Raw genomic sequence first — 72,089 nt, 5'->3', positions numbered from 1 at the left:
GTGGCTGAAGAAACGACCTATTTCAGCTTCACTGGAATCATCTTTATTTGCGATACAAGATCAAGCGGTATTAAGTCGTCAGCACGAACGCGATATCTGAAACGAAACGTTGATGGTAAATTCCGTTTGTGTGCAACTAAAGACGTAACAGTTCCACACTTTCTCGCAGGATGTAAAAAACGAGCTGGAACATATTATGTTCGAAGACAACAACTTGGTACAGTCTATCTATTGGTGCTTGGCACGAAAAAGTAAAAAAGAAGTTAATAGGTTATGGTGAAAAGAAAAACTCAAGCAGCCCATTGTAAAGAAAAATTATACAGCCAAATTAATGTGGGAAATTCCAATACAAACAGACGTCACAATCACTCACAATAGACCGGACCTTATATAAGTTTTATTGTTGGTTTTATACATAGATAAAACCAACAATACTTACCTAATTGATGTTGCAGTACCATCCGACTATAACATTGGACGAAAGGAAATAGAAAAAAATAGCAAATATCATCCGCTGAAAGTAGAACTCTCCAGATTATGGAAAACCACAGTCATGACGATCCCAATTGTAGTAGGAGCTGGGGGCACCGTGTCGAAGAACTTGAAACGGTACTGCGAGAAGCTAGATATGCACGTTAAAATCAACATCCTTCAAACACTAGCTTCATTTCACTTATCCACAATAATCAGCAAAGTTCTCGGAGACACAGTATTTGTCACTCATTCACAACAAGCAAACATAAGATAGGTTAACAATCTCGCTTAAGTTAATATTAATAACAATTTGTACACTTACATTACCTACGCACAACAATCAATGCATTTGATCCTTTTACTTTAATGAACACATTTTTTCATGTGAGGCCATTTGCCAGTTATGTTATAAAAAAGCACACAGTAGTAAACACAAAAAATGACATTTTTGAACATAACATCCTCTGGAAATTATTTCTAAATTTGTAAATATGTTGTTGATACATTTTATGCCCTACACACCTTTGTAATTATTTTGTATATTTACTTCAAAAATAACGGTACATACAATTTTTATTTTGTATCTCTATCGTATTTTCAAAAGGGGAGAATAACGGAGACTCACTGCGAGTCTAGCTGAGAGAGGGGAAATCCTTGTAGTCGTCCACCTTAGGTGGCACAACCTGGTTGCGCACCACCGGCCGTTCCTCCGCTGGAGGCTCCTCGTGTGGAGCGAGGCGAGATGGCCCGGTGGTTAGAACGCGTGCATCTTAACCGATGATTGCGGGTTCAAACCCAGGCAAGCACCGCTGATTCACGTGCTTAATTTGTCTTTATAAATTCATCTCATGCTCAGCGGTGAAGGAAAACATCGTGAGGAAACCTGCATGTGACAAATTTCATAGAAATTCTGCTACATGTGCATTCCACCAACCCGCATTGGAACAGCATGGTGGAATATGTTTCTCCAAAACCCTCTCCTTGATGGAAGAGGAGGCCTTATCCCAGCAGTGGGAATTTACAGGCTGTTGTTGTTGTTGTTATGCCCTGGTAAGAAACAGAACCGGTGAAAAGAACGTCTATTTAATATTTCAATTCTAATATTACGTTATTCAAATGTCGAAGTTGTAAACAAAATCTACTCGCTTTAAATGCTTATTCTAAATATATAAACATGAAGTCTATCCTCTTAAGTACAGTCTTAAATGAGCTTCGACACCGACAAAGGATTCCTCCAGACATCACTCCGCGGGGAGTTCGGGGGACAAAGTAAAATGTAAATCCTCATGTATTTCCAATTAGTACCTCCCCACGCTGTCATACACTAACTTAAGATATCTAGCGTTGGCACACTACGATAAAACAAGGAAGATTTTTAATTATTATTTGGAATCACGAGTTAATTATTACATTCAAATAAGTATATCACTGTTTACTCGTTTCTAAGCAAGAACACACTAACGAATAGGCTTTTTTATACTATCTCGGATGTATTCTTTTAGCTTCACTATTTACGAATGTGTAACCATTATGTTACATAATTAAAAGTGAGAAAAATATCGATTGACTCTTAATCGACATAAGTCTTAAATTTGCATTATGTATGTGCGCGTTAAAAACTCAAAATTACGCGAACCATTTTTGATGATTCTTTTTTTATGATAAAGGGTATACTTCCAGGGTAGTTTGGTGAAAGCTTGGTAAGGTTCTGAGCTTAGGATCCATGACAAAGTAACAGAACGGAAGGGAAGGGAACAATTCTGTGGAGCACGTTAGCGATACTCTTATTTTTATGTTATTTGGATATTTGAGTCACCTTCCGTAGCGTGGTTATGTTCAAGTAATTGTCATAGTCGAATATTATACTTAACTAGCGACCCGCATCGGCCTCGCACGGGTGCTATACTGATACTAAATATACTACAGAATTTGTTTATTTCCGACATCACATTGCAAACTTCTAAAATTATCAGTGTTTCTTACTATAATGTTCATGTATTATATACAAAAACCTTCCCCTTGAATCACACTATCTATTAAAAAAACCGTATCAAAATCCATTGATTTAAAGATATAGGGACAGAGAAAGCGACTTTGTATTATACTATGTAGTGATGGAACCTCTACACGGCTCACAGTTAGGGTGCGATATGGGGCAGAATTTCTTACTATCTTTAATCAAATTTTGTGTATGTGATGTGATGTCATATGATGTACGACATATATTAGCTCTTTTGCAAAGTTTTTTTACTGAGGTCGATTACAGCTCTTTCGAGGCTGGTACCTCGTGGTTTATGCCGCATGACGTATTAAAGCCGCATTTTTGAAAGTCTATTTTTGCTTGATTCGCAAGTTTCTTTTAAAATTGTTCTCGAAGTAGTTTCTGACTCATATAAACGGAACGCTTAATCTATCCATATTAAGAAAAAATAGTTAGTCTACATCAGCTTCACTTAATACCAATTATTTGTCTTGGATTAACGTCAACACGTGCAGTTTTTCTCACGACGTTTTCTTACACCGCCAAGGCCAAGATGAATTGTAAACATACTTTGCATGCACATGAAAACTCACTTCTGTTTGTCCAGATGTGAAGGTGTCTTTTGGTTCAAAGTCTTCTAGCCAGTAAGACACCAACAGCTTTTATTTAGAAATACAAGAGATGGTTTAAATATTTAATACCGATCTTGGTGGCAGTTGTGGCAGGTATGAAACCACCATTTTCATCCTCTAAAGAATTTGTTATAATAAAACAATATCGTGTTTTATTTATTTATGATCATTGTACATGTTTCAAATCTAAATCTTCTATCTTACTTAACGGCCGGCTACGCACCTACAAGCCCCCTAGTGCTGCAGATATTTATGGGCGGTGGTAGTCACTTCCCATTAGGTAAACGCCCTGCTCGTTTGCCACCTATCACATAAAAAAAATCTACATATATCATACAATAAGCAAAGCAAACATTTGCTGGATGTTCTTACAACGTTGATGAAAAGTACATCCCCAACTTACAAACCACTGAGAGCCTTCTCTGACAGGACAGGGTGCGTTTGGCATTACGTGTTTTCCAAAATGGAGGATTTAGAGCGTTAATATCTCGACGTTACAAGCCATTGAGACCTTACACTTACAAGACACTGATATTTGAAGCTTAATGATCAATAATAATCTAACGAAACAATCATCTACATAATAAACCACACCCCTTGATACCAATTCAATAATCGCATTAAGAGTGCTTGCGTTAGTACATATATGAATAAAACAAATTAAAAATCAACGTAAACGTTATCCAAATTCTAAAAAATATCGTTTCTCATTGTCTCAGTAAAGATAAAACGTAGGTAATTTGCTATATATTATGTTTGTTAAATCGTTCAGTGTGATTGCAACTTTATTATATATATAACGAGAACGCCTATGTCTCCAACAATCCCCAGACATCTAGCGTTTATAAATAATACATTTTGATCCTCCCGAGTCGCAAGACGATCCGACACCTGGACGGTTTTGAAAATTTTAATATTACTCGAAAACCTTTGGTGAGAATTCTGTTTTTCATGAAATATTTAAACTTTCAAAATGAAATAGCGTCTTCGATGAAAATAAGATAAGATTGCTTCTATTAGTTGACATAACACCTGCACAAAAGACACATAAATAAACTGCTTTGGAAATATATATATATATATATATATATATATATATATATATAAGTAAATATATAGTAATATATATATATAAGAAAGTAATATATATAAGAAGTATCTCTATTTATCTCTATTTATATTTATTCGTTTAACAGATTAGTATTCAATGTAAGAATTGACGAAGATAAATATATCTGCAGAATTTTATTACACACTGGCCTACGAAAGTGAAACATAACGTAAATATATGTAAACGTATTTTCGTAATATTATTTTTGATTTTCATATATACAAAAAAAAAACACAATATCATTAGTGGCATTAGACTAATATTAATGTACAATTTTGTCGTATTAAGTTCCTATTTGGAAATTGTACGTGGACGCTTTTGTTTGTTGAATAAATCGTTTCGAGGTCCCTTGAGATCGATTCTGCTTCTTCAGGAGGATATAAATATATACGTAAGCGAATGTTCTATTCGTCTCACATATCATGAGAATTGAAAATATATGATGCTATCCACTTTTAAAGTTTCATCCAAAGAGTAACATGATAAAGTTTTTTGTATATTTTTGTTATTTCCTCACTCAGACTTACTTCTAAATTGAAATAGTAAAGTAAATAAAAGTAAAGTTACAGCGTGTAGACGTGTGTAGTCCCACCGCTGGGCTAAGGCTTCCTCTCACGTGGAGAAGAAGGTTTGGCACTAATTCCTCCTCCTTCCAGTAGGGAGACACATTCGTCAGAATTTCGTTGAACCTAGATACATGCAAGTTTCCTCGCGATATTTTTCCACTAAGTACGAGATAAACACAAATTAAGCACATGGAAATTTAGTAATGCTTGCCTAGGTTTGAACCCACGATCATCGGTCAAGATGAACGCGTACGCCTATAGGCATGTACAGTATGACACAAATTAGATGTAGCATCGGAAAATGCAATGGAATGAAAATAAAACCGATTACTGCCGATTTACACAACCAATAGAAATAGCTCCCTATCGCGCCATTCAACGCTATTCGTCGCTATAGATTCGCGCGTCAGAGAAAACAAGTGCATGATATCGACGCGTCAAATTGACGAATATATTAGGTCATATGATATTACAAGTTATTACGTTTGTACAAAGATCATATTCACATGAGAAATAAATATTGATAATTGGGGATAGCGTACTCAATTCGGATGTGATCGGTTTTACGAATTTTGCCGATGCGACATCTAAGTTGTGTCGTACTATAAAAAGTTTTAAATAAAAAATGATTCTTTGTAAGACAGTCTTTTTTAAAAGAAAATTCGAATGAATATTGAGCACAATAAATTTTACCCAGACCATTTATTTCAATACATTATTTAAAAATTGAAAAAGATACTTAAGTCAAGAGTAAAAATATATCGAAACAATTCAAAAAGTTAAATCAGAAATCATGAGCTGGAATCGGTAACAATAAATTCGATGCACAGTATAGCGGCCATTAAAACGTCCTGAGATGGCACTTTCCAATTTAATTTCTCGTTATTACGGAGACGCCTCGGGACGTTGTCAGTGAAAAAAATGGCATTTCATAAATAAGAAAATGCTAAGTCGATGGACAGACGTCCTTGAGCTAATTAAAATGTCGTTGTGCTGTTAAGCTAAGGAATCATATAAGGGCTTTCAGCTTATTGATTTTTTAATTTATTTAATATTTCCAAATCAAATTAAAACTTGCATACTATAATAGAGTATTAAAAAAACTAACTACATAGTTTCTTGCCGGTTCTTCTCGGTAAAATGTACATTTGAAAACGGTGGTAGCGTTACTTAATATAGTTTGTTAAATGACGATTCAAAAGTACTTGTAAGCCTACTTGAATAAAGTATGTTTTGATTTCACTCCACAAATATGAATTTCATTATGAAATTGTAATTAATAACAATTCAATGGTATTCATAATAGACGAGCAACAAAAGTGTGATCAATAATGACTCTGAGATTATATTCATTTTTTTTATAGTAAAGTTGTGTGGGATTGTTGGATGATACGTGGTCACCACTGCCTACAGATATTGTGGCTAACAAATTATTCACAACACTGATTACAATATACATCTTAATTGCACTACCAACATTGGGCTGAGATGTTATATGTATGTATATTGACTGGTATAATATATGGTGTGTATGTGGTTTCCTATCCAGACAAGCTTGCCACGGTATTATTCGACCATCCGGTGTTATTTTTATTAAAATACATGAATTTATGTCACATAATGCAAATGTAAATTAAAACTACATAAAGCTTCATATTTTAATGTAATTAAAATATCTGGAAAGACGGTTTTTTTAATTACTTTTCCGATTTAAATTGGATGACTGTTAACACGCGGGCGCCGCGCGTGTACTCGGCGAGGCGTAGAGATCGTAGAGGTTAAGTTGACTAACTAATTTTCCACACTGCTAGAGCTTGCTTCGGAGGATCCGATATTTAAATGCAATTTGTAAGAACGTATAAAAATCGTATGTTGTGAATTAAATAAATATGAGTATTTAGAGTACGATTTTTTTAAGATGGATGTTTAGAAGTACTGCACAATCGATAAACTCGTTCAAATATTAATAACTCAAGGAGAACTTAACAAAACGTTATTTAAGAAAAATATTTTCATTTTTTTTTCATTTTAAAATAATTGTTCGTCATTAACTATTTTTTGGTCAACTTATACTTAGTAATAATTCTAATTACATATTTATATTATTAAACCAAAAAATTAATTTAACATAAATAATAATCTTCATGTCATCTGTATTTACTTTTTTGCATATACATGAATATTTTTTTTAACTATAAATCTTTAAAAAAAACATAAATCATTTTGCATAACACTTTTGGAAATGTAAATTCAAGTGACTCCAAAGGTTTTATATTAGGCTTGGATATCGTGTGTCTCAGACGCTACCTGTTGCCGGCCACCACTTGATAAGTCGGCTTCAACTAAGTCCATGCGCCAATATTTGACTTTAAGAAAATCCTTAATAAACTTCTTATTCGTATCCCAGCGCTGAATATAAACCTGTATTTATAACGAACAATATTTCGTAAACTATTCAGTTTCATACAGACATTGCAAACAGGTTGTATTGTAGCTTTAATAATAATCGTAAACACTTAATTTGTTTGATTAAAAACTTTTTTATCAAGTAAAAAGTTAAGAATATATAATTCATCAAAACATATTGACCGCTTCGCTTAAAAAATAAAATAAACGAAATAACCTGTGTATTATATCGCAATATCAAGAGAATGTAACAAAATCGCAATATAAAGCTACACTAATAAAATACGCGATGCTATTATTCCAACTATTCCACTACTTACTGAACGAATAAATCTTGGATATATATTATTTGGACGCAAATACGCGACGGACAAAACACTTAACCTGATTGACCCTCGGGTGGCATTTTTATTGCTTCTCGGTCTTGCGTTCTTTTTTGTGCATTTGCCTCCTTCAAATTACTCGAATTTTTCGGTGTTGATACCTTTTATTTTGTTATGGATAATCTAAATACGATGCTAAATTTCTATCTGTAGTTTATTAAGAATAGAGCTATCCATAATATTTTTTTTTTTTTAGATATTTCTATATTCGAGTACTCCTTATTATTAAATTATATATAGGTATTGAAAATATTTGTTTGCAAGTTTTAATTTTAAGTTTTTTCGATGAAAAACCAATACTGGTAGTATTGTATGGAAACAAATTGTAAGTTCAGTCGACGGTCGGCAGTCGGCAGTCGGCACAGATTGAGACAATAAATTGCGGAGTAATGGCATCATGTGGGCGACACACCCTAGCGCGATAGCACCCCGACACATTACGCCCAAATTAAGACAGCTTGCAGCTACCAATATGCAAATCCTGTGTTCCAAGCCAGTACGAGAGCCTAAACAAATATTGTTTGTAATAACAGAGACACTTTGTCTTTCATAACTGACATTTGCAACATACACAGACGAGTGTTATGCAAATGATTTTAACAATCGTGACGATATTTGCGAGAAATTAATGTGTCATATTGCCTTGGTATTGTATACTTTTTGATTAAATTGAAAATTAGTACATACGCTTATATTGTTGGAACTCATTTTGTCGGATATAATATGAATAAATTAAGGGTTCTTTGTACAAGAATCTTAGGAATATTCCGTAGCATGCTTAGCTTTATCGAAATTCGTAGGGTGGACGATATGATAAATAATATTACTAATAGCTAATTATTATTACATAAATGTCTATGCTGATAATCGATCGCGTAATAATTTAAGTTTTTATTCGTATTAAAAGATTATAAAACAAGCTTTTCGTTGGTTTCCGTTACAATAATTCCGTTAACATAGTTGCTTAGATTAAGCTAAGGACTATTGTTTTCCCTTTGTTACCTTGAACGCTCAGTATTCCTTTGAATTGCTTCGCATCGTAAAATAAAAGCGGTTTGCATTTCCGCAACGTATTTGTTGCTCGTTTGTTCAAACAAACAGAAGAATCCCTAAGTTCCTTTCAGTCCGCGATAAAATATCACAAGGCAGTTGAGGCGCATTCTTTCGATTCCCCGCCTTAAGCCAGTGGCACGGAAAACATCTTTGCGTTTAACATGATACTGCGTAGTAACACATAAACTAGAAAACGTTAAATATAGACTATGAATAGAAACAAAACAACACAAGTTATGTAATAATAATAAGTAGGTGTACTCTCAAACGTTCTCACAATATCATTATAATATATAAGATACTTTCGTCTTTATACTTGGTTTTAAAATATAAAGTATTAAAAGCGAGTGCTCGTAGAGAGGACTTAAATAGCAATATGCATGATCAAGCAGCAGTATTCTTTATAAAGTTTTAATAAAAATCAACTCTCGCGGGATTTTTGTAACTCTGAGAGCGTGCCGTAGCAATTTTCCAATACAGCCATCGGAGGTCTGGAACATCAGAGGTAGTCTTACAAGCTGAATTGATACTTCAGACACGCCGTGAAGCGCTATTCTCTTGAAAGCTTTTATATTATATTATCTAAGACCTTTCAACACGTGGGAACCGTCTGTCGTAGCGATCAATCGATTTCGATTCTCTCATCTCTTGGGTAAAGGCTAGCAGGTACCCGAATGAGATGTCTCCGAAAATTATTTGCCACTTGTGCAAATTATTCATGTTTGTGTATTTACAAGCGGCCCCTCCCGGCTTCGCACGGGTGGACATAGATTTTTTTGGTTGCTTTTTTCCGACATGTTTAATAATCAACTTATTTACACAAAAAACCTTCTTATGCTTCAACCTTCCTAATGAACCTCTGTCTGTTACTGAAAACCTCATGCAAAATCCGTTTAGTAGTTTTGGAGTTTATCTCGGACATACAGGCAGTCGCGGCCGGGGGATTTTGTTTTATAATATATGTCTATTGATAATTATTGGATACCTTCATGTTACAAATAACTTTGAATAAAAACAATGTGTTTTGTATAAAAAATATGCAATATCATCCAGTGTCTAGAAATAAAGCATTATGCATGTTAATACTAATACTAGCGCTTAGTTTCCCATAGAGCAAACACTATTCTCCTGTCTGATGATAAAGTTTGTAGCTAATTTCACCACACTGCTTGCAGTTGATTGGTGGTAATATTTACATGTCACAGAATACATGCGTACATATTGTACATATAGTACAGGGTACGCATGCATTCTAGCGATGCTTATTTTTACCAAAGATAACGTAATCAAACATGTAAAAACTTAGTACATAAATAAATATCTATATTTATGTTTACTCATATTTGATTACTATAAATTATATTTATTGTGTTGTATAATCCTATTACTGAAACAGGAGGTACTCTAGCTATATATTTAGCGGGCTAGCTTATTAGGCTGATATTAACCCCGGATCCTAATTATATTTATTAGACCTCTATTCTGGATAGCACCTAGATAGAGAGCAGTACTAGGAAGTTGAGAGCACGCACACTTTCGTGTCTTAGGGAACACGCAAAGCAGTTATGTCTAAGTTTGATAATTCCATAATTATCTAAACAAACGAATTCATGAACGACCGTCCGGATAGAGAAAATTATGAGAATAGGAATAGAAAATGCACAGACTGTGTCGTGAAAGGTCTGTGTTGTGCACGGTCTGAGCAGTGTGGTCTAATTCAGTGACAGATACATTAATGAGTATTTGTATGATCAGGTTGCACTTTCATATCCATGATTAATAAACCTGTGAAACAACTCTATCTGATTTCGTCTTTGCCCGAAACACCTAGTAGGTATACGATCGTAAGGCATCAGTTATTGTGTACATAATTGCATAAATATAATATTTAGAAATAAAATGAAACACGAACAACAAATTTTTGTATTAGCAATATATTTCTCTTGCAAAAAATATCCATTTTGCCAGACCAGTAATGTTTGGATATGAAAACTGCTGCTTATGCTACAAAGCTTATTATAAGATAATCTAAGGCCAAGAGAACGTTTGAGGTGGGATCGTTTGAGCATCACTTGTGCAAATTGCTTAGGGCAGGGCTCAGACGCCAGGGTTCCGCTTTAGCGAACTCGCGCCTGATATAAATCCACATTATGCAAGTTACAACGTTTTGGTTCAATGCCAGCAGTCTCCGACGCCGACGCTTGCACATACCTACTCATAAAAGGAGTTGCTAATACCAAACAATGGTTACTAAGGGGCCAATCTGACTTATTGGACAATCGACTTATATAAATTGTATGTGCAAATTGATGTCGTTGTATTTCAGCCCGCATCAATTTGTCAAATTATCAAATTAATGGCCAATTGTTCGGTTTTTGTCTTGACAAAGCAACGATTACTGCTACGGAGTAATGGACGTATTATCGTCGTTTCTTATTAAGCGAAACTTATTTAATTTACTCGATGTTTCGCTAATTGAAAAGATACAAACTAACAATCGCTGTGTATCCAGACAATTTACGACTATTAAACTCGTAAGAAATACCTCGCACTGATGTAGTTATTAAAGTTTTGAGAGGTTCTCTATTATGAATACTTTCCAAGTTATTCAAACTTTTAAACGAAGGAATAAACAATCCTAAACCCGCCTTGAACGTCTTGAAGTATCGAAAGTTATGGGTAATTGTAGCAGCTTAATAGGATCGCCTACAAAATTCTGTATAATGAGATCAGAGCTCGATTTACATTAAAAAGCCTTCGGGCAAATCTAATAAAATTAACAATTCTTTCGTCTGTCTGACACGGGCTTGGGCTTCTCGATTGAAATTCAAATCCGAAGTCTCGAGCATATCTAATATAATTAAGACGCTTCAGTAATTGAGTAGACATCCACCCCTGTTTCAGCAAACTTTCACTTTTATAAACTGACGTCTAATAAAAAGTTTTTTATGTGCTTTTTTACTTCTTACTAATTATCTAGGCATCTAATTAATTACCGATACTGTGATAAAACGATATCGGTATTTTATAAATTACACTATTTGAATTCTTGTTTATCTTCTGGCGAACTGTCAAATGTTGCAATATATTCTAATTAAAGAGAAGTACGCTTATATATAGATAAGTATACTACTTTTTAACTAATAATATGTTATTAATTCCTAAGTGGTACGTAATAATTGATGGGAAATAAAAAATATATAAAAAAATACTTACAATTTTTTGTATTTTTTTTAAACAGAATAAGTAAGTTATATCTAAAAGTAGCTTTGCCCGCCCGCTTCGCTGGGCAGCAGTTGCAGCAAAATATTTTTTTATTTTAATTACTATTTATTTTTTAATCGTTAACAACGTACAAATAATAAAGGAACAAATCAAGAAACATATGAGTTGTAACCAAATTCTTAAAAATTAATTCATTTAATATTTGTCATCTATTTCATATTCTTCAATGACTTTTTCGATAGGCCGCAAATTGTTCATGAATCATGACACCCATAAACTTATTATCAAGATCACGTCTTCTTTTTATTTAATCCGGAATCAGATATGATTCATGAGAATTTTTTCGTCTGTGTAATCTGGATGTAAAGTTGATTGTACCTTATTATTTAAATTTCTATAGTCTGTAGAAGTTTCCATCACACCAACACGTCCTCTTTTTATCCGATTCTATCAAATATCGATGTTATTCCATTTACAACCTTGAGCATACTTGGGAACGTACGTCAAAGCATCCTCAATATATAAGTGCATATGTATTAGACTTCCAGTGTACGAAGATGGAAGTAAAACTCTTTCTCTTATATCAGCAGCTACTTTATAATTCGATATTGTACCTCGTAAATCAATGTACTATTCAGTTCGAAGTTTTGATTGGTTGTATCGAATGTAGTTTATTTCTTCATTTTCGACCTTAGCGTGCATATCAATAATGAATTGTTGGAACAGTCGACGACACTTTAGAATGCGATTAGATTGACTATCTCTAATCATTATACGACACGCATAAAAATCCATACAACTAACTCTCTTCAATAACACAGAGACTGTCGTGATATGAGTTTGATACATTCTAAGATGAACGATGATCCAATTCTGCTTCTGCACGCAGAAGCAGAATTGGATAATCGTAGTAATCGTCCTACGGTCAGTGTGTTTCAGTGACACCTTGCTTGGTTTCGCTTTGTGGTAACAATATCTCGTTTTGTAATTTATATACAGACAATTATGACAGTGATACGAGCGTTAAAGCGTCTTTCATGCGAATTCGATTGCGTTCTATCTGCTTTAATAATGACAGTAGAGAGCAGTACTGAAATCTCTTTCTTAATTAAGATGATTATTAATCTCTAACATCTCGACGATTTGTAATTATAATTAATTTGCAGAAACTGGGGATTTTCTTCAGATACTGGAAGAAATTAGCTAATCTGATGATATATTTGTCCTTCTTCTTAAATTTAGAAGCGAAATTCCCAATGATGTCACTTGAAAGCATGAAATGTATTTTCTAATATGCTGAAGGAAATATTTAGACTCGTTAGTAGTTCCAGTTACGAAGGTAAAAGAGTTTCTGGTGGTTCAACCAGTTGCGATAAATAGACTTTGCCAGTGGAGCAGTACATACCAGCACTTTTTAAACTCGATGATAACTTTTTTTTAACTATATGGGCATACTATATTCAATGCACCAATTGTCACATCGGAATGCATCTTGTTATCAAAACCTTAAACGTAATTGAAGGTTTGTTTATTGAGATTATTTGTTCTAGTTCTTGATCTGGTCTGTTTTAATCGTTGATCATCCAGTCGTTGGACTCGCTCGTCAGATTTTTCATTAGCTCCTCTTATTCGAAGAACTGGAACTTGATCATTACGTTGACTAACTCTTTCGGCAGCGCTCAAAGTAGAAACTATAATTCTATTTGCTTCTAAAAGTATTTCTTGTTGGTGTGTTGTTTCAGTAGCTCTTTTTGTTCTATGACGCTGCGCTTATGATGGAAATTAAGTTAGTTATTTGCTTTTTGAGTAGATTTTCTTTTTTTATTTCATTATTAGATATTTATCGGTTGATTAAATAAAAATACTTGGACGTAATCATTTTCATGAAAATCGATTGAACGGTGTAAAAGTCTTCTTATCGCAGCGCCACCTTCTGGCGAGTTACATCAATGGGGATAGCTAATCACTTTCTATATTAAAAAATACATATACAAACCAATTTTTGTTATGATCGGTCAAATAGTTTTTGAGTCTAAGGATGTAAATATATATAGCCTATCATGTTCTTCAAGCATACTCATTTTTGTAAAGATCGCTTCAGCCGTTCTCGAGTTATAGCGGGACATATAGACAGACAGACAAATATTTCAAAAATGCTAAAACTGATGTCAGTCAGTCATAAAATGAATACTTATGATGATATTCGATAAAAAAATGACTTTACAGGCAGGCTCTAGAGATTTATGTAGTAGTATAGATATAGATAAAGTACAATTATAAAATATACAGTGAGGCTAAGATTCAAAAATTGAATATATAAAATAATTATACATTTCTAACAATTAAATGATCTGCAAATGTCCTAATTGAGAATTATATCCGTCTGGAATTCCGGGCTGTTGTTATTGATATTTTGATCTCTGTTGTCATTAAGTGTTCATATATTATAAACCATATTTATGTTAAAATTTATGTTAGTAATGCATTAATTACATCACTCGGTATACCACAAAATCACAGTTTCACTAAAGATCTTTTGTCAGTAAACATCAGCATGGGATATTAATCCTCACGTCATGGCAATATTGACTTCGAGTTTTAGTCATACCTATAATAATACCTATTCCTTGTCTTAAATTCTTAGGTATATTACTTAACCACCATGACAGCCTGAAATTTCCCACTGCTGGGCTAAGGCCTCCGCTCCCTTTGAGAAGGTTTGTAACATTTCCACCACGTTCCAATGCTGCTTGGTGGAATACACATCAGTGGCAGATGTTCTTTGCGATGTTTTCCTTAACCGCCGAGCACGAGTTGAATTATACATACAAATTAAGTCAGCGGCGCTTGCCTGAGTTTGAGCCCGCAATCGTCGGTTCACGAAAAAAAATGAATAAAAATATTATTATATATTACATCAAAGTAAATAAAATATACATACATACATACATATACATAAATATACATACATACATACATACATTTGTATAATTTAAATATAAATAATAGATTTGGAATATTACAAACTAATAGAAAATTAATTAGGGACGCGTAACGTTAAGTTAATACGTATCGCGGTATATGTAAATAAGTTGCCCGCAAACACTGGGTGAATTAATGTCTTACGTCTCGCATGCCCGAAGCCCGAGGGAGCCGGCAACTTAAATTGTAACAATATCGGTTCCTACGCGTCTCGCTAATAAGAACGTATTCAAATTACTTGTTACTCGTGTTATACTTGTATAATCGTATGTAGTCTGGATTTATTTAAAATATGCATACGTAGGTATGTATGTAAGCTAACATACAATATGAATGGGAATGCAGTATGCGTATGAATAAAGGTAGTTATTATTTTGTGCCTTTGTGATTCCGTAAAAGTTTTAACAAGCTACCACATTGTAATTTTGTTCACATACATGCCTATATTCTTTGTGTATAATATTAAATGTACAATTTTTTTGACTGATTAATTTTTTGGGAACCTGTACGAATTATTTCTTTAAAATAAAAAAGGGGAAATGTCAATGGAAATAAAAACAAATAGAATATTATTTAAAAAATAAGTTTCGATAGGTTAGTCTCATACCGATTGAGGTTGATTAGGTAGATGAGATTGATAGAGATTGTAATTTAAGTAGTTCGGGATGGCCAAAATAATATTATCGTTTTACAATTATGCTTCAATGTCTCTATCTTTTGTTAGAATGCCCACGCTATATCCCAATTGTTTTATAATGACAGCTCAATAATATTTAAAATAAGAAATAGTTTTACATGCCAGTATTAAATGCTATGCCATATAAATATTATTAATTACAGTTTTACAAATTATTGATCAATTAATAGCTCCTGCTATATTAATAATATGCAAAAATAACGTGATTAAATTATGATAAAGAATCAAATGTCATAAAACCGTATTGAAGGCTAAGGTTACTCTCGTAACAATATATTCACAAACAAAGAAAATAAATATATATGAAGGACTTAAACAAGTCTGAAAGACATAAACATTTCGATAAACCAGTGGCAGTCCAGTTTGTAATTAGGGATTGTATGATCGATCGTGCCTCTGACTAACTGATTTCCATCAATTTGATTATATGAGGGCTAATAATGTGCAACTATTTATACAGACACTTGTTCACTATTGTATCGACTGTAGGAATGGTGGAAATTGTTCATACGGTCATCACCACCGAACTATCATATTTTAAATACAATCGAAATCATGAATATGTACGCAAGAAAAAATCACCCTACATTTAAAACAAAATTAAAAAAACTTAGAATAATAAACTTCAAAAGTTAACACATTATGTATATTTCATGATAGTTTTTAAACTATTATATTTACCTACTTGATGGGAGGTTTTGTGCAAGCCCGTCTGGGTGGGTACCATCTCAATCCATCAATCAGCCCCTTCTCATCCACTGCTGAAAATAGGTCTCTCCAATTGTACCATGACGTAAGTGGGAACCATCTATTCATTACATATTTTGCCACCAAGCAGCAATACTTGGTATTATTGTATTCCGGTTTCAAGGGTGAGTGAGTCAGTATAACCACAGGCACAAGGGACATGACATAACAGCGCCAATTTTTATATGAGGTGATTTCTCAACATCAGGTTCAAAAAAATATCAATTATTTTTCAAACTCAGCACTGTCACACAGGACGCTGCCCTGTTGGGGTAATTATTACATTTAAATAGGTGAGGTAATAAAAAATATTGTCTTTTATAATATTATATATTTTGTACTTCACAACAGTATTATTGAGTATTGTTAGATTAGTGCTTACCTACGCTATGCTATGCATATTTCTTATTAAACAAGTGGTCATGCAACTTATACTCTTTCTATTTAATCTATAACAATGTAATGATATATATCAAAATGTGACCTTAAAAACTCTGACTTAGTAAATAATTTAGACGATTTTTTTTTATTCAACACTTATTAACTTTGTAAATTAAAGGAAACAGATATTATGTTCATTCTGATGTTCTAATAGCATTAAATATAATTATATATAAAATAACTTTAAAATTATTAGTTAACAAATGGTTGTTACATTTAGAACAGTGTATAAAAAGCTTTATATGCAACGCTTTTTTATAGTTTCAAAGCCTCTGTTGTTTTATTATTCTATATGAGAAATTCTTTAATAGCCTTATTTTATTTTTATAGCTGCCTGATAAATATTTTTTCATTTTTTAGAAAAAATAGTTCCACTTTGCAATGTGATATAAGCGAGCAAATATTGGGTAAACAAACTCATCAATTATTCGAATTTTAAACAAACGTCATATAAATTATTAATAAAGAAATTACATTTTCAAAAACGAAATATTTTACTTTTATTAACAACTAAACATATTAATTAACATAATTATAATATTTAGCAAATAAAAAATTATATGAAATAACTATGTTATTATTAGAACAATGTTTTATGGCACAACACTAAAAAAAGTATTATTATTGTTTAGTTCTAAACCAAAAATATTAATTAATAATAATATGAATATTACAACGAATTACTTATACGTTAGTTTATATTAAGTTTTAACGCGTATGTATGTGTTCTTGAGACAAGTGCATTTTATGCATCTGCAATTTGACGTATTTAGGCATGGTACACACACACGCGCAAAGAAGGATATTAAACTTTATACGTATATACTATTCAGTTTTGTGTAGATCTTCATAAAATCTTAAGTAGAATGTCCGAATAACTGAAGCAGTACTTAAAAATCCGAACAATAACTTAGTATGCACTCGTCTCGTTTACATTAAAAGTATTACAAGTGGAGGTATGGAGAACTTTTCTTAATTAGGACAATATTTGTTTATGTGGACACTTAAATGTGTGATATGTTATTCGAAAAAGCTAATAAGCCATACAATATGTTAGAGTGAAATAGCAGTTATTGAAGTAGTATCAATTTTAATAAAATGAATTCCGTAGATAAGATGTCATTTTGTATTATTTCTCTTCCAAAAGTGGAGGTTTTCTTTCAAATTTATCGTATAATATAATACTCCACATTAAAATTATGCAGCTGAATACAAAGACACATAATCTATACAAGAATTGTCCTCCAAACCTTACTTCTATAATTAGTGTATAATATTAATGTTCATATGTAAAGCGTATTCATCAAAGGCACATCGCTATGAATCACATGATTTAGCACCATTTTTGCGCCTAGCTATAAAAAAGCATTTGCTTATTATGACGTATATAAGAAAATATTTACAAAAGACTAGTATTGTAAATAGATTTTGTATTTATTTTATATACAATATTAAGGGTGATACACTCAAGGCTTCAAGCGGTCATTTTTGTAAAGCGATTTGTTGTTGTATTTATAATTTAGGATACACGGCTTACGTATAAATAATGGGACGATAATTTTCCAACTTTTTAAGTTTCAATTGACACCCTAATAGACGACATAACAGTCTATACGTTTGTAATCAATACTTCACCATGCGATATATATATTATTATCTGGCGTTATTTCTAAATAAATTCATATTGATTGGAAGTATTCTGGATTTTTTATTAATATATATTTTTTGCCTTTGCCTATTAGCTAATTCAAGCGGAATTTCTTTTTAAAGTGATTGATTGTAAATTATTGAAAACAAAAAGCAAAGCGTTTAATGAAAAATTTAGTGATGACTTTTCGAATTTTTTTAAAATATACACAATTGTTTTTTTAAACTCTTATTAATGATTGGTATTTAGCTGCTAAGCATTAAATTTAATCTTTTTAATACAACAGACGCTATTGCCTCTAAATTAATAACATTTTATTAATATATTAATAATATGAAATTATTGCTTTTTAAATTATTGTTTAATGTTATACATTGCAAACTTTTTAGAATATTTTGAACCGTAGATTTTTTTCCACTGACTTTTATAATAATAACCTTATAGGTCCATGTAAGTACATTTTTTTATAAATTAGTAATAGATATTTGTGATGAACTTTTCCTTTGTTAATAAATAGTATAAATAATAATATTAATATATGTATAAATATAGTATGAAATATTATATTTATTATTAATAAATCTCATTCGAAGACATTGAAGGGAATATTCGGTTAGTCAGTGGAATAACCGCCTAACTTAAAGCCACGTCGTTTCCAGTGGTTAGCAACCTCTTGGTCACTGTAGAGTGCACCACCCACGCAATAGTCAAAGGTTGACAACCCCGTTCTCTGTGTAATACTCGGCTACACTGTCATCTCCGTTGACCTGCTGGTCTCGTATTACGATCGTAGGGTTGTTCGAACATGAAGAATTATTTGAAATTGTCCGAGAGGTCTTGCACTTCTGACATTCGACTACTACGATGGAATTTGTGTCCATATCGGTTTCAGTGCTGCTTGTTCGTCGCAAACGATTCGAACTGTTAGCTTGAAGACGATGTTCCACTATCGCCCGCCAAAGACGAAGTTCTTCACCACCCCTGAAAACAAAATAAAATTGTGGGAACTACTCATGATACTTTTCTGTGTAATTCTTAAAGTATATATGGGCGTTATTACTTCAGACTAAGATAGCTTAGTCTGAAATAATAAATTAAAAAATAGATTTACTTCATCCACTGACGCCCGTCCATAAATACATATTATGATAGACAAAATAAATACACATGTTAAATCACAGTACCAAATAATAATTATGTCAGACTATGCAAAGAATACGACATGCGAGTACAACAACGATCGTTCGAACTTACTTGTAATTTATTCTTACAGGGTTTTTTTTTGTTATGAATTATCTATATTAATATTATAAATGTGACAGTAACTCTGTCTGTCTATCTCTCGTTCACGAATAAGCCGCTAAAGCGAATTTGATGAAATTTAGTATGAAGCAAAGTTCAACTCCAAGGAAGGACATAAGACATTTTTGCTTAACACATGACAATATCCTAAACGAGAGCGAAGCCGCGGGACTACTAGTCAGCTATAAAGTCGGGATACAATTCAAGGGCATATTTTGTAATTAGGTCATTGGCGGTGGAGCTTTTAAAAATAATAAATCTCTGATTACCATGCATGACGCATTGACGATATAATGAATACATGAGACAATTTACTACAAGGTAACTCACTGGTAGTAGGACATATACAAATAAATTTAAAATGGGATACGATCCTCATTTAGTTTGAAGCTATTGAACGCGATTAACGAGTGTGAGCGTTACATGAGACAATTTACTACAAGGTAACTCACTGGTAGTAGGACATATACAAATAAATTTAAAATGGGATACGATCCTCATTTGCTTTGAAGCTATTGAACGCGATTAACGAGTGTGAGCGTAGTACTGACAGCAGGTTGAGGCGCGCGATGTCGTCGCGCTGCGCGTGCGCAAGCACGTCGGCGAGGCGGAAGCGGCGCGCGGCCAGCGACGCGGCGGCGGCGGGCGGCACGTCGCGCGCCGCCGCCCACTCGCGGAGCTCCTGCAGCGCCTGCGGGTCGCACTCCGCGCTGTCCGGCGGCGCCGCTTCGTTCCTGCGTAAGAGGGATATATATATATATATGCAGTATACATGGCATTCTTTTGTATATATATATACAAAAGAATGCCATGTATACTGCAGCGCTGCAGTGTCCTAGCGCACAAGCGTTACGCGCATCCTCCAGTATCATAACTACGTCTCACAATTGAATGCAGCGTACGGATGACGTCAGATAGGCCAAGATAAGACTGCTAAAACTTTTTTTAAGACATTTTGCGCCGATCTCAAGCAAATAACATAAGATGCATACAGGTAAAGGTCCAATTGATTGCACATTTTGTATATACAATTTTTTTGTGCTTACTGGTAATTTGATTTATTCCAAAGTCCAGGGGCCTCTTTATGTATGGCAATGTTGGTTTTCAACAATAATGTCTTAAATTTATGTAATAAAGAGCAAAATTCATTTAACATAAAGTATGTCTATGCTTTTAATGCATGTTGAATGAAATAATAAATATGCAAGTCTGTGATCTCCATGACCTTTCTCTATTCCAGATCTGATATTAATGATAATGTTTTCTAACCTTGACTTTTTATCAACGATTTCTCTTAAAATTTGAGTTTGTGATTTCTGTTCTTCCAACATCAATCGGAGCAATCCCTGGTACTGCTGGTAGCTATCGATTAGTTCCTGTTGAAGTCTGAAACGATTTAAAATGAAACATTATTGCTACAATTCAGTTTCTTTCATTATCCTTAAGATGAATCTTGGCTTGCGTATGATAGGGTAGGGTGTGTGCGGACTTACCCCGGGAATCACCCCTAGGTGTTAGAGGCCCGCATAGGTGGGCCGACCGTCAGGGCGTCACGGTAGCATGCGTAAGCGATCCCGTGGCGTCCATCGAAAGACGGAGAGGGTACCGCTGGTTTTTTAGTGGGTAAACCCGGCGTACTTGGGCGCACTCGGCGTCCAGGGCTCCGGGGAGTCCCACACACCCCCCCACTTTCCATCACGTGGGGGAAGCGCGTAATGCGTTTTTCCAGCGAGAAAAAAAAAAGGGTGTGTGCGTACTTGTGGTTGTCGTGTCGCAGCTGGTGCAGCGCGAGCGCGAGCGGGTCGCGCGTGGAGGTGGCCGTGGACAGCGCGGACGGGGACGCGTCGGCCGCGCGCCGCTCCGCCTCCTGCCCCGCCAGGTTGGCGCCCAGCTCTGCGGAACACGCGCTACTGTTGAGGCCGTGCTACTGTTGAGGCCGTGCTACTATTGAGGCCGTGCTACTATTGAGGCCGTGCTACTATTGAGGGGTGGGGTATTTATTTATTCAATAATCTTCTATTGCCTACTTTCTCGTTGGTAGAAAAGAAAATACTAAAAGGTTTTACTCAAATTAAAATGAAAGCTAAATAAATATCTAAACTTTCTAAAATCAGAATGTCAGGACTTGTTGATTTAAGCAACCTCTTGCTTCTTTGCTCTTTACTTTATTACGAGAAAAAGTTTAAAAGTAAATAAATAAGTGCACATATTTTTTTATTAATTGAAAATCATGAGTATATACAATTTTACGACTTATTAAATATCTCTTTAAATTATAAATAATAAGTAAATGTAAAGAACTATTTCGAGAGACGACTCATATGCGTTAAAAATTACCAACTGACACACAAAAGTTGCTTACCGGGTGACAAAACGGTTATCGCAGCTTGCACAGCGTTCCGCACCAAGTTGTCTAACGCGAACATCCAGTGCGGTTTGATGCTATGCATCCTCAGCACGACATTCACGGCCTCTTGGAACATGTATATGGCTGAATGCAATTCGTTTATCGCGTTTGCGTCGAAGTCCAACTCTTCCTTCAGCGCTATTATTGCGCGCTCTATAACACTTCTATTCTGATCCATGATGTAATCTTTGAGCGCGCAACGCAAAGTTTCCAAGTGATTCTGAAAGATAAATATATTTTGTCTTTTTTCATTCGAGTTTGTATGACTGAGGTACTATTTTGGAAGGTAAATGTCAAGTGAGACAAATTTGCTACAGCTGCTATTTATGACACTTTACTTGTTTAGGAGTTCTGATCAATTATATTTTATTTTTGAAAATAATTATTAAGCTACGGGTGAATACTTAATGTGAATGCTAAAACATTAACTATTGTTTGCATATCACTGCTGTAAAGATATATGTAATTATGTCAGATTTTGGAATAATTATACATATCATATTATAAAAACGATAATGCCTATTTTTCGCTTATTTTGTTTTTAATAAGTATTATTTTATGTTAAATGTTCTCACCAATGTTAAAACCGTGTTGCCGAAGTCCTGCTGTATACTTAGCATCCACTTGGAGCAGATCTTCTCACTGTCTTGCTCTAACACTCGCGAAAGTGTGAGACGGCGTTGTGAATCTTTCTTTAGCAAGTAAAATCCATCGTGTTCTATGTCTATGGACGATCGGGGAACGTTCGTCATATCGACCTATTCAAAAAAACAAATATGTAATTATTATTTAAATATCTACTTTTTTTATTAGTTATTGTGTTAACTAAAATCTTCTTGTAATTAAATTATATATTTTGAATTAAAATTATATTACATTATTTTGTCTTTAAAAAAAAAATGTAGTTAAGATAACTACGCGTAAATGTCAAACTGCTGGTTCAAAACTTAACGGAAGAGTCAGAATTTCATCCTTGTGAGGATGCTATTCAAGCTTCCTCAAATTGTTTTCCTTCACCTGCACGCTGGAGTTAACAATATTAACACAGATTAATTTAGCAACAAAGCCGTATCAAATGCCTGCTCGGATCTGAAATCGCAATATTCGTTGTATTCACTGAACATATGGCTAGGAATGTTATATACGATACTACCTCCGGTGAAAGCAGACCTCCCGAGGAACTTCTTCTATTCAATATTGTATCATTATTGTCCATTTCATCAGTCGATGGCGTATTTGGCATTGTGCTAAAACATAACATTACACTATTTATATATGTACATATATAATAATCATAATACAAATATATTATTTTTTTATTAAATATATAGTAATTACCAATGATTGTCATTAGTGTGTATTAGTACAATCTTTCTGTAGCGTTAATAGCTGATTTAGTATTGTTAAATGAAATATACTTATTATAGTACAGTAGTACAGCTTATTTCTATAGACGTTATACAAAGTGTAAATAAAGGCATATCAAAATTTTTCCTTTTCAGACAACAGTTATACAGACAATTGTAAGGATTCTAAGTTTATTAATTTTCTATTATCATAAAAAATAGTGCAGATTAGTAATAAATTCAATAACATATGACCAATCGATAATCGTTGAATATTATTAGTTTGATCAGAAACTTTGTCTTTATAATATCTTATTTTCTCTGTAATCACACACAAGCCTTAAGAAGGATTGAAATTATTATTTGACCCATTGAAAAATGTGAGTGGCAAATTAAATTATAACGAAATATATATACAGAACTGCCATCTAGCGGTAAGAAGTGTTAATGAACCTCGGCAGAGGGAGAGCCCTGATTTAGTAAGACAAAACATTCTTAAATTTAAGCCGTATACATAATAGGTAAACTAATTCAAGTTTATTTTAACAGTATATCATCAGTATTCGATTGTCGATCTTAGTGATGAATGGTAATTAGAAAGTATGTATGTTTGAATTAGTATTCTACTGTTTAATAGTAATTATTCTTTATTATGCATTTATTTACAATTCGCATCGTCTATCCAAATCGAAATTGTATTATGATATTAGTAATAAAGCTAGTTTGTAATGCTGCGTAAGAAAGTAGATAGATATGGTTGAGTGAATCGACGTGAACTAGTAAAATATTTTCAAAATACGGTGCTAACAACATAATACATGACATGTGCTAAGAAGGTACAGTTAATGAGATGTGGACCACAGTTATATAATATGTGCAAGGAATGTTTAATTTGTGCTACAATATTCTCAAAAGTGATCATTATAATCTTACCTTTTAAAAAAATCGTAAATAAGTAAAAATAAAAAAGCTATTATCACAAATTCTGAGCTTACAAATGCAATTTACAATTTTAAGATAATATTCAATTTCGAAACTCCCTCATAATTTACAACTTTAATAGACACGGGAGCTGTAATATTTATAATTACTAATGTTCGTCATAAATTACCTGCTGTTCAACAAGTCCGGCGGATATATCAGTATCGGCGATAGCATCGACGAAGCAGTCCTAGTGATTGTTGGATTAGACCGGACCGTTTTAACCCTTGCACGGAAACAAATAGATGCTTAGGCACACACCAAACTTTGTTTAGATTTGTCATGTATGAAAATGTGAAGCGTTATGATCTGGTTTCGTTTTAATTCATTTTATAAACTCAATCAAATTTTTATTTCGAATGTTTTTGAATTGTGTAAATGTTTTTTAAAATTATGTTATTTATTTTTAATAATTATAATTTAATCAAGCGATATTACTATTGATTATATGTTATCTTAGAGTATAGATCAGAAATAGTATTAATGTAAATTCATTAATTGTTACTGTTTAATATGTGTTGAGAGTTTGCGATAAATATATTATCACTGTCACTCTCCGTGTAAACACATCCCAATTACGATTATAGGACACTCAACATCGAGTGCGCACACCGACGCATCCATAGTGGTTAAAACAAATATTAAAAAGACATCATCACGTATTCATACTGAAACGATGATTGAGTAATAAATGGCCATGGTAACTTGCAATATTAGTATAAAATGATACGATAACTATTTTACAAATGGCATATTCGCGTGAACTATGAATATATATAGTCCCTTTTCCCTCTTATGCATGATCCAAATTAAAAACATAACACAATTAAATATGTCTATTCATTAATAGATAAATCTAAACAAACACTTTAGCAACATAGTAATTAAATCATTCCAATAAATAGGTGATTATATCGAAGAACTAAAGTGATTTTCGATATTAAATATAAATCCATGCCTTTAAAATCTTTCAATTCTAGGTGTGGAAGCAAGTCTAGTGATAAAAAGTAACTTTTTTTACTAATGTTATATATCTTACTCGATTTCTGGCGAGCTGGGCAGGTTTCCAGGGAGGCTTGGTTCAGAGATCTTCTTTTGGGCGACCGACGGCCGAACTTTATCAGCAGGCACCGAGATACTGCGGCTGTAGTCTATACTATTTCCTAAGCGGCTACTGGACTTTTTCTTTCTGCGTTTACAAATATATTGAGTTTATAGAATTATGAAGAATTATGTTATAAGTTTATTTTATGTGTAGAATAGCATGAAAATATATATAATAAATCAAAAGCATAGCTGGACGTGTGAGACTCAAGCGTTAAAATTTGTATTTATGTTATATTTTTTGTATTATATACGAGCAAGCGCATACACATTATTATCCAACTTAATATACGGGAAGTCCTGTGAAAAAATCTTAACCTGACAACTTTTGATAAAGTTAATATTAATTTTATTTTTGGACATTAAACATGAATACTAACTCGCATAGGAACGGATCTTCCAGTAATTCAGCAGCCGTGGCTCGTTTTTCAGGATCAGGTATGAAACAGCGTAGTATGAAATTCTTTGCTTTCTGCGATAGCTCGCTTGGTATTTCTGGATGCATTTTATAATACCCCACCTTGAATATGAAATTAAAATTGATTCTTAAAAAGGATTCATACTTTTTTTTATAATGTAATTTTACAATATACAGTAATATTTATTCATGGGTACGCCTCTCCGAGGTCGAGGTCCCGGGTTCGATTCCCGGCCGAGTCGATGTAGATTATTATTAGTTTTCTATGTTGTCTTCGGTCTGGCTGTTTGTGGTATCATCGTTACTTCTGGTTTTCCATAACACAAGCTACTTACATTGGGATCTGAGTAATGTATGTGATGTTGTCTCATATTTACTTATTTAATTGTAACTGTATGTGTGTATGTGATATATCAGGCGGTGGAATTGAGAGCGAGAGGTATACCAGCAAACTATAACCGACTAAAAGACTTCCTGTGGAGAATTGCAGTGAGTTCTATTTGAGAGAGAGTATCTAAAGTTGCGCTACTAAGTTACTCTCAAATTGGGCTAGGTAAGGAATCCAAGCTCAGCTTATCCTGTTTCCCACATGAGAAAGTGACCATTGATTCATAGGAGACGCCGCCCTTAAACCTACACCCGGGTCGCAAGTCCCGGGAACGGAGAGTTTCTTTCTCCGCGACACGAGGAAACTATGGAGTGCTAAGAAGATTGCCTTACTCTCATAATTACTTTATTCATAATCATACTTTTTGTTTATGAGTTATTATAGAAAATATTTTTGTGTGAAAAAATAATAAATGTAAAACAAAAAAAAATCTAGATAAAATTGTTTCTATTAACCTGTTATGTAATGAATATTATATATTTGTTTACCTTAAATAGAGCTGCTTGGGGAGACCCCAATTCCATGAAAGGTGGATTCCCTGTTGCCATTTCTACGACCGTGCATCCAAGAGACCAAATATCAGCCTAAAATAAAAAAAATGTATAAAAACCTACAATAAAATACTAACAACCCAATTTTCAAGAATAATAGTAATATTTTGTAGTTAATAATAGTTAATCGAGATATTATTTATATGCAGTAAATACTATTTATATTGGCACAAATTAATTATTATTAATATTATTTATATTAAAAATATATAAATAATATAATCTTTATTAAATTGACCATAGTAGAAGTAAAGATTCTGTTTCATTATTTAAGGTAACTTTAATTTAACTCCTTAGCTCCAGTCACAACTGACGTCACACAAACGCCAATTTTTCACATATTCATAGACTAGTATCGATTTTTTTATTGTCATTGTAAGGCTACACATAAATATTTTAAGCTTAGTAAATCTAATTTCATTCGTCATATTTAAGGTCAAACACCTTTAAGATAAAATAATAATAATACATATATTACCGGAGCGCCGTAGCCCCTCTGCCCCTTATCTATAACCTCGGGGGCCATGTACTGCAGAGTGCCTGCGAAGGTTTCAGTCGAAGGACACAGACCCGCGAGTCGCTTCGATGTACCGAAATCTGATATTTTTACGACTCCACTATATGTGTTTACTAGCACATTGTCGCCTTTTATATCACGATGGACGATTTTCTGATCGTGTAGATATTTTAAACCTGTAGAAAGAGTTAGGACAGTAGGTAATGGTCTTCGCTTTTACAACAAAGTTCAGCAATTGCTTTCCTCCTATAATAATTATTACCATGACATTAGTTTAAAATATATAATATCATAATATGATTCGAAGTCAATATTTTATACTCTAAACGAGATTCAAAAACATGTAAAAATTATCTAAAAAATGCAGAGTGCATTTGATGATCATATAAAATATATAGTCAAATTTGAAATAAATCCAAGGTAATAAAATCAATGTCAGCCTTATTTAAATATTGAATTGGATTTGAAGCAAATTTTGATTTAAAATTATTATAGCTTGTAAACTGCCCAAATAAACGGTGTATATAGCCAGATAAGACTTTTTCCATTGGGACTGGTATGCCTATATATATCTATTCAATCGCATTCCACATCCAATTGTTATCGGCGTGAATAAGTGTAAATGAGTTTCAACTTAGCGCGTTTGACATGCAAACAGCATTCACCTTCCAATATCTGTTTTGTGTAATAAGCGATGGTAGCTTCATTTTCTTTGAGAGGTCCCCACTTGGACCTGAGTAGTGCCGATAGCGACCCTCCCGGGACTTGCTCCATAAATATCTTGAAGTAATTGTCTTCTGAGATTGACCCGAGGTACTGAAATTTATTAAAAATTTAATAATACTAGTTTCTAGGAACAGCAGATTTTTTTATGCAATAGGTTGGCGGACGAGCATATGGACCACCTGATGGTAAGTGGTCACCATCACCCATAGACAATGACGCTGTAAGAAATATTAACTATTCCTTACATTGTCAATGTGTCACCAACCTTGAGAACTAAGATGTTATGTCGAATGTATGAATGAGTGTCTAAATGTCTGCAGTTTCACTACTGCCAGTAATGATATGGGACATTACAGATAAGCCAATATGACATACCTGCACGATATTTCTGTGCCGCAGCTGTGAATGTAATAATATTTCTTCATGCAACGGCTGCACATCTCCTAAATTTTTCTCGGGTATCTCTTTGACAGCTATTCTCACTTGTGTGTTAAGATCTCTAGCTGCATATACAACTCCGTAAGTTCCTTTTCCGAGCACCACTCGTTTATTACAATCATCCAATTCATATTCAAACTGCAATTATTAAAAACAAAAATTATGTGAGTACATATATGTAGCGTGTATACAAATATTTTTAACAGCTAAAATTAGCTGCTAATCTAAGATCTTTGAGCTAAGAATCGAAAAAGTTACGAGGAAAACATTACGATATGTATATAAGCCTGTAGGCTTAAGTCGATTTTGATTGCATAAAAAAAATGAAATAGCAACGTTAGTTTTAATCTTAACATAAGGTAACCAACTATAACAAGAGTTAAATTGCTACTATTGGTGTAGATGTTTTTATCGGAAATTTACCAATTACTTATTATATTATATATATTAAGTTTTACCTTTAACTGATCTTGCATCACGCTCGTATCTAAATCAGCTACTTTCTCGTGATCGGCGGTGAGTTCTCCGAGGAGGTCGTGCAGGTGCTGCCGAAAAGCTTGTGACGGCAGGAATATTTGAAAATCATCCGAGTTCTCGCTGACGTACAAGAATAGACACCGCTCGTCTCGTTTGTACAAGCTTGAAATAAAATGTATACTTATGTCACTAGTTCAGTACGATTTCAAACCTGAAGGAAGGTTCCATACAAATCAATTTTTCAAGGCAAATCACATTGTGAGTAATGGTAGTCGCCCGCGGCTTCGCTCGCGTTTTAAGCTATTGGTTGTCATGTGTAAGGCCAAAAAGCCTATGTCCTTTCATGTTTGCTACATAATAAATTTTATCAAATTCAGACAGAGAGAGCTACTTTCACATTATAATATTAATATAGATTAATTAAAATAAAAAAGGGTTAAGTAAGTAATTGTTACTTTTTAAAACAAGCCCTTTCATTAGTGATATGTGACATGATACCGTATAGTAAATACCTACAATGAAATTGGTCCTACAAATGATATTGACATCTTCCACGTTACATTACCTAAGTTTAAGAAAAAAATTATTTCTGTTATTTAGTCTTAGTCTAATTTAAATTTTATCTCATTTAGTTTTTTAATTCAATTGTGTTTTTTATATTTTCTTAAGTTTATTTTAGTGTGATTAGTTAGCTGTAATATTCGTTAAAATTTGTGTGTAATTTTTGTTTTCATTTTTGTTTTCTTATTGTAGCAAGTGTCGTACATGCCTGTAATGGTGTACCATACAGAATATGTCTGATGTTTTTTTATTAACTACGATTTTATTGTGTGTATGCCGATGGTGTATCTTATAAATAAATAAATGATGAAATTTGATTTTTGGTGGATTGTCTAAGTACTTAGTTAGTCGTCCGCTTGAAGGCTTTACTTTACCTATATGATCTGATCATGTCAGAGGTAAACAGCCACCGATGTACTTGTCTGCAGTCCCCTCGCATCGAATCCAGGCATAGGTTAAATATCTCGACAGATTTTTGTTCAGCCCCCATGTTCACATTAACATACGACGGCATGTAAATTTTTGTAGTTTCTAAGATAACCACCTGGAAAATTAATATACATTATAAACGTTTTCAATTTGTTACAAGAAATTTAAAATTTCCTAACTAAAATTGGTTTGAAATAAAACTAGTTTTAACGGATTTAAATCGCGTATCGTTCGTACGAACGCTTTAAAGTGCTCGAAACGTCGGGATGATCAAAATAATTAATATACACGATTTAAATCCGTTAAAACAAGTTTTATTTCAATGTGTAATTATCGCGAAAATCTAAAATTGGTTTCTTAAACTATAAACATATATAGGACGCGTCAGCTTAGGTCGAATTATTGGGCCACTTGATAGAAAATCATAGCCACTGGCCACAGTCATTGATGTTATAAGAGGGAAAACACTCATTACATCGCTAATACATAATCAATTTTCGGAACTAAGAGATTATCTCTTGTCACTCTTCAAACCGGAACAAAACAGTAATATGTATTGCTACTTGGCGATATTATTACCATCAATACGATTTATTCGTGTAATTCAATAAAATGACGAAGTGGCGGAATGATTCATATACATTATAATTAACCATTAATAAGTACCAGTAAAATAGTTCAAGGTAATTAGTTGTTAAGATTCTAAGTAAAACAAATGTTTTAAGTATATTCATAGGGAAATATATAGAAGAAAAAAAAATACTAAAATTAAAACTTGGAGCGTTATGATAGGGATTAAACGATGAATTAAAATCAGAAGAGAAACAAAAAAAAATACTAACAGGAAAACGTATAATATTTTCACAGGTACTTTTAGTTGCCTCGACAAAAAATTCCATCCAGAAAGAGAACACTTGTTGTTCCGGCGAAGTTTCTTCGCTCTTCTTTCGGAATCTGGAATAAATTATGTTTTTATTAAATACTTTGTATTGATGTATATCAAAATGTGTAACGAAACAAATACTCATTAAACCATAGATGTTGTGAGTAATGATAAAACAAACACAAACTTCTGATACTAACAACATACATTACAAAGAAGAAACCGACCTGTCAATTAGTTCAATATTTCCTATAGTAGACTTCAGGTACCAATTAGGTGGTTTCAACTTAAACATACACTCAGCCGCTTGAATTGCTTTCACGTAATCTTGAGCGAGCACTGATATTTCAAAAAATGTTGCCACATCCCAGTAATCTTTCAGTGAAGACAGACTACCCTTTTTGCCGATCAAGTGATTGAGGACCATTCCTAAAATGTTAAATATAATTAATCATTAGAAAAATATCTGAAAAAGCACACTTAGTTATGAAAATAAATAAATAAAGAGAATGAATGTTTATAGTAATCACATTGGATTTAAATTTATATCAGTCACGTTACTTTTAAAGTTATTGTATTATAGAATTTTTATGTAAGCGTATCTGATATATTAAGAATTCTATATGTCATAATCAGTGGAGATTATTACACTTTTAAATGTAGCTTTCAACTACAGCTCATATTTCCATAATGAAACACCTTGTCGGATTAAAGTGGCTTTATATGTTATTAATTATCAATATTTGCGAATAACTAAATAATAATAACATTATTTTTATTTAAAATCCCATGTGAATTAAAACGAAAAAGAGAAAGAAAGGGAACGATAACTCGGAGCATAACGCTAATCACTTTAATTGGTCCGACCCAGAATTTGAAGCCAGGACCTTTACATTTTTACTAACCACAAGGGTATCCGACTTCTTATATTTTTAAATAACAAAACAATATAAATGACTTATAAAATGGAATGGGCAAATGTGGTTTAGAGATAAGGAAAATCATTACTACTTATAAAATAACTGGAATATTTATATAAATAAGTATATAATAACTTTATCACAAGTACATTACCGCAGTGGTAGATTATTAAGAAACGACAAAAAAAAAAACAAATTTAATAGGCTACAACCAGACATGTTGAATGAAATATCATTTATTTGTTGATTTTCCTTATCCATCTGCGAATTTGAATTACTGAATGACTTGAATGAATTCTGAGTAATATTTAATTTACGGTAAATAATTTTGTTAGAGTACGTACCAATATGCTGTAATTCTTGAGAATTCTTGAAATCGTTCCCAGCTATTACTAGCAACGTCGCCAAATTAATACCCGCGTATTCATTTGGTTGAACTTCGAAACCTTGTCGGTACCTGAAAGGAGAAAAACTTAAAAATAGCCCGTCCATTTTTGGAGCATATTCCACCACGCTACTCCAATGCAGGTTGCAGTCAATCGATAAATGCAAGTTGAATAAATACATAAGCAAATTTGTAGTTCTTTGTCTGAATTCGAGCCGACAATCTTCGTTAAGATTCACGTGTTCCAAAAGTTGAGCCCGTCATCTCATTTAAAAAATATATATATTAATACAAACTTACCAATGAATTGCGTTTGTCAAACTTTCCAAGTCACTGTGTTGAGATTCTACAAATTGATCCTTGTATATGCGGCCGCAGAGGCACAACATATCTGGAAATCGATTTTCTTTCTTTTCAAGAGCCTTCACGCATACTTTTAAGGCGTTCTCTCGGTCACCTTCTTTATTTCTCCTTCAAAAAGTAAAAATAAACAAATTTAATAAATATATGGAGATAATTTGCGTACTCCTATTTTATTTATTGGGGTTGGAGTCGTTTCGTGTTGTATTACATTTCAAAATATATTTTAAGGGTTTTTATGAGAGGAAAATTCTGAGAGGCAAATTTATTCTCATATAAACCGTATTAAATAAATGTCTCTATTCTAATTCACCAAAAACCAGACTTCAAAATTAATATAAATTTATATGAATTTCTTCCAGAACTTACCTATTCATAGCAAAAGCGTACATAAACCTTATAATAGGCATATTGACATAATTCTTTCGGTTCATAATAGTTTTCAGATCATCAACGATTTGGACTATGGCATCATAATCCTGTATTTCTCTATACGATATAAGCAAATTGAGTATTGTATCTCCGGACAAAACAGCGGGATCGTCGAGTCTCCGTCGCATTGCGTGCAGAACGTTCGCCAATTCCGTACCGCTGTAGGTTTCGCGAGCCTTCCGTAAATCGGATAGGAACTTCTCTTGTAAATGAGCCCTGTAATCAATAAAACAAACACCTATAACTTTATGTCATCCTGGTACTTCCATTTTGCCTAACAAATGTCTTTATTATACATATATTAAATGTTTCCTTTAAAGCATGCATACTTAATATATTTTTTTAATAAATTAGTTAATACAATAATAGGGTAACTAAAAATACATCAATTATTACAGTTATTAAATATATCAAATTAATCATATGTCTATATTATATTTTATTTTCTAATCTTAGCACAACGTCAGTAGGGAAATTCGACATTTTTCGCCTAGAAGAGATTTAAAGAAATTATACTAAGACAATCAAAACAGAAAAATGGATCCTTTACGGATCTCGGGTTATCATCGCATACGAAATCTTAAAACAATGCAATACCGATACAATAAAATTTATTTAAAAAAAAGTAACATTATACAGTTAACTAACTAAAAACAAGACTTATTTTATAAAAAAATTGGCAATTTCTGCAACACAAATATCCAATTTCTAAATCATATTTAAAGAAGTATATTCGTTTGCTATACAAATAATGTTATAAATGTCATTAGAGGAAATAGTTCATTTAATTACGAAGACAAATGACAGCATGATCTCGGTGTGGGCGTTTTTATTTATTCAAATGTACGCAATAAACATTACATTAAATGAGAAAATGTCATGTTCCATTCCGCTTTATCATCAATTTGCATAGCCACTTTTAATAAGTCATTAAAAAACAACTATATTACCTACGCAATACTGGTAAAAAAAATCTTCGTATCTCCACGAAGTTGTTATGTTACTCAAGTAATTAATAAAGAGATAAACACAAAGTTTTTCAAGCAAATTATTAAACAGGAAGATTGTGAGATTATTTAAAATCTTAGCCGTCTAAATCTTAAGTAGCACGAATTGTAATATTTCGAAAATTGCAAATGAGATCCTATATCTTGCATATGAGATTGAAAATATACACCACACGTAAAACATTTCTTTATTATGATTTGTGATAATGTTTAACACATATATGTATCTGAAGTGCTAGTTGGTGAATACACATACTATATATGCATTTTTTCTTCGATACTTTCCGCTACCACCGAGTACCAGATGAAATATAGACGGATTGGGCGCAATCTGTACTGTACATGACAATTGGATCAACAATGAAACATAAGTATTAAGTTTGATCTTACTTGGTTTGAACTTCAACATCTTGAAGAATATTCTTGAGCCTTAGAGTAAGGTGTTGTTTAGGATCAGGCGCTTCCTCGCCTTTGAACTTCGCTGCAGCTGGATTTGTCGTGACGCATGTCCCCGCATCGGTGAGCTTGTACGATACGAACAGGAAGTTGGGTAGAGATATCTGCAATCGATAAATGTTACGTTAACCCATATGGGTTATATCGAAAACATAATAATCGATGCGCGAAAGGTTTTGGTCATATAATTCCTACTCGTTCGAAAGCCAATTTTGCTTCCCTTGTATAATTTATCTTTTAGTGAAACAACTTTTTTGGAACTTGGTTAAGGTGTCTGCTAACACCTATAATCATACATACATACACAATAAATAAATAAATAAAGTCGGTGAAGGATAGTAAGTAACCGATAATGTCAGCAATTTATATCTGTGTAATTAAAAAACTACTAAAGATTAAAAAATTAAAAACAAGTCATTTTGGCTAAATCTTTATGAATTTAACTCGGTGTAAGATATTGTTACTTAACTTGATTTTAGAAACAACTTCAATATCAACATTTTAAACCATACTACTGTCTGAAGCGGTGATAGTGTCTAATTTGACAAACAATAAGTGTACTGCTTCTATATTAAATAAAGGGATTTGATTTGTCAATTCGTTTTCAAGAAGTTACCTATAAAACTTGAATATCGTTAAATGAAAATACGTGAGCAAAGAGTTATCGAAAGTTTAAAAACGATGACACTAAGGGAAGCAAAACATATAAGCTAATAAAGCATTTTCCCATCATCAGAGGAATACAAACAAATAAACATTATTTGACATCAACATTGATGCGATATTATTGGTAGTGAGCTCGAATAATCCACGACATTAATCATGGATTCGATGGAAAAAATGCGTTAAATTAATTAGTTATTTAAGCCAAACTATTAAAGCAAAATTAACGTGGATATAAATAGTTAAGTGGAATAGTCGTGTTTGTAGTGCTTCATATAGCAAAGACAAAGATAGAATTTCAAATTATATGGTACTTTTAATATTTCGGAAATACAAGCGATCGAAAAACAAAATAATCTCGAAATCGAGGAACCCAAAAAAAAAATGTCGAATTGATGACATCCCTCTTGTTGAAGTCGGCTAAACAGTATGATAAATATAATTATAATATAGTATTCAGTTTAGTACAATATAGTTTACTATTCCTCAATGGTTACGAAATGAGAAACCCATGACTAATCGAGCGAAGGTGCAGGCGTCTGTTAGTAGGTACTAATACAATTTTTAAAATTGGTGCCACAAAAAATATAAATTGCAAATAATTACATTTTAAATTTAAGCTATAACTATTAAATAAATCTGAGTCTTAAAGTATTAAGACTCAGATTTATTTAATAGTATAAATAACAATGCTTTTGATTTGACATGCGTTTCGCTTCTCTTATCATCCGAGATCTTTAAATATAATATATATTGTATAATTTATTTAAAAATAGACTACAATTATTCGAATTTTCATGCACAATTTGGTCTAACAACAGGAATTCAAAGACGATACAACACGACTATGATTCAATAAAGCGACAGGTGAACATGGACTTCATACATTTACTGGGATCAAATATTGAGACTAGCCAAATAACAATCATTGAAGTTAAAAGCAGTAGTCACCCAAGGAATTCATAACTAAAAATTATCAATACTTATATTGATACTTATATACTTATACATCAAAAATAAAGGTTAACCTTCAAGTTTTTCTACCCCTGCAATAGTTTTTAAAGAGTGTAAGTGTAGACCGACAATACGACTCGATCGGAGGTCGGAAGTGTAGGAGCAGTTCCAATGAAACATTGTCATAGTTAGGTAAAAACAAAAACGTTTTTATTAGCTGGATAAGTATTGAAATATTTGCTATCTAATTATTCAATCGTGATATATTGTCTTTAGCTATTCTCATGCTTTCAAGCATTGTTATGTCATTAACGGCGAACGGCAAGGATTCAGGTAGCAGGTTAAACAAACAAGGCACTTTCACATTTACGATACAAAGCTGTGCAACATATTATGCGATTTGAAAAATATTTACAATATATACATTATTAAATGATTTTATACAATAGCTTAAATATATTATTTACCTATGTAAAATTGTCCCAATCCTTGATTTCAGATTTAAAATTCGATTACGATTTCTATAAAACTGTCTGTAATATCGTCGAATATTTACTCAACTTTAGAGTGTGTTAGCGAAGGTTTTGATTGAGGAATCGAAATATTTACAATAATAGCTTATCGAATGTCGAAAATCGTTCTTTTTATTTTAATTACTCTTCATGGTATTAACGACAAATTGAATATCGAGCATACAAAGTTTCATAACCAACATTTAAATTAATTAACCCAACCAAACTTAATCATCTTTTTCCAAACACTCATTTTTGGCTTAACTACCTAATCATGAACATATTTCGAATTTAGAACCGCCTACATAATTGAAGTCATTCTAAATAAAGTAATAGCATGTACTCTCTAATGTCTTGTAATTAGACTATTGACATATTCATCTACTATGTTATTAGTTTCCGTCCCACGGTTTCGCGTGCTGGTGAGAAGGGAAGGCGGAGGGGAAGTGGTGCCAGGTGATAGGAACCTAGACATTGTATATGACAAAATTCTGTGTTGATTGGTTAAGTAATTCAGATGTAAAAGCGTAACAAGAACTAATTTTCTTATACTTTTACATAATTTTAGATAGAATATCTTCAGTCAATGTGAGATGTGGTTCTGTATATGTAACATAGTCAACATAGAGCAATTGAGAAATTGAGAGTAATAACTATTGAGATATTATCATTCAAGGCTTTGGTAGCTGCGTATGTACGTTGTTTATCATGCATGATGCTTCTTTGTTTTGCAATATGACACTGCAATACCACAGATATAGTTTATAAAAGACATGACGTTAGTGTGAGATATATTGTTAATTAATTTAAAACATTTTTTTTAGTTTATGTAACTAATATATTATGTTAGGCAATAAAACATTTAAATTGTTACAGTTATATTAATGTTGAAAACCTACCAATATTGGCTTATTAAAAAAGAAGAATATTATAATTAGAATGGTAATCCTATCCAAAACAATGTAGTTTAAAAAATTTTCTTTTTTCCTTTATTGAATAAGAGTAGACATAAAATTGTACCAACTGATGGTAAGCTAGATTTGCACCAGCAATTATAAAATCTACGACAGTGTGTACCTTGTGGGTCTGTGACCTTAGCTAACCTTATAAACCAAAGCACAATAAAAAAAATTATTAACATTATACATCCTAATAATAGTCATAGGTACAATGGTTTCTTTCTGACCTATTTCTACTATGGTAGCTATTCCCGCGAGACTGGCATTGGCACTGGCCAATACTGGCCAACCAGACCAGTGCATACTCAATAGTACTCAATAGTAGTACATTAGCACAGATACACTTAATAATGCTATGGAAAAGCAAGATAAACATAGCTAGACAGAATTCAGGCACAGAACCAACAGCTTTATGTACTGTTTGAGGCATGAGGGCTTGTAAACATTGCCAATTACTTTTGAGATGATACTGAAAATTTCTATAGAGGAAACCCTAATAACAAAATAGTCTGATCTAGTATTTGAACCAGACCTTTAAGATCCTGTGTTGTAAATAGTGGTCATAAAGGCAAAGGACATTACATATTACGTGACTATTTAACAATAACTTATTGCAATATAATAAATTAAAAATTTGAATGTCTTTTCAAGCTAGCCTAGAGTTAATATACTTATTCAAGATATCAACATAATTTAGAAAAATACATAACAATAGTTTCAAGTACAAAGTGAACAAGCATTTTATATTAAACTTATCAAACTAACAAAATGTACTTACTTTTAGACGCAATGTAGCATCAGAATCAACGTCATTATACAGGAGTACATTTTCTTTCATATCAAAACTCTCTCTTACTCCAAGGTGATATAGCAGCGAACTCTGTTGTAATTGTACACTCAGATCTACCAGGGCGACATCAGCATTATAAAAAGTGTCTAAAACACTTGTCTCACCGAAATCTAGTTTCTCAAACTGAAACAAAAATATTGAATACATTTTCTGGTAGCATTCTTATTTGGTAAGTAATATTTATATGGTAAATAATTTATTAATTATAAACAAAGTTATAAAGAAAATAAATATTTGCATTTTACAAAAGAAAATTATGGAAATGTTCATTCCTCTTACTTTCTGAAGCAAAACAAACACTATTTGCACTTAAATATGTTACTTATATGTAATGCATAGATATTAAAAAGTAACACTATTTGATATGTTTATACTTTTTACAAAGAAAAAGTTATTTTTTGATGCAATTCAGTTAAATGTACTTTGTTGTGATTCCAATAATAACCTCTTTAGTTAAAGGTGATATTTCAGATAAAATTAATGTAACATACAGGAATGTGGTGTACGTTGGCATTGACAAGCTCGGAAGCCAAGCGAACTTCTTCCAGAGCTCTTTTTCTGTGAGCTATGTTCAATGTTTGGGTCACGTCCAAAACACATGCGATGTCCATACGGGGTCTTTGATTAACCCCTGGTTGAACTGTAGCGTTTGATCCATCGCTACAAATGCTCTCGCAAATGCTTCTCACGTCACCTACAAAAAATATTTAATGGATATTTTGAAAATATTCACAACTTCGCCGTTAACAAATGCTAAGTATTTTAGTACCTGATTCTTCTTGCACCGTGGAAGTATTCGCAGCGCCGAATGTTATCATTTTTTTCTTTGCACACAGGAGGCTATCATATTTTAAAAATATAATTCAATACTTAAATATCCACAAATAAATACTCAACACATAACAGACCACAACAAGTATTCTCCACTGCAGCTTGTTATTTAATAATAGTGACGTACTTTATTGGACTCTAATGCTCAGTGATTCGTCTGATGACGTTCGATACAAATATTGATTTTTGTGAAATCGATTTCTTATTTTGTTATAACTGTTATCAAATTATTAAATAAGTAAAACTATTATATGGTTTTTATAAAGATTTAACATTATATTATGTGCAATTCATCTGAATTATTGTTGTACTTATGATTATATTTTCGTTTTAGATTTTAGCTTGTAAATAAACTTACTTATACCAACTGCAAATATATATTGTACAAGAACATAAGCATACTTTTTCAGAATTAATATTTTAATCGATATTATTAACAAAAATCGATATGTGTATATTGCTTTAGACATCCCTATAACTGACCTTGAATATCTTTTTGTGCTTTGCCTGCCATCTGTGTGGAAATATTTTAAACTATTGCAAAATATCGTTGAATTGAATTTCTATTTAGTTCTTTAACGAAAAAAGAGATGACTCTACTTAGTCTTTATAAATTATGATTTTCGTAATTCGTAATGAATAAATGAACTACGAAAATCTGGTTCAATAAATACTAAATACCCACAAAAATGTAACACTCACCTACTCATGTGAAAAATAGACTAAATGATATTTATAAAATACGGACTAAATTTTTAGGCAACAAAATAAAGTCAAAGGATTCCAAGCTTTAAGCTGGATTTAATACTCATTACTAGAAGACAGTAAGTCTTTTTTATAGAATTTGCTAAATTTTCATATCAAATCAAGTTCAAAACATAATACCTAACAACTATCGATTTTAAAATGTAATAAAACTATGTAGGTAAATTATATTACATTACATAACTAAATTCTTTTGTAGTATTTATGAAGCTCTGTTTATTGACAGCGCCGAAAAGGGGTATTTTCTGTGGTGTGCTCGTCATATACCTATTAATTTTTTTTCAAATTATAATATTGTTACTGCAATGTTAAGAAACTTGCATGTCTGCCTCTTACGCTTTTGTCATTTTCAGAAGGATTCTAAGCATTAGCGTCAGAGAGAGACAGAAAATGAAGTAGCCCCTATTTTTTTATATAAATTAAAACACCTTTCAATCAGTATTACAAGGCTTTCATGGTGGCAGACGCGGTTTTTAATGTTCCAACAACATCATTTTTTATCCGGAAATATTTTCTATTGATAAAGAAATAATTTTACGTCAGTTCAGAAGAAGGGATTAAGACCAGGTTAATAACAATACATTTTTGTAGGTTTCTTAAATCTTTTATTTAAAAAAATCATAACATGCCTTTTTAATACAGATAGATATATACAGTATTTCTAAAGTAAGTTTATCCATGATAATATTATAAATTATTAAAAATTTTACATAACTAGCAGTTCTTAACTTCGTTTTAACTATTTTTCAGAGATCACATTTAGGTACCTAGTTATGTCAAGCATAAATTGTTTTTCATTGAAATTTTTAGTAAATATTTTACATTGAGTTAAATATTATACAAAAGTTTGAAATATACCTAGGTATTTAAAAAGTTTGTTAATCGTTTTATTTTTGTGAATATATTATTTATGTAATATGTTAAATGAAACTATTAATACATCATTTTTCATAATAACCATTATAGTTAGTTTATTGTAATTGAACGTAAGTTTTTGAAGATTTAAGAGTACATTTTTGGTTTGTTTTTTCGGTTACATACATACAACTTAAAGAACTTTAAATATAATTGTACTTACATAAATAAAACTAAATAATCTTTGGTAAAGGTTTCATAGCTTTAATAAAAATATGCAATAGACTACATATTATTTAAAACCTAAAGTTATAAATACGTTTAAGGTTCTTCAAGCGCCTATTCTCCTAGTACTTCACTTGCCGAGAATGATTTTGCGTGAAGCGCCGAAGTTTTGTCCAGATTGTGAGGCCAGTTTGTTTGTACCAGCTTGAAGACCGATTACCGCTTCGCCAGCACGAAGAACGTCTTCGCTAAACTCACGTCGGTTTTCCTCAGCGGGTTTTGGACCAAGACCGGGACCACGCCATTCCGGATGTTTGTACGTCTGTAAAAATAATAAACAAACAATTAATCGTTTTTTTTAGAGTTGTACAGTATATTAACTTCAGAAAACATTTAGTTTAATACAATGTTCAAAGATTGCTTAAAATGTATAATGGTCTTAATGGGTTTAATGCCATAATGGGTTAAATAATAATCGATTGAAACTTATTTCTTTTAATAATGATAATTTGTTTAAGGTTTATATAGTAGTATCATTAAAATTATTCGAATAAATCACTTTTGTTTCGGTAGTTGGTATTAATTAGGATAAATTTAAGTAACAATTACCGTTCTGCCAAGAGCAAAGATTGTCTGCGTGACGAGAGCAATGTTTTTCTGGTCCCACAAATCAGTGGATTGGAATAGGTCCGTGTCAGGAACTCCGTATTTGATGCAAGCGTTTTGGAACCTGTAATAATAATAATTGAGTCGAATTTAATTAAACTGAACGTATAACCATTGGGTTTACATGTGATTTTTCATTGTAATTAAAAAAATTAAAAATGAACATTTCTTGTATGCAAAGCAAGAACGCGTACAGATGTGGCGAATTTAACTTGTTTGGATGTGTCTCGCAATTAAATATTTAAATTAGCATGTTCATCAAGAGTTTTATTTGTAAGTTCAACAGTAATTATTCTAAATATAATTATAAAATAAACTTACTGGCTAATATTATCCATAAATTTATAATCTCCCCCGGACACGTTAACCTTGGGGATGATGCCTGGCTGTAGTCTGTTCATTAACTTGCAAAGGATGATTCCGTTCCTAAGGGCTAACTCATAAGGAACATCTGAAGGGAACTTTTCTCCAGTAACAGCTTCAATCCATCTCTGTGCTTCTTGTTCTTTTTCGGGTTCACGCTTGCCAGCGCACTAAAAATAAAACTTAATTTAATAAATAATTCAAAGATACTGGATTAATTTATAACATTGACTTAGATGCTGTAGTCTAATCAAATCGTCGTTTTATATAATTCTTATGTTCATATATAACTAGCGGAAATTGTAGTAAAGTATTAACATCTAATTTACCAAAATTAGTCAATATGAATTTAGGGCCTACGTTACTTTACCTAAGTTATATAAACTGGTATTTAGGCAAAGTACATATATAGAATATAATAAGACTAGCCGAGTGAAGCCTTTGTAGATATATCTCGGTCGCCCAAAAAGGGAACTTTTAGTTACTTTCAAATAATCGTGTATACGAAATATTGAAAACGTGTATTTTTAAAATGTGTTACTTGGTAAAAAATACGATTTGTTTACCTTTTAATGGACTCTGGAATGACAATTTTAAATAAAAAAATACCGGTAATAACCTACTATAAATAATACATAGACACAATTTCAAACAAGTCTATACATAGGTACAAACTTTTAAGCCATGGGCTCAGCGCTGTACACTTTAAAATAGGATCATCTTAATAGAGAAAAGAAAAAATATTTTATTTATTTCATTGTTGTACTGTATACGACTTTTTCTTTACTCTAATTAGGTTAATTGGGTATACAATGTATACCAAATTAATGAAAGATATAATAATGAAACTATGAAAGGAATTAATTTATCGTATAATGTATGTAATATAATTATGTTTTATAATATTTTATTTTATGGCGTTAACAGAGCACCTTTGCATTTAATATGTGCTAGAAGAAAATTTTTCTACACATTTTTAATTGAGATAAACATTTAAATTTAAAACAACGTAAGCAGCATCAATAAATGTCACAGTAAATAATACACAATTTAACTGTAAGTATCAATTTTTAAGGGGTTTCCCGACACGTGCCAACTTGGAAACATACTTCGACTTTGTTGGGTAAATGCCAATACGAGATGTATTTATACATTATAAGTACTTAGTTTTAATGAATATTAATAATATTTTGTAATTCAAATGTAAGAGAAGTTAAGTGAAAGAATTTTCGTCACAAATAAATATTGTCGTTTTATTAATCTATTGAATATCCTTATATTATAATTGCAAAAGTGAGTTTATTTGTAACCCTTTATCGTCTTAAATATTGGACCGATAATCATGATATTTTACACATACGTTCTGAGGGGTATGGAAAATAACATATCCACATATACCTATACCCACTCGACAATCGCGCGCGAGTAAAGCGAAATTAGTTTTCTGATAAAGAAAAAACAACTATAATAGGTTGTCTGTAATAATATTTTCGCGATTATTACACATGAAAATAAAAAATATCTGCCGAAAATGAAACCTTTCTAAATAATAATATTTTAATGTACTCTGCACACACAAATAAAACTAGTTTTAACGTATATTAATAATTTTTATCATCCCGACGTTTCGAGCACTTTACAGAATGATAAAAATAATTAATATACGTGATTTAAATTCGTTCAAATCGTAATCAAAAGAAAGAAGCGATACGAGCCCCTTGATTGATCCAGTATATTATTGTATAAAAGGTAATTGGTAAAAAACATATTTGTTAAAGTATTCTCGTATTGTTTTTTGATAGATATACTGTAGGGTTTTCTTGGCAGGCACCGACTCCAAATATATCAATAATTATAACTACATTCCATATCTTATCTTATATCTTTAAATCTACACAACGGATTTTGATGAGGTTTTTTTTAATAGATAGTGTAATTCCAGGGGAAGGTTTGTATAAATAGCACATGAACAATATAGTAAAGAAACACTGATAATTTTAGAAGTTTGCAATGTGATGTCGTAAATAAACAAATTCTGTAGTATATTTAGTATCAATATTGCACCCGTGCAAAGCCGGGGTGGGTAGCTAGTTGATTATAATATTCGACTATGATAATTACATAAACATAACCTTATTACGGAAGGTGTGTCAAATATCCCAATAACCTATAAATAAAAGATTCGACCGAGTATCGCTAACGTGCTCCTCAGAATTGTTCCGTTCCCTTCCGTTCCGTTACTTTGTAATGGATCCTATGCTCAGAACCTCATCATCAAAATTGGTTAACGTGATTTTCAGTTATTCACCTATTTGTCGCGCATATACATAATGCAAATTTAAGACTTATGTCGTTTTCATACGGATACCATCATCGGAAAAAAATAATATTAAAATAACCCCACGGGAAGCATTACCTTTCAAACAAAAAACAATTATCAAAATCGGTCCACCCAGTGAAAAGTTATGAGGTAACAAACATAAAAAAAAAATACAGACGAATTGATAACCTCCTTCTTTTTGAAGTCGGTTGAAAATTATAATAACGTTTTAAAGTTAATGTTTATGAAGTACTGTTTTTTTACCTTATTGCACTCAAGGATAAATATGTAATAGAAATAATAATGTTACCTTAATAGAATATAGCGACATTAATGTCAAACGTACATACATATATAACAAAAATAATATGCTATTTGCGGTATCGCCCACATCTATTTAGTCCAGATTTATGGTCCATTACACATTCTATATTTAATAAAACCTGATGAATAAGAGTGCATATAACACTTGTATGATTTATTTATACTATGGAAAAACATAACCTTGCATACGATCTATATCAGTTTTTGAATTTATTATGGCTTAATCTTAAATTATCTTAGCCATCGGAAAGTTCGAAATGTTAAATTTAAGTTTACAAATCTTTATTATCTGTAAAAATTGTGTCTTTTGTTATTACTAACAATGTTAACATTTCATTAATCGGATAAAAGGATGAGTATTATACCTAGATATATAAGCGATTTGTTGCTATCATTGCTTTGCGTTTTTTGGTTCTGGTAGTATTAGGTTCTAAAAAATCTTATATCTTCATTCTTTTGTTTTGTTTGGATAATTTCACTGATTTGGACGTGGAAAAGCAATTTAAATACATTATGTCACTGAGCCGAAACGACCATTTAAAATTTGCAGCTGTGTTAACTATTCAGAAAGATATTTTTTTTACAGTTGAAGAGCTTGTCGTAACTAGGATTAACCATAATAAAATGTATGTGCCGACGAAATTAGGCACTGAAAGCTTATTTTTAATGCTACTGCCAAACGACGAATGTTTACGATTTAATGTCAGTTGAATTCAAATAAAATGTAGAGAAAGAGTTTGATATTTTAATTTTGCATTTTATATTTAAAAACACATTATGTAAATGGTTTGATATATGATTCTATTAAACATTAAAGTAAGTATAAAGTACTGTATTAAAAAATAAGAACAATATGAGTAGACTGTTAATTATGCTAAATTAAGACCAAAATATACTTAGTAAAATTATAATATATGTATCTATATAAAAAACTCTTAACCAGATCCCATTATATATTTTAATTATAATTCGAGTGTGTTAGAGTGACATGTACAAATATTCACATTTATTAGCAAGATTTATCGCTCGTGCAACGGTTTATTGGTATCGAAATTGAAAGAGAACAGACTATTTTTAAAACCAAAATAGATTTAAAAGCCGGAAATTGCATCATACTGAATTCATCCGATGATAAATATAAAAAGATATACGAGATGTTTCTAAAGCTGAGTCTTTATACGATGTTGTATAAAATTTGAGAAATGAAAATTTGATAAAGTTGCATACGAGGATATTAAAAGTAATTTTAAATAGTTTGCGAATAACTATTTCATGCTTATAAAAAAAAAAGGTTTATGTGCAATCTACAATTAAAACATTAACAGATAATACGACAATTACTATCGAAACTTGTTCAAAAACAAAACTCACCTCTTTGTAATACTCTATTATCTGTATAAGAGTAATTAAAAAAAAACATGTATTACAAGCCTCAATTTTACTCGCGCGAATTAACCAAATTTATTTCAATTATGATAACCGTTATCATTTATTTCAAAACACTTTTAAACATTTCATATTCGTGAGTTGATAGTTTAAAACAAAATTAACAACAGACAGCTTTTTCATTTGACCGTAAACATTTTAAGTTCGACATCGTTTTATGACCAATCACACCATGATAGCCTGGACGGCAATGGTGTAATAACTATAATTACAAGCTTGTTGAAAACAACTGGCGAAATGACGTTCGCCGCCCCCGCGGACGCTGACCGGCTTTGGGCGGGCGGCTTCGAAGCCAGTCCACATTTTGGTACGGATCAGGATACTCGTTTCATTAGTGTTCATTAAATTGCAGATCTTATCAAGATGCCCGTAAGAGCCTTAAATCATTTTTATATCAATATATTTTTTAATAATTTGTTTAATAATAATTATGATTACATAATGTATTTTTTTAATGAGTTTCGGTTTTGTTAATTCATCTCAATAAATCTTTTTAATCTGTACATAATGTTTTAGAAATAATGTTTCGTTATTTTTATTTTGGATCTATGTTAATGGCACATTCATGATCGCAGACGCAGCTGCGCGTATTCAGTCTGCGCTGAATTACTGCACGCGTCCTTTAATCTCGAAAGCTTTCCAGGCGCATCATTGAGATAACATCCGTAGGTTTGCGTTAACGTTATTTTCGGATATGATTCTGGAATCCGGTCGCGCTACCATCAAACGACTTGGCACTGGAGCAGATATTTTATGGCTGTTGTTCAAAGTCTTTGCTTTTATTTACGTCTCTGACATAAACACAAATGTTTGCAGGCTAGAAACAAGGAACAAGAGGAGGAAGTTCTCGTCTGGATATACACCGTACTCGGGGAGCCCCGTCCTAAGGGGGAATATGAGGATATCCTCAAGGATGGAACTGTGCTGTGCAAACTGATTAACAAGTTAGCTCCTGGATCAGTCAAAAAGATTCAAGAGAGAGGGACCAACTTCCAGCTCATGGAAAACATCCAAAGGTATTCAATTTGAAGTCACAACATAGTGTTTTATCTATAATGTCTTACATAATGTAATATAGTTACATACGTAATATCGTTAAATACACGCTAATTTTATTTATTTATTCATGTGTCATTCATGTCTAACATCGTGAATTTCAGGTTCCAAGCAGCTGTTAAAAAGTACGGCGTTCCAGAAGAGGAAATTTTCCAGACGGCTGATTTATTTGAGAGGCGTAACATTCCTCAAGTCACCTTATGTTTATACTCACTTGGCAGAATTGTAAGTATTTAATTTAAAAAATGTTATATTAAATAATGTTCGAATAATTCAAATTAATTTAATGTTTTTAGACTCAGAAACACCCAGAATACAATGGTCCGCAGCTAGGACCTAAGATGGCGGAAAAGAACGAACGTACCTTTACAGAGGAACAGCTTAGAGCGCACAACGCTGAACTCAATCTCCAGATGGGCTATAATAAGGGCGCCTCTCAATCCGGCCATGGTGGATTTGGCAACACCCGCCATATGTAATTACCTAACTAATAACATATCATCACCATGTCAAATATTTAAGACCAAAACCGACTTATTCGGTAAATCAGTATTTTTTTCAAAACTGTAGCTAATTTTATCTTTAAAATTCTCAGGGTAAAGTGTTTTTTTCATATGTTGCTCGATGAATGTTTGTTATTTTTTTTTTATTTTGATTGAACACTCAAGCAATGAATTTTATAAAGGGGAAATGCAATATTGTTTTCTAACAATCTTAAGAACTTTTTACCTGACTAATCTAATTTTGTACATATTTTATATTATTTAATAAAAAACTTTTTGTATAATTTCTTTTTACTTTTAATGTGATTTAAAACGTAAAATTTTAAAACATTATATTTATGAGTACATAAGTTTGTCTTGTTATAAATTAAAGATTACATAAAAAATCTTATTTGGAGTGCGTTTAGAATAGTCGTCAAACTATAAATAAAACTCTAATCAATATTATGTAATAAAAATCATATAAATCTTAATCAACAATCATTCAATGTTATATTCGGGAATAGAAGTTATTTGCGTTGACATTGATGAATTCATGTTTAAGCTGTCATTTGTCACAAACAATTATTTATCTCATACAATTATTATTTAAGATCAGACATTAGAATGTGCCAAGTTAAACATTATTAGAGATTTTCTAATTAACAATTCGAAATGACATATTTAATTGACATGGTGTATAAATTAGAATCATCTACCAAATTTATTTGGAATGAAAATGTGTTAAACACTCACACATCTAAATATGTTATATTATATTTATATTACACTGTGATAGTTATACTTTACAAACGAACGACAACAGCCTGTAAATTTTCCACTGCTGGGCTAAGGCCTCCTTTCCCTTTGAGGAGAAGGTTTGGAATTTATTTTAATACGCTATTCCAATGCGAGTTGGTGGAATACACATGCAGGCATAGGCAGAATTTGTTTGAAATTAGACACATGCAGGTTTCCTGACGATGTTTTCCTTCACAGCTGAGCACGAGATGAAACACAAATTATGCACATAAATATTCTGTGGTGTTTGCCGGGTCTTGAACCCGCAATCATCGGTTAAGATGCACGCGTTCCAACCACTGGGCCATTTCTCCTCGATCTTATTTACGTATGAGTAATTTCATTCTGCGTTATAATAAATTTGAGTCTAGATCATTTTTATCCTTGCGGAAAAGTTGAGATTGAAGCAATTGAAAGAGTTGATAGTTACTAAAATTCACTATATCGCGACTGTGAGAAGTACTATAACTAAATTCCGTAGTAATATGCATGCTCAGATGAAGCTATGCGCATATTATTACAAAATGAACAAAATTGTTGACAGATAAACGATGTAAGCGAAAGTAATAATTGACAAACTTAACACAACATCTCAACGCGTCGAGATTTCAAAATATTTTTTAAAATGTCAAAGAATTGTTGTTTAGGTCTGCCAGAACTAGCTTAATAATCATTTATAAAAAAAATAAATGTTTTATGTGTTTACATCTAGTAATATCTTATCGTATTTTTGTTTAGCTAGAAACATTGAACTTTATAACATAATATGAAACATGATTACTTATGTAACTACACTACACTTATATAATACACATATTGTTTCTTCGAACCCAAAGCGCCATAATCGACAAAAAAACACAATCGTGTTTGCAATCGTTATCTCTCTAATGTAATAAATCTCTGCTTTAACTATTTTAGTTACATTATTGAAATTGAAATTCATAGAAATTTAAAAGAGAATAAATATAAAATCTATTCTTATAACACCAATGACCTAATGGGATCTAAAATATTATAATATATATTATGTTATTATATTACATTATCTACGATATATATTACTATTTCTGTAAACTTAGTAATTATATTTACGGAACTTATAAAACTGGCTGGTAGATACTGATATTTGACGTTAGACAAAATAGAATTATAGATTTGACAGACCACAAGATCACCTAAACGCGGTTTTATAAATTTGTACCTCTGTGTAGCACCCATATATTCTTTTACATATTCATGCTTGATTAGATTTTCTAAATATAATGTTATTTTATTACACTAAGTCTTTACTAACTCATCGTAGAACACGAACGTGAAATGTCAAATTGATATATTCAATTTTGACTATATATATATATATATATATATATATATATATATATATATATATATATATATACATATATTTATATGATACACGTATCAAACTAGCGTATATAAATAAACGCGATAGTCTGTTTGTTAACATTTTACAAGAGAAATACGAAGTCCTTACAGACTTACACTGCAGGCGTATCTGAGCGTATCTCAATCTAACACAAAAATATATGTATATGTAAAATGCTATGTAATGAATAACTGCGTGAATGTGACCTTAATAATCATATAATCATTTCCAAATATTATTTTTTCGTATTATTTTCATTTCATATTGATAATATTGCATGTAAGTGCTATTAGAAGATCGATACCTTTGAAATTTAATTGAAGAAATTATAAACCATTCCGAGAAAAGTTACCAACCAATAAACAAGCAGAAAATAAATTGAAAATCGACTCTATTACAATGTATTAAGTAACGTAACGCATAAAAATAGGTTTATCTTTTAAATTTAAACCATAAACTATTTTGAAGCTATAAAATAGAGTTGAGACAGAGAAATAACCACAAAATCTTTGCACGATTCATAAGCAATTTAATTAAACAATTTTCTTAGAAAAACGTACTTACATCGTGTCAATTCTGTAATGGGTTCAGAAACAAAAATAACATTGCTTAAAAAGAAAAATTATTATGGGGATCTTAAATGGAAAACATTAAAATTAGGAGGGCAAAAGTGAAATCATTAGTAGAAAATCATTGAAAGTCAAAGTACCAGGCTTGCATAAGCAGTGAAAGAGTTTCGAGTTCCAGAAAGAACGATGCCATTCGCGCGTGGGCTCCAACGCTGTATGATTTGTTTATCTTGATCAGGAGCCAAGAAACGAGGATGTACTGTTGAATTTATCCTCACTCATGACTACAACTAAAAGGCCTTGACATAAGTATGGTTTACGTCAAGAAATCGGTGATAGGCTAAATTTATATTTTACGAATTAGATTTGATATGATATACGAGGCGATTACGAATAATCAACTGTAATTATTATGTTGCAAATTACTCTCAAAAAAATAGTAATTACAGATCCGATAATATTTTATGAATTTCTAAATTATACGTCTTACGATTTACGACACGATTATTTTATAAACTAGCTGTGCCCGCGACCTTGTACGCTTTGGAATTTAACAAAAAAAAAATATTAGTTATCTGTTATCTCCTTATTATATCAGTAATCTGCCAGTGAAAGTCCCGTCAAAATCGGACCAGTCGTTACTGAGATTAGCCCTAACAAACAGACAGACAGACAGTCAGACAAAAATTGTAAAAATGTTATTTTGGTAATGTACCATGTATACATACATGTGCATTGAGTAATTAAGGGCTATTTTAATAATACAAACAAACACTCCAATTTTATTTTATGTACTTATAGATAGACGAAGAGAAATAGCATAAAATAGGTATAAAAATTTATTTATGTCATGCACACGCATATATGGGGTGAAATTAGTTATGAAATCGAAATATTATCTATGAAAAATATGACACTTTGTTAAATAATTAATAGTTATCCTGTAATTATAACTACATTTCGTGTAAGAAAAATATTAAATTTAAATATGACAGGCTGAATGTTGAATAGGAAAGTAAAGTAAAAAAAATATTTGCCTAACTATTGACCGAATGCAAGTGTTTGCACAAAATGCCGAACACCGCCATAAAACAAATTTTAGGATCATCATCCCTAATTAGTACTTACCTACATATTATGCTAATGATTTACAAAGTTTGATGAAATTATTCATCAGCCATGGTGCGTGGGTTCGTTGGCGTGGATTTTGTAAAATTACTATCATATGAGCCAAAATCTTAATTGTTTGTATGACTAATTAATTATATTTAATGGCAAAAAGACTTTTTTTATATTTTTAAATATTAAGTCATATCTTTCAATACTGTATTTATTTTGAGTTATAATAAACCAATCCAATGTTATTGTAAAATGACGATTCAAAAGTGCTTGTAAAAGCCTACTTGAATATAGTTTGTTTTGATTTTGATTTTATTATGTAATATAAAGACACAAAGGATTAGTATTCATTATCAAAGATAAAACGTCTGTGAGTAATAACTATGAGAGAAAAATGTCTCGCTTAAATTTTCTTAAAAATGATAAAATAGATATATTAAAGAGGTTAGTCAAGGAGGCCTTTATTTTCTTCCTTCAATCAACTTCTATTTTTAATAAACCTGTTTAAGGCTTAAATTCTGTTTTGACAACATTCAAAAAGTTTTGCTTTCTCGGAAGTTTAACAGACTAATAACTTAATTTGTTTATAGCAAACTTGAAACTCGAGTAAATACATAAGCTATTTTTATACCGGACACCTAACGACCTAAATTCATAAAAGCGAGCGAAGACGCAGGCAACTATTTTAACTTATGATTTTAATTTCAACATGCTGTTTCATCAAGATTTGATCTAGATTACATCACGATTATTTCCTAGACTATGTGATCTTTTCTAAATATTAACAGACTAAAATGATTGCATATTCGGTTAGGCAAATCGATAAATATATGAATATGTAATATAGAAATGTGCTAATTTTCTAGCCTAGACTGGCACAGACTAAAAATGGCACGGTAAAAAAACATGTACCTATTTAGGAAACTCTACATTTATCACAGAACACATCAATCGTTACGTATGCAAATTAACTACTTAAATAATCTATCTATATATACGTATCGGATGTTATTCTGCGTTATGTACCTTTTTTATGCTCTTTTCACGAAGTGGTAACCGTCGGAAATGAACCACCTACACCTGTACACAATCAACAGGGTTGATTGATACTTTGAATTTGAGCCATTGAACTATATACCTCGAATAGTAAAGCTGAGAGGTCTTGAATTGAATATGATGATACTTATGTAAATTAAATTATAATAAAGAGCACAATAACAATAATATATAATAAAATTACTACTACGACTTATTAACGGATATTACCACTAAGATGATTTTCAGGTCACACTAGGGAGCAAAAGAGATAGTCAACAAATGATGTTACTTGAAATTAAACTTTATTAAGTACTAGTTTTCGCTTGTGGATTTGACCGATTGAAGGAGCGGTCGTAGCATTTAGTTATACGAGAGCTTCTGTGCTTTCTTGCTTCAAGCTTAATTTACAGATTTGTAATTTTTTTTTGTCTCTACAGGTTTTGTCGACCGTTTTATTAACTTAAAAGAGAGGGTCATATTATGTTTGACGAGTTTTTGTATTAACTTTATTATCATTCATTTGTACTTACTCGCGAATGTTAAAATTGCCTACATTACCACACTACTAATTTCTATATTATATGTTTAGTGCTGCGGACGAGACATTATATCAGCTGTACTAAGTACCTCGGGTAAAAACACCATTAAAGCTCTTTAATAAGTCCTTTATCCTGTGCCTCACTGTGTATTGTGTAAGCTTCGAGACCGCATTCACTGCTCAAGGCCTTTAAGTTTACAAAGCCGTTCTCTAGTCACCCTAACCTAACTATAAGGTAATAATTTCATAACACTTCCCTTTTGTTATAAGGATATTAACATACATGAAATAAAATTACTTAATTGTTAAGTCAATATTATACTTTATTATTTAGTAATAATAGTTTGTATTGATTTTTGTAAATTAATAATGCAAAAACGGATTTCGATAATATTTGGAATAGACATAGAATTTACTCTTACTTAATACATGCAACATACACTGGCGAAACCGAGCAAATCTACTCAACAAATTATACTTTATACTTATTTAATTATATACTTTATAAAATTAAAGTTAAAATGACGAGTAAAAAATGTTGATTGCCAAATAAATTTAACGTCCAAGGAACCGTTGATACGGAACGAGCGTAACACTTGTTATCTGCTATTATTAGGTTTCGGTTACGAATGCATCGCTTCACCAAACAACATACTAGAAAAACTAGTTGCCCAGGAAGTGTGCGTGGTAATACTTGCAATGGTTTCTAGGTCACATGTAGTCCTTATTTTAGGTAGTATCACCCAATATGATGAATTATAGGCCTACACTAAATGCCGTAGTATTTTATATACATAACAACAATATGATAGACACCTATTTTAATGACAATAAGAAATCTTGTGATTTTTTATAAAACATCCAACTATTGTAATGAGACCAATAAAACAATATAACAATAGACTTAACATCTCTGCAATACGTTAATTGATGTAATAATGCATATTACTTTAAAAATAGAACTACATACCATTGAAAAGAATGTCACATTGATGATATTGCAAGAAAACACCGAGTAAACAGAAATGTAAACATTATATAAGCGTCAGATAAAAGTTGTTGCATGACTATGTTGTCTTGGTATCTATTGCTACATTAGGTAGGTACCTACGCTGTAACTTGTCTCGAAAACGAATCGAAAAAATCATCCATTAATATAATAAGGGGGGGATTGTGTGTGCTGTGCACTCATCAGTGATAGTTACTTAAGAAGGGCAAAGTTTAAAATATATTTACTTATACTAACAATTGCGTGGTACTCCCCACCATTCGGTACGGAGTCAAACAGACCGGCTCATAGGAGACAGTCACAACCTACCACCTCGAGCAGCCAGCTCGGGGCTCACGAACCTAAGGTTCATAACTGCAATTAATTGTAAATCTAATAAAACATGCAGTTAATATTCTTTATAGTGATCACTGTGCTCCAATTTTCAGCGATAGTCGCTGATTATTATAAAACGAAGCGTAAGTATTATTGTGTGTAGGCTTTCTTTTCTGTTTTATGATATTATTCAACTTATAATCGTTAATAATAAAACATTTTTTATTTTTATTGTTACGCTTTTAATCAATTACCTGTAGATTTTATTTTTAATGTTCTATAAAGTAAAGTTCATCTTCTTAAATTTATTTTGTCCTAGTAGTCGGTTGTTTATAAAAATAATAGCTGTATTTGATCTTTCGTTCGTTTATGTTTTAGCTAATTTTGTGCAGACTTGTTTGAAAAGTGATCCCGACTTCGAAGATTGTTCTAAGGACGCCGTACAACAACTCTTCAATGCCTTGGGGCCCGGTACCTATATTTTGTATATCATTGTGTCGTTATTCGTATGAAATAACATTTCTTTATGACATTATGTATTACGGATAAGTAGGTAATGTGCGGTTACTAGACCAATCAGCTGCGTAAGTCGCTGTTGCAGAGCCTATTTCTATTGCACAACGGTAATACGCCTTACATACCTACTCTTATCGCTTAATCCCTGGTATTAACTATTACCTAATGATTGTATTTTTGCCTCATTAAGACGCATAGATTGAACGGCTACAGGTTTGATTACGTATTTTATGTTGACCAAAATACGAAAAAGGGTCTAACATAAAAAAATGCCTGTGTAAGGTATCGTAATAAGTTACATTATGTAACTAAACTAATAAGTAAATTGTCTTCAATAGTCATAGCAATCATGGGTTCATAAGCCTCGAAGTTGGTGACATAGTCTTACTTACGAAATGTGTTAGTATAGTGGGACATAACCAGCAGAAAGCGAAAGTGCTATTTCTTCATCTTGTTTACATTATAAAATGGTTGTAACATTTTTTAATCATAATTATGAAAATAAAACTATTATTCTTTTACAGGGTTACCAGAAATAAATTTGCCCCCTATAGATCCACTAAATATTCCCAAAATAAGGATTTTGCAAGGCGATGGGCCAGTTAATGTTAATGCCGCACTTGATAATGTTGTGGTAACAGGTTTTGGTCGTACCGAAGTATTGCTCAGTCAGTAAGTTAACATTTTCATAATTCTAATTTACTAATATTGCAATGACTTTAAGGTGTTACGTTATAGCATTTGTGAATTTTTTTAGAGTAGATGGTGAGACATACAACTTTTATACAAAAGTTCGTGTTCCGAAAATTAGAATCGAGGGTACTTATGACTTAAGAGGCAAAATATTGTTAATACCTCTAGTTGGCAGTGGTCTTTGTTGGTTTGAACCAAGTAAGTATATATTATTTTTTGTAATAAATTGTCGAATTTTCTTTGTTTTATTATTGACACACTTTTACAGGTAACATGACAATAGATATCGTTAGCGATGTGAAGCTTTATGAGAAAGATAATTTACCTTTTTTTAATGTAACCAAAGTGCATGTTAAATACAATATTGGGGGGCTTAAATTGCATATGAGCAATTTATTTGATGGAATTTCATCATTAGGTAAGTTTATTTCATTTATAAAATTCAATGTAGCAGCGCCATCAGTTGTTATAATTTAGTACTATATGAAAGGCAACCGCGCTAGATTAACCTGCATGAGATTTTGCTATCCTATAATAGATGGCGCTTATGTGTTCAAAATGTTTAACTTTAAGCATATCTTCAAGACTTATGATGGCCTAGTATATTCGTGTTACAAATTGCAACGTTGAAACGTCGTGAGACGTTGTTGTGTGTGACCTTGAAGTCCATTGTTGCCAATTCGCCGTATTTTGCATTAAAAAAATAATACATTATTCTCATTCATTTTAGTTTTAATATTTTATTTAACATTTGGAAATTATTATATGTGTATTACTAATTACTGTATAGGTCAATTTTGTTGGTGAATTGTATACGCGTGTATTTTTCTTTTTACTTTTTACTTTTATCATCCAATTTCGCATTAATTCAATAACAAAAGAAGACAGGTATTTGTGATAATTTAATACAACAAATTGTATCACATAAATGTGACTATTTTATTAAACATTCAAGGTGGTAAATTATTTTATTTTAAACCAATTGCAATGTAAGATTTATAATAAATACATTTTTACTTTTCAGAGGATAGCACAAATGCGTATTTGAACGCAAATTGGCGTCCAGTCTCCGAGTCTTTGAGACCAATATTATCAAAGACTATAGAAGATATTTTATTAGGCTTCATGCAACAAATATTCCACAATCTGCCGGGAAACTTTATGATTGGAGACTTAAAAACCAATTTAATAAATAATAAAAGAAATTAATAAATCATATGTACATAATATGCTTTAATTTAAATTTAGGTTATTTTAATATTATTTATAAATAAATTCTATTTCTTAAGGATTGTATTGTATTATATATTCTTTGTCAATTTTAGTTGTTTACTATTGAAGGCAATGTTTTGTTTTTAATACTTTGCGAGTGATATTATTATTACAAGTATTAAGTTTATTTTATTTTAATTTAAAGTAAGGATGTAAATAATATACTTTTGAATTATTTTTTTTATTTACATTTAACCTATTTGAAATATGAATTATCATTAGTAACTATTACGATTAGCGAAACTCTCTTGTACACTAAACTGAAAATAATATAACATTTATAATTCAAATAAAAACTTAGTTTTAGACCTACATATAATTTACCTGAATTTCAGGTGGATCTGCCAAGGTCAAATGGATTACTCATCTTATTTGTTTCGCGGTCATAAGCTAGCAATATTTTCTTTTATCTATTTATATTCAATTTTATCTTTATAAATAATAAATAATATATTACTAATCGAAGTAAATTTAAATTTCAGTTCTTATTCTAATTATATTACATATTATGAAATTAAATGATTAGACACGTAATCCACATATACCAAATAAACTTTATGATCATTTTGAATTTATTTTATGTATTTCTACATAAAATGTAATCTTTATTTACCTGCCAAATAGGACGTCCAGGCATTTTAAAAAACGAGGATTTCCAAAACACTTCACAGTAACACTAACCACTTGCGTGAGTTTGACACGCCTGTCACTAGATGGCTCTCTCGCAAAAGTTGAGAACAAAATAAGCGCTACTGAGTCACCTTACGTGTTTTATACGGCGCAAAGCGATATCGGTGTAAATACCAGTGAGAACGGACACTACGCAGAAACGAGAAAACGAGAGACGAAAATATCTCCTTACGCAGTCAGAATCGATTACTGAAATACTTTATTATAGAAATAAGTACCGCACCATACATTTTATTACTAATAAATTTGTTTTAACTCCATAATCAGTTTTTTTAGAAAACAAACTTCTATGTAAATAACATCTTCCTGTTAAATTTAATTTGAATGTTTTTTTATATCAAAATACATTGAAGTTTATTTTTAAAAACTGACCTTTTCTTAACCGCATTAGTAAAAAGTCATGATTAAAGATAGAAGTCAAATCCAAACTCTATTTAGGTTTTGCAAAAATGCCGATGATGTTTAACTCGCTATGTCATAGGTCAAAGCGAATAGTAATTATTTATAAAAAAAAAACTTTATTTGGAATATTGAGCAAATTATAAGGTTTCGCATATTATATTTATGTATATTGTAATTGGTATTCTTATCAGCAGTACAAGTGTGTGCCAAATTTCAGTTTCATCGGTTATCTTAAAGATATATCTTAAAGATATAAAATAAAATGAAAATACTGGAATTAACTGTATTTAGTCACATTAAAAGTGAGATTGACTCAGTACTCTATGATTGTGTCTATTCAGAGACAGTATGTTACAAAATATTATTAAGCTTGATCCACCCATGTATGTATGTGGAACATAGGAATAAATATTTTCCATCGAATAAATTTAATAAGAACATAAAAAAATATGTATAAAAGAACTTTTAAATTACTTAATAAAGTTTTGCTTCTATATACCAATTGTAATGAAACCTATTTTAAGTAATAAATATAATATTTCAAATTCTACCAGAATTCCATAATTTTCTTTGCTATTACACGTTTATCTTAATTAAATCAGTTTTATTATGTCGACGATGTGATATTTGATTAGTGAGTGTTATTTATAACTTCGACGTTTGGAGTTACTACTTGTAACTGGAACAAGGTTGTAAGTATTTTGTGTTAACGGGATTTGATAAAAAAACTTTTCTTAATTTAGAAATACGCCCTTATTGTTTTCATTAAATATGCTGTGGTTTGTTAATTGTCTCATTGGACATTTGTCTAGGCGTGAGGTGTAAGGAAATCGTTATTATTAGGAAAATTAAGAAATATTTAATGTAATACTACAATTTCTGTATATTTTACAAGAATCACGTCGAGATTGCGAACTATTTTCTTAAAGCATTTCACATGGTCGTATTGAAAATCCATGCAATGAAGATATCGGGTCATTTAACGGGTAATTAATAAAATTATTCACTTGACCTGAAAATATAGAACTTATTTAAACCTTGAAGGAGATGACTATCAGATCTGGCAAAATGTATTCGTCTACATCAAATTATGATTTCAGGACAAATGTTTGTAATTTTTAAATCAACTAGAATAAATAATAACTGGTAAACTCGAAATGTATTTCTCTCATTTTCTTACTTCAGTATCGTCCATGCGTTTTTGTGATTCAATTTTTGGTTTTTCCTGACTTCTTATTCTGCCTCATGGATTTATTTTTGTTGGTGTATATATTCTATCTGTTTGATATTTACAAGTAATCTGACTATATACAGTGTAGTAATATAGTTAAAATAAACACAAGTTGTATACATTACGAATAACATCGATAATTCAAATCGGCCACAGTGCAGCAAAAGCTTAGGATTATTATATTCATTTTGCGAAATGCACAAAGTATGCAGAAAATTGCATAGTAGAACTCTTTCGTTTTCTGCACTCCTTGTCGTTCGAGTTCCTGGTAAGACCAGTCTTTAAATATGTTGTATTTTTTTGCTAGTTTTTTTTTATAAATTTAATTTTAATGTTGCATTTTAAACCCCTGTAACTGGTTTCAAACATTGATAAAACATAAAATACATAGTCTAAAAATAGTAATTATACAAAAAATCTGAAAAAAGTAGTTGTATCGAATTTTAAAGATTTATATAATTTACCTCTATCATATATTAATAAATAAAATTGTTGATAAACGAGATTACCTAGATAGAAGTAAATAAAATAAATGAGTTAAGCATATTTATTAAAATTTACTTTCAAGTGATTGAATGATTTAAAAAAATAAAATTAAACCGTAACATGTATTACGTCACCCGTGTAATCAATTACTAAAATAAAAATAGTAACAACAATAAATGTAATAACTCTAAAATCACACGAGAAAACGCGAAATGTAAACGAAGGTCGTTGAGGCCAGTGACCGAGTGACGACTGACGAGCGATGACCCAGAGAAGGGTGCTCTCGAAGGGGATAGGGCCCCTTTGGTGTCGCTCACAAAAGGAACGATCACCAGGGCAGCATAAATGCGAAGAGATTAAGGTGCATACATGCACTTTGCACCGAATGCGTGTGACGTCAACCAGTTCGCACTGCATTGTTTGCTGTTGCACTTTTCAAGTTGGTAAGTGTCATTCATCTACGCTCACACGTGCCGGTGGCTAATCACTTCTATTCGTGTCTCCATTAAATCTATTCTTACGAACAAAGAAGCTTACAATATTGATTGATATATTACATAATGATTATGCAAGTTGTTATGTATCTTGTCTTTGATTCTCCTTTACTTTTTCGTTCGTTAATACTAAGTTTTTCATCCTTTTTTAAAATAATTTATTGTTACCTTTATTGCAAATATTATATCGAATAAAAGTCATATTCATCAAATAAAAATAAGTTATATTAGTACGATTAAATTATAATTATGTTAAAACTACTTTTACAAATTAATTTCAATGTATTGAAAAAAAAATGCACCGCATAAAAAGTCTTTCACACAACTTTAAAAAATAGTTAAAGAACTAACCTAACGAATTCCAGAGCCCAGACAAAATTTCTATTTGTAACGATCGTTTAACGGCGTATATTTTGCTCCACACCGTTAGCTACCCACACGAATTCTTATATAAGCTTGTGTTACCTAGACTCAGCGAAAAATACCTGTGAAGCCATTGGCACGTGCTGAAACGCGCTATACTTATTTATAGGCCTATGAATCATGGAAGGTTTTTAATACAAATCGTTATTCTCGAATGTTCTTTAGTCGTGAAATTTAAATAGGTCGTGCTTGATGGTTCAAGGCAGTGAATACAGGAATAGCCCTATGAGTGAGATGTTTAAAATAGACATTAAATAGCTTGTCGTATGTTTACCCTATTCCGCGCGTGAATCGCGCTTGCCTACATCTTTATTAAAAAATTATATTATTTTTTTTGATAGGTACGAATTTTATATTTTATTTTTTTCGTTGGTATTATTTTAATTATTAATATTTATTATATTTATCTGAAACAATTCTAAATTAATTTGTTCTTCAACGAATGTATTTTATATTAAAATATATTTAATAAGTTTAAAATAATGAAAAAAAACACAGTGTCAAAAAAATAATATATAACGTGGATGTTTATTTTCTTTGGTTTAAATATAATTTCTAAGGCCTATATACTAAAAATAAATAAAAAAAAATTAATATCACAATACAAAAATATATTTTTTTTATACCATAAAATTATATTCCCAGTTTTTATTTATAATATTTTAAAAAAGTGCAACATAGCTTTGAAATAAAATATATAAAGTTTATAAAGATAACATGTTAAATTATCATTCTTATAGGCAAAGGAGGCCAGATAATGTAAAAAAGGTACAACTTCACGAGAATGTCTTCGGAACGTTAGGAACGTGGGCGTCCGCTAGTGGAGAATCTGGAGCAGGCAGTTACAATCGCCATGTACCAGGACATCATAAGTTAGCGAGAGAATAAGGTATGCGTAACTGCGAGCGCCAACTGCATGCATTATATTTTATCAGTACAGTCATGTAGCTGTTTTTTTGTTGTCGCTACTCCATAACAGATGTCGCTTTTTAACGATTAATGTTAAGTCCGAATTTGTTCTGTTTTTGTTTCCTTTTTATTATCTTTATATATGTAACATTTCAATTATGTTAAGGTCTTAATTGGATATAAATTAAAATTCTACCAATGGATGTATTACAAATTAATTTAAATGATTTTTGCTAAAATAAGCTTTATTTCATTCTTATTTTTTTATTTATCGTAATAAAGATATTTACGAATGTAAATTGACCTAAATAAATTTGTTTTACGAATTTATATTTGATACTACCAATTAGCAAAAAATGGTGTTCATTCAAAGCTTATCGAACGAACGTCTACTTGAAGATTAGAATACTTGGTAATATTACCTACCTATAATGATATTCTAATAAACTTCTTACTAGAACATCATTGCCTACCTACCTACTTGTGTTTTCTTAATTACGAAATTTTGAATTGTTAATTAATTGATATCATTTTGCATATAATATAACTTATGTTTTAAAAAATTGGCTTAGTTTAAACTCTAGCTAGTTAATTATATACTAACTAGTAGTCGCCCGTGGCTTCGCTTGTGTTTTAGGAAGTTAGTTGACATATGTTAAGCATGAACCTCCATTAGAGTTCAAGTTTGTTTCATAGCAAATTTTATCAAATTCGATTCATTGCTTTGATTGTGAAAGGGCTTACTTTCATATTTATAATATTAATATAGATATATATTTGCACATTGTTTGCACGCTATGTAATATTAAGTTAGCTTTAGTTATTTACTATTAATGTCATAGGTCTGGTAAATAGACCACTGGCTCCCAGAAATATTAATCATACATAACCTATCATCACCAATGTACAAATCTTGGGAACTAATATGTGAACTAATGCATGACCCTGGTGCAGTGTGAACCAGGAGAGCAACAATACTAAAAAGGTCTTATGATTGGCGGTAGAATATGCTTATGGCGAGTGATGAGCGGGTGATACTTCACAGGCTTAGAAACCCAACAAATATATACGTTTAATCACTATTGATATTGGTTTGAAATGTTTTTAGCATTAAATTTTTGGTGTAATAGAAAGCCTAAAAAATAAAAATCATATAAACATATAAAATATATTAAGGAGAATCCTTTACCCATACAACTGGCCAGAATAAATAAAAAAAAAATAAAAAAACAAAAGCACGCGAAACGAATTAAGCCGCCATTAATTCGTCTTTTTGGGCGCGGACTGTAAGGTCGATATTGGCGAGACTTGTAATTTGTTATAAGTGTTATTTGGATTTGCAAGCTTAACTAATATGAGTAAGTATTATTTATTTATGTTGAGATATTTTCGAAGTTAGAAATATTTTTGGTTTATTAGTAAATTGATTAAAGTTATTTGTAATCTTGTCTTTTTTAATCTATTTCACTTCTAATAATTCATATGCTAATACAATTTGGGATGACATGTTTAATTTTTAAACTTAGTCATATGTTAAACGTATGTTAAAATTGAATACCATAATTATTTAGTAACTGAAGTCTACAGCTTCTTTTTCGTAAAAAAAAAACCGTAATGGATTTTACTTTTAAGTGAATTAAATGCTGAAATTAAATTAAATTATTGTTTGCAATAATTAGATTTATCTTGCAGCAATACCTCCAAGAAATGAGCGTACTCCTTCCTTATAGGTCGGCAACGCACCCCGGTATTGCAGATGTCCATGGCCGGTGGTAATCACTTTCCATCAGGTGAGCCCCGTTTGTCCCCTATACCATAAAAAAAGTACATTAGTATATTGTTGTAAATCACTTTAATTGAAGTTGTTGCAGTTTCTACAGTTTGTTAAGAGTCATATACCAACATACACTTCATCACAATTGCGACCAATCTTCTAATACATGATATATGTAGTATATACTAATCTTCACACACATCCTAGAATACCGGGACAAATCTAAGAATTGATGTTTGCTGTTAGGATGAGTGAAGTCACATCACAACTCCTATCAGACGCTTGCACAAAGCCTTACCACCAAGTGATTTAGCAGTAACCTTCCTATAATACGCCTCTTCAAAGCTAACCTCGAAATTTCAAGTCTATATATTTTTCATATTTTTATTTATAACAGTTATACTACCATTTTCCTTTGTCTCATTAGTCTTTCTCTGCCTTTAGGTAGTTTATCTTAAGTTTAATGTTATTGATTACATAAGTTTGAGTTGAGTTGTCCAGTCATACGTAAAGCTTTATTAAATTAATATTGTACTTAATGTTGAGAGCATTCCCTACCAAACGAGCGAGCCCATAAATAAAATAAACATAAAAAGATTTAAAAAAACTAAAAACTTAACCCACACTGGACTGGAATCCACAAGGGAAAAGAAAGCGAGGCCACCCCATCAAACCTGGCGACGCACCGTGTTGGCAGAGGCAGCGAGCATCGGTATGGCGTGAAGCTCAAGACCGATCGCGATGGAGGACATCTATGGACGCCATCTGCCCCGTCTAGGGGACATAGGACATCAAATCAAGTAAGTCAAATCCATACAGAAATATATGATTGATTTTCACTTGGTTACCACTTGGTACCAATCACTAATCAGTTACTCTATTACTAAGCAGCAATAATTAGCATTTTTGTGTTCCGGTTTGAAGAACGATTGGGCACAATAAGTATATTCGCAATGGATATAATATAACATATCAGATGTGCGATTGTGTGGGAAACGATTTTTGTGGGAAATTTTCTTACAGGATTTGTGAGGGAAATTTTCTTACAGCGACAGCTATGGGCAGTGATTACCATTAATTGGCTCATTTGCCCGTTCCTATGCCATAAAAAAATGTTTAAAAGTAATAAAAATCAAAGGTAATAAATAAAGCACATCGCTTTTGTCTATGACGTTTATTTATCTCTTCACAGATTATGTAAACAAAATGTATTTACAATAAAATAGTACTTACTACGCTTACTTCTAATTATTATGTATTGTAGAAAATATACACGAGAAAATGTAAACGATGTATTCTTTGTATTTTCGATGACTAGAATTGTTTCATTGCATATTTAATATGAATTTAATTATGGTATATAAATCAGTGGTAAATCAGGACTTTCGTTATAAAGTCGATACTTGCAAAAGATATATTAACAATGAAAGTGTTGTAATTTACCCAGTTATTTTCTTTAAAAATAACTCATTTGATATTTTTAGAGAACAATAGTGTATTCATCTACATTGGAAAACAAGTACTCTCATTAAAAACATTAAGTTTACTAATACTATCAAGTAATACCTCTTTAAAAAGTGTCGAATATAAATCTGATAAAAGTTTAGTATATGAGTAAAGTAGGAGATTCTTCGAGTATAACTGGGCAACAGTGTATAACTGAGAAAACAGTACATACTCGGCATTAAAACAAAATACTATCTCAGAGTTAAAAACAATTAATCGAAATTAAATAAAGAATTTAATCTTATTGAAAGTTGTACCATAGTCATTTGGAAATAGAAAATAGTGTACAAAAACGACAAAATCTTGTTCGAAACGATAAACCAAATTTGATAAATAATTTAACTGTTTATAGAGAACAATGTTATACAATCAACACTATAATGCTTCTAATTGAAAAAGAAATAAAATAGATGTTACATTCAGAAACTGATATCGTCTTGCTACATTTCATTATTATTATTAGGTAATACATATTATGTATTTAAAATGAAACAAAATCAAATACGAATTAGTCTCTTACGAGTATGGTTGTTTTTATTGGCTTTTTGTTGTGTCAGTATTACATCGCCAGAGTCACGTGCGAGACATTTATGTAACGATAATCTTTCGTAAGGAACTTTTTGCTACTTTGATTATTGCATTATAGCGAACGAGACAATGGATGGTTAATTTCAAAACAAAAGAAATAACCATTCAAGTAAAATCTATTCCTTCAAAAATCAACAAACGAGGCTATTTTAAAAATAAGTAATTTTACATTTTAATCACGAACTGATAAAGGAAAATTCCGGTCCAAGTTTCTTTCGGCAGTTTTCCTCCGAGAACCATCAACCTTTTTCAAACCGGTGGTAGAATTTTGACATTCAATAAGAAGGCGTAACTTCTACGCTAAATAAATATATTTGAATTTGAAAAAAAAAGACTGATTTGAAAAATGTGTCAATCTATCCTTATGTAAGTTTTATTATATATAACATTGAAGTTTATATTTTAGCCAAAAGAATAAGTGCAAGAGTTTCCTTAAATTGTTTTAAATTGTGCTATTGTTTCTACGTCATATTATATAATAACTATTTATTGCACATTACTTATGACTAGAATTTGTAATGACTAGATTATATTTACAATTTATTTGGTTATGTAAGCGCTTAATTAAATTACATTTTTTTAAGTGTTATACAAAGTTTAACTGTTTTTTCTAATCTAATGTTCGACTAACAAATGAAATTATAACTGAAACATTTATATCAAAAGTGTTACGAAATTAATCAATATGTAAAGTGAACTTAAAACTAATTATTGAAAATTAGAGTGTATTATTATTAAATAACTACTGATTTTTTATCTAAGTTCATTGCACTACTCTATATTGTTAATAGTACTGCACTTTATAAATGGAGATTATTGCTTGCCACACGTTTTGAATTATTTACAAAATATAATATCATTTTTAAATTAATTCAACTACAAGTAAATCTAATTAAAAGCAATATCTAATTTGAGCATTATTTACAGAGTATTTAAAATACAATTTCTGTTTATATGACTAAAAATAAATCACTAAACCTCTATTATCCCTTAAACCAAATCGTCGTAATTTTCGTTGAAGCTCTGATCCATAGCATCGCTGTCAAAATGGGCGGTCTCTTTTTGACAAGTCTCTTTTTGCGCTAATAATCTATCGCAAGCATTCAATCTCCCGTGCAAAACGTCATATACGCGCGTCATTGATGCAACTTTCTCTTTACTAGATGGATCTGTTTCTATCGCGAAAAGTCTCGAATCGAGCAATTTTATTGCAGCCACGATATAATTACGTAAAGTTTTCGTTTTGTGTTCGCTGCTTATTCTTTCCAAAAACGCACACACTTGGCTTTCCCCACAAAGTAATACGTCGACGTCATAAGCTAGCGGTGAATGCTGTCTATGTAAGTACGCGATTAATCGTTTTGCATATCGACGGTACGTTCTGTACGCTTTTCGCTTTCGGGCTCCAAGCGATCGGCCCATTGCCATCGATTTTTTCATATCATCGATTACTGCTTTATATCCCGCATCGATTTTCGAATCAAAGATATCTCGTAGTCGTGTTTCCACTGGCTGTAATTCGTAAGGTGCGGGAGATGGTGGTAGAGAGGGTGATGACGGTGGGGGCGACAAGGGTAAAGATCCACGTGCATTTTCTTCTTCACTGGATTCACTGGATACTCGACTTTCTTCTGGGCTTGCTACTGGAACTGAATAAGGTCGCGGACGAGCTCTTGTCCTTTGAACTCGAGCTGGACGTGGTGCAGTTCTGGCATTATATGCTGTTAGTACATTTGCATCTTGTTCTGTAAGAGGCCGAGAGCGTTGAGTCGCGGCCAACGGAATTATCCTTATTTTAACAAGAGAGTAGCTTTGATGAATCTTTGCACGAATCCGAGGATCTTCGTAATCTGCACCCCAAAGATCTCGAATAGCTGATTCTTTCAAGAACCGAACTTGACACAGTTCACCGTTGAAAAATCTTTTTCTTTGTTGCTCGTTGAGTGCGTCTCTCTCTGCTCCTGTTAGGCCGTGTACTTTAGTCAAGTGATCAGGCAGTTTTCCATAGGTAAAGCGCGCACAGTCCTCGATGGGACATGGTATATTGGCATGGTTTTGCTTTTTCGTCCGAGTGCCGGCTGTCGTTGGCCGCGCACTCATTTTTATCTTCTATCTGAAACAAAGACATGATATCATTAATATATTGAAGCTGAAACATATAAAAGTACTTTTGATGAATCTGCACGAATACCAGATTGGTCATAAGTGAATTGTTATATTGAGTTAAGTTTGACATGGTACATTTATAAAAATAACAATATTTTACAATAAATTTTGTTTAAAATTAAATAGAATGCAGAATATATTTGCAGCTAATATTTATAGGTAAACTTAAGTAACAAATAACAATTTTAATAAGAATAATTTAATATTTAATTTCATTCGTACAATTCAACAATCGTAATGTAGTCCAGTTAATTTATTTAGAGTATGTTTATCAACAAGGGTGGCTGTCCGAGTATAATAATTGTGTTGACGGAGCCCGGCGGCTGTTTGCGGAGCGCCTTGTCCGTTTAATTTATTGAAAACAATGTTTCCTTCGAGGGATATGTCTCAGCTAGCTTTTAGTAGAAATTACTGGGTGTCATATGATGTGGACATCTACGTAGTTCATTAGCAATTTTAGTACGGATATGCTACGTTAGATATAACATGGAATAACTTTGTTTATGTTATTGTACTCCATGTAGTTTCCAGCAGAGTAGAATATAGCTATATGATTCGCCTAATGGTTTTTTTTATTAGATATATTGTTCGATACTTTACTGTCTATGAAAAATCCCTTTAGAAGGAATTATTTATTTAGGCAGGTAGGCAGTTCTTTAGGTAAGTCGCCATATTATAATATTTTATTGTACAATATCGTATAGTAGGTGCTACAAGACAAAAAAAACGAATGTTGATAAGTATAAAAATAAATGGTTAAAATAATGAGGGAGAAATGCGAGTAAACAATATATGAAAATTTAATAACTCATACTTTATTACGATTTTAAGAATAGGTATTGTTCATACTTTTAGAAGTTTCGTTTAGTTTAGTTCGAGAAGTTATAGTATACACTACTGTTGTGTTAAATATATTTTATATTTTTTACTGAAAAATCAAGAAGTAATTTAGGTATGTCGTAAGAAGGTGGTGGTGGTTTTATTACTAAGGGAGATACAAATTTGGTAGGTAATTATTTTTAGGAAGACTAAATATTATACAATATATGAGTTTTCTTATATCTTTTGCGTGTTTTTCTAAAACGTCATAACAAAAAATCGTGAAACTTAAAACCTGTTTCAATAAATAGTATGTATTATACTGTTATACTGTTCATATCATTATAAAATGCGTTTCAACTCATCAATTCTTTGAACATTTATCCGATACGGCTTGCACACCAGTATAGCTATTCACTAAGAAGAAACTCGAAACTCACCTCAGAACACATGTAAAGTCAGAATATCATATGCGACATTGATTATAATAATTATAAAAAATATGGGATATATGTATCAAAATGGCGTCCATCGTAACTCGGTTGCAAAAATTTCATGAGTGTTATACGAACTCAATTCTTACAGAATGGCACTTTAGTTTTTTACGTCGATAGATTTGTCAGCTATCTTCAAGAAAGAACCAACAACTGCTTTAAATGTTGAAAAAGAGTAACTACTGAGTTTCTTGCCGGTTCTACTCGGTAGAATCTACTTTCCGAACCGGTGGTAGCTTCACTTAATTGTTAATGACGATTCAAAAGTGCTTGTAAAAGCCCACTTGAATAAAGTATATTTTGATTTTGATTTTTGATTTTGATTTACATACTGTCCGCTGAATCCGATAACTGATGTGTTAGGACATACATAGGTAATACAAACAGAACGGATCATGTTTTTAGACTGATTAGTTTATATTGAATATTCCTTATATTCTTTATGAAATGTTCATAATTCAATAATACTATACTCCTATAATCGTTTGCAATCGAAGAAGCCTTGATATAAACTTAAGTTTACATATTTACGATATCATACAAATATCTTAAATTATTCGAGCCCTTGACCTCGGCTAAATGTTGTTATAATGATGATCGGCTAGACTTTATTACATAGTTTGTTAACAAAGCCGTAACTTTAGCATGTACTTTGTGATAGTTTTTAGTTTTCCCGATACATACGACATGTATATTCTACGAACGATGAACGTCGTCAGTAAAATCGAAAATTTTTAACAGTAAAGTGTAACAGGACAAAAATAATCGTGTTTCGTTTTATAGTTACCTTAAAATACATAGAAGTATGAATAGTAAAATCTTGTTTGTATAAATGAAACAATAACCAGAACCTAAAATAATATAGACTGTATAAATAGGTATGAAAATTAAGTCTTTATAATAACACTGCTGTAGCCCCAATGACTAATATTACGGCCATTGGAGTCTGATTGAACTAATATTTATTTTGGAAATTAGCTCGTAGACTCGTACCGGCATCTTGGCCCGCGCCCACTCGCCGCAAAATTATAAATAATAATTAAACGTCTCCCCAAGGAATGTACCCGCGATATCTTGCTATTGTTTAATATTCTTCAATTAATAATTTTGATTGGCTTCGTTTCGGGAATTTTAGCGTCTTGCATTTTTGTAGTTATGCGTATGTTGATTTTTTAATACAAATATTACGTTACTAATTACTTACATGCGTAGATCACTGTCGTTGCTAAAGTATATTCCAAGGGAAGAAATAAAGATGTAGCCCAGTTATTATGTGCCCATATTGTGCACTAGTAAGTTAGTAACAGTTCTAGTTGAATTCAATGTCAAATGTTGTTAATCTGGCTTTCCTCCTCTTGTGGTTAATATTTGTATGAGTTTTATCATAACTTTTATTTTTTACTAATTTTGAATACCAATATAAATAAGGCAATTTATCTTAGCAACATTATAATTATAAAAAAATTGTAATCAAAATATTGCTATTTTTTTACTAAAGGTACCACTACTTCAGACCACTTCATACTATTTAAATTTTACTTCTTTGCTAATTAATTATGTATGTATTTACTAATTATTATGTAATCGAATCAAACTTTATGGCTGATCTTCAAACAAAACACTATTTTAAAACAAATTAATATGCACTAAAAAGTAAAAATAATAATTAAGTACGTATTCAAAATATTTTAGAATAAAAATGAAATTAAAAATATTAGACTATTTAAAAGTCGATTTACGATTATAAAATGTACCTAATAAAAAGTAATTGGTAAAAAAAAACATATTTCTTATAGTATTCTCGTATTCTTTTTGCTAGATATATTTATTGAGCTGCTTGCTTAGATATATTGTAGGGTTTTTGAATAATATATAAAAGATTCGGCTGAGTATCGCTAACGTGCTCCTCAGAATTAAAGAGTTCCGTTACTTTGGATCCCATGGTCAGAATCTAAACAAACTACCCTTGAAGTGAATCCTTTCTAATAAAAAAAGAATCATTAAAAGCGGTTGGCGTTATTTTGAGTTATTCATCTATTATCGCGTACATGCATAATACAAATTTAAGACTTATATGGTTTTCATATGAATGCTATCATCAGAATGGGACCACATGGGAAGCTATAGCTGTCAAACAAAAAAAAAATCAAAATCGGTTCACCCACTAAAAAGTTATGTGGTGACAAACAAAGAAATATAAAGACGAATTGATAACCTCCTTCTTTTTGTATCATAAAATATCACCAGTGTCCTTGCACAATATGCACATTGCACAAATTTAAAAATTTATTATATGTAATATTCCGTGACAAGTATTATATTATAAATGTTATGTAATCAATTTCTTAAGTTAAAGATATTCAGATTAATCGTATTTATTATGTTTCTCATATCTCATAAGTATAGAATTTCAATGTTTCCTATATTTACCTAAGCATTCAAAATTCGTCTTTGTATGAAGAACTACATATAAGTGAAGTAATATTTTTATATATTTACGTTACATGATTGATCACAAAATACAGACGATAATAATAATATTGCGTTACTAAATTTATTCTAAAAGATATAATAACGCAACTGAGACTGGAATTGAAATAGCGACCTTTGTTTAAAATTCGTTCTATCTACTCGGCTACCTCGATTCGGAATTTGTTATGAAAGTATGACAAATTTCACATCATGTAGCGATACCGTCGCACAATTATGACAAGAGCGTCAAGTAAATTAGCGGTAAGTTTTCATAAAGAGCTCCCCTTTGTGAGTCGAAGTGGCGCGTCTTGAATAAATAACTTATTTGCATATTTAATACAGGTATCACGAGCAGATTCAATTGTTCAAATCTTGAATTATTAATCCATGCCGCGGTTAGCTTATTACCCTCTGGCTGGAACAATCAAATATTCAGATCAGCTTTTCTTTAATTAGCACGGTTTTTATACGAATTCATTGGTAAAGGTAAGGCTAGTTCATTTATAGTTTTAAAATAGTCGGCATTATTCCTAAGGAGCGATGTATTGCTGTTTATCAATCTGTCTGTCAATCTATGTTATGTTTGAAAGTTAAATGAGCAATTATATTCTATTGAGAGAAGATAAGAACCCGTCATATGTCATCTTGGATTCCTTGGATGGTGAATAATGAC

At 31.6% G+C, this 72,089-nt stretch overlaps 5 protein-coding genes across 6 annotated transcripts; 2 read left to right on the top strand and 3 right to left on the bottom strand.

The window, feature by feature from the left end:
• Nucleotides 1-16,574: 16,574 nt before the first annotated feature.
• LOC124531652 (mitogen-activated protein kinase kinase kinase 15) lies at nt 16,575-39,333 on the bottom strand. 2 transcript variants are annotated; one of them, XM_047106127.1, is made up of 25 exons: nt 39,142-39,333; nt 38,864-39,066; nt 38,301-38,495; nt 34,369-34,538; nt 32,909-33,187; nt 32,480-32,650; nt 32,139-32,251; nt 31,102-31,303; nt 30,834-30,945; nt 29,937-30,106; nt 28,983-29,163; nt 28,462-28,662; nt 28,026-28,176; nt 27,322-27,536; nt 26,781-26,876; nt 25,867-26,006; nt 25,422-25,571; nt 24,513-24,608; nt 23,209-23,302; nt 22,631-22,813; nt 22,011-22,275; nt 21,406-21,541; nt 20,918-21,034; nt 20,200-20,382; nt 16,575-19,327 (listed from the first exon to the last, which is right to left on the bottom strand). In XM_047106127.1, the coding sequence occupies exons 1-25, from the start codon at nt 39,188-39,190 to the stop codon at nt 19,054-19,056; spliced, it is 4,146 nt and encodes a 1,381-aa protein (XP_046962083.1). In that variant the 5' UTR covers nt 39,191-39,333; the 3' UTR covers nt 16,575-19,053. The 2 variants fall into 2 exon arrangements, with proteins under 2 accessions (XP_046962083.1, XP_046962084.1); XM_047106128.1 differs by lacking the exon at nt 24,513-24,608.
• A 1,223-nt stretch (nt 39,334-40,556) lies between these two features.
• LOC124531818 (muscle-specific protein 20-like) lies at nt 40,557-57,779 on the bottom strand. The gene is made up of 4 exons (XM_047106355.1): nt 57,576-57,779; nt 42,036-42,247; nt 41,658-41,778; nt 40,557-41,370 (listed from the first exon to the last, which is right to left on the bottom strand). The coding sequence occupies exons 1-4, from the start codon at nt 57,597-57,599 to the stop codon at nt 41,179-41,181; spliced, it is 549 nt and encodes a 182-aa protein (XP_046962311.1). The 5' UTR covers nt 57,600-57,779; the 3' UTR covers nt 40,557-41,178.
• Nucleotides 46,294-48,010, top strand: LOC124531819 (myophilin). The gene is made up of 4 exons (XM_047106356.1): nt 46,294-46,536; nt 46,984-47,183; nt 47,328-47,448; nt 47,520-48,010. The coding sequence occupies exons 1-4, from the start codon at nt 46,531-46,533 to the stop codon at nt 47,700-47,702; spliced, it is 510 nt and encodes a 169-aa protein (XP_046962312.1). The 5' UTR covers nt 46,294-46,530; the 3' UTR covers nt 47,703-48,010.
• LOC124531817 lies at nt 54,355-57,705 on the top strand. Its single transcript, XM_047106353.1, has 6 exons — nt 54,355-54,624; nt 54,860-54,952; nt 55,522-55,669; nt 55,755-55,888; nt 55,959-56,108; nt 56,715-57,705. The coding sequence occupies exons 1-6, from the start codon at nt 54,549-54,551 to the stop codon at nt 56,897-56,899; spliced, it is 786 nt and encodes a 261-aa protein (XP_046962309.1). The 5' UTR covers nt 54,355-54,548; the 3' UTR covers nt 56,900-57,705.
• An 8,616-nt stretch (nt 57,780-66,395) lies between the features above and the next one.
• LOC124532080 lies at nt 66,396-67,565 on the bottom strand. The gene has a single exon (XM_047106719.1). The coding sequence runs from the start codon at nt 67,563-67,565 to the stop codon at nt 66,456-66,458; it is 1,110 nt and encodes a 369-aa protein (XP_046962675.1). The 3' UTR covers nt 66,396-66,455.
• Between the last annotated feature and the right edge of the window lie 4,524 nt (nt 67,566-72,089).

The sequence above is a fragment of the Vanessa cardui genome, chromosome 8, assembly GCF_905220365.1.
Source record: "Vanessa cardui chromosome 8, ilVanCard2.1, whole genome shotgun sequence".
Taxonomy (NCBI): Eukaryota; Metazoa; Arthropoda; class Insecta; order Lepidoptera; family Nymphalidae; genus Vanessa; species Vanessa cardui.
The sequence above is the reverse complement of the archived record's forward strand: the minus strand, read 5'-3'. Positions and strand labels throughout refer to the sequence as shown.

Excerpts from the sequence above, each read along its gene's own strand:
- LOC124531652 (XM_047106127.1), bottom strand. The coding sequence starts at position 39,190 with ATGATAACATTCGGCGCTGCGAATACTTCCACGGTGCAAGAAGAATCA. Across the intron at positions 24,609-25,421 it reads CCCAGCTCGCCAGAAATCGA|GGTTAAAACGGTCCGGTCTA; the intron begins GTAAGATATATA and ends TTTCCGTGCAAG. Across the intron at positions 22,276-22,630 it reads GCAACACGGTTTTAACATTG|AATCACTTGGAAACTTTGCG; the intron begins GTGAGAACATTT and ends TTTATCTTTCAG.
- LOC124531819 (XM_047106356.1), top strand. Across the intron at positions 47,184-47,327 it reads CTCATGGAAAACATCCAAAG|GTTCCAAGCAGCTGTTAAAA; the intron begins GTATTCAATTTG and ends CGTGAATTTCAG. Across the intron at positions 47,449-47,519 it reads TATACTCACTTGGCAGAATT|ACTCAGAAACACCCAGAATA; the intron begins GTAAGTATTTAA and ends TAATGTTTTTAG.
- LOC124531817 (XM_047106353.1), top strand. The coding sequence starts at position 54,549 with ATGCAGTTAATATTCTTTATAGTGATCACTGTGCTCCAATTTTCAGCG. Across the intron at positions 55,670-55,754 it reads ACCGAAGTATTGCTCAGTCA|AGTAGATGGTGAGACATACA; the intron begins GTAAGTTAACAT and ends GAATTTTTTTAG. Across the intron at positions 55,889-55,958 it reads TCTTTGTTGGTTTGAACCAA|GTAACATGACAATAGATATC; the intron begins GTAAGTATATAT and ends ACACTTTTACAG.
- LOC124531818 (XM_047106355.1), bottom strand. The coding sequence starts at position 57,599 with ATGCCTGGACGTCCTATTTGGCAG. Across the intron at positions 42,248-57,575 it reads CTGGACGTCCTATTTGGCAG|TGCGCTGGCAAGCGTGAACC; the intron begins GTAAATAAAGAT and ends TTTTATTTTTAG. Across the intron at positions 41,779-42,035 it reads TTTATGGATAATATTAGCCA|GTTCCAAAACGCTTGCATCA; the intron begins GTAAGTTTATTT and ends TTATTATTACAG.
- LOC124532080 (XM_047106719.1), bottom strand. The coding sequence starts at position 67,565 with ATGAGTGCGCGGCCAACGACAGCCGGCACTCGGACGAAAAAGCAAAAC.